At 37.3% G+C, this 72,089-nt stretch overlaps 1 pseudogene; it reads right to left on the reverse strand.

Moving 5' to 3' along the window:
- Positions 1-31,982: 31,982 nt before the first annotated feature.
- Positions 31,983-59,102, reverse strand: LOC124514320 (60S ribosomal protein L36a-like; annotated as a pseudogene).
- Between the last annotated feature and the right edge of the window lie 12,987 nt (positions 59,103-72,089).

The raw sequence follows: 72,089 nt of genomic DNA on the forward strand, positions 1-72,089 counted from the left end.
AGTATTCACCGAGCGATCCTGGCACCAGGCTACAACCTGGACAAATAGCCAGAGAAAGACCTCCATCTGTAGGGAGTTTGCATCTTCACGAGGAGGGAAGTAAATGATTGTTTAAGGAGAACTGTCGAAACAATATGGAGTGATTCTGATCTTTTCTGTCCAATTTATCATTTAATGCAAAGAGGGAAGATTTAACTTCAATTTGATTGTAGGTATTTGGACTTTGCCTTATATATCCATAAAATAGGCTTACCTGTAAGGAAAAGTTCACAGAACCTAAGAAATTAGAGACTCTCGGGGCGCCTGGGTAGCGCAGTCGGTTAAGCGTCTGACTTCAGCCAGGTCACGATCTCGCGGTCCGTGAGTTCGAGCCCCGCGTCGGGCTCTGGGCTGATGGCTCAGAGCCTGGAGCCTGTTTCCGATTCTGTGTCTCCCTCTCTCTCTGCCCCTCCCCCGTTCATGCTCTGTCTCTCTCTGTCCCAAAAATAAATAAACGTTGAAAAAAAAAAATAAAAATAAAAAAAAAAATTAGAGACTCTCACTGTGGCTGCTAAAGGAAAGGTTGTAACATTAATATTAAATTGGTATCCAGAAAATATATATATATATAAATATAAATTAATTTAAAGGCTTCACAGTTTTACATATTATGATGCCATAGTATCCTTTTATACTCTTCTTATGGGGATCTTGGTGTACAACTCTTGACCAAGAATGCTCATTCAGTAGAGCCCCTCAGGGCTAAATAGAAGATCATGGTGCTGACAGAACAAGATTCTCCAAATTTCTTTGTTTTGTGAGACCATGATGACAGAGTGTTTAGAGCCTACTTTATATATTCCCTCCAAATCCTAAGTTCCTTTGACTTGCCAACTGACATTGCTATCTGATTGCCACGATTCCCTGATATATGGAATCATGGTGGAATTTCCTTGGAATTATATATCTTAAGCCATGATAGCATTCAATGACTTCCAGATGTGTTAACAATGATGGTCCATTGCGTAAGGAATTACCACAGATTATCTCCCCTTTGATTTGTCACAGTTTTGTATGGAGTTTATTACCAGTAGAAATATTAACCTAGCCTTCTACAGCAGCCTATTTTTGAGCTCTTTCGACAATATTACAAAAAAAGTCTGTCATTTTTTTTTTTCTGACAAAGGAATGGTCAGTGATGTCGGCCAAGCTTCCAGAAAAATGAAGAGCCGTAGTCCCACTGATGTGCCTTCTGTCCTAGGCATGGAACAAATATCCAGTGTTCTAGAGACTGCCCATTCTTCACTTGAACACAATGGAAAAGGTAACAGGAGTGGTAGCATACTGTCAACAATGCACCAAGCAGGGCAGAGCAGAGTTGTGTCTGCCATCTCCACGTCGGCCGCCTTGTTGCTGCCATGCATGTGATCTCGGATTCTGCACCACAGACCTATACGAAACTAATTGTTCATGTGATTTCCTTTCTGTGCCACTGCAGATGTCCCTTTCTGTAACAATTTAATTAACACTTTAAAATAATGATGCATTAATTAATGCCAAATTACAATGAAAATCCTGGAGAATTACACTTTATATCAACATTAATGCAAAATGAGTTCCTCCTGGATAATTTTTCTTACAATGAATACAAAAAGAGATAATACTAATTAGGCCATCAATTTAAATTTACCATAATTTCAATCCATGTCATTTATCTGTTCCCCAGCACAAAACAATACCAGTCTACCATACGTTTGTATGGCAAATAGGGATGTCTGCATAGCAACCAGACCTGGGTCATTTTTAGGGTATTGTGAAGTAGGCTTGAATTGTGAATTTGTATGTCAGTTGTTGAAAACAGGGTGTGTGTGTGTGTGTGTGTGTGTGTGTGTGAGAGAGAGAGAGAGAGAGAGAGAGACAGAGAGAGACAGAGACAGAGAAACAGCGTTGAGTCCAACACTTTAGTAAAATGAAATGCTTTGACTTAAATAAAGTTACGTGCTCAGTCTTATAATATGCATGGCATAAGTCATCAGGCTTTGTCTATCCAGTTGCATATAATTCAGTTTATTTTCCACTCTCAGGGTCATGACCCAGGAGTTAGAAGAATTGTAGCATCTCCAGGGTCATTTGTTCATGAGCAGACCTAAATCACATCTTCCCATATTCAAAAGTGACATGATGTACACCTGTTACATTTCATTTTCATTACTTCTAATAAGGAGATGCTCCTTTCAGTATCAAGAAGAGAGAGGGCTCAGAAGGTTAATTTTACAATGCTTACTGAAGAAAGAAACGTGACGATGATTCCTCAGTTGCAACTACTTTCTTAAGTGACCCTTCACATGTGCCTTTCATGTTGAGACATGGTATCTAGAACATGCAAAATCTGTCAAACATTTTGTTTCTAAGTCAGAACACCCTTGACTAAATATTTTCATAAAATCCTAAGTATGTTATTCTTACAGAAGTCTTTCAATGGTAAGAGAACATGAGGGGGCACATTCCTTCAGGGCTTCATCTTAAATTATGCTCTCTTTTGGACAAAGAATTTCCACCCATTCCGTTTTTTAAAAATTTTTTTCAGTGTTTATTTATTTTTGAGAGACAGAGAGAGGCAGCGTGACTAGGGAAAGGGCAGAAAGAGAGGGAGACACAGAATCTGAAGCAGGCTCCAGACTCCGAGTTGTCAGCACAGAGCCCAACATTGGGCTCAAACCCATGAACCATGAGATCATGACGTGAGCCAAAGTCAGATGCTTAACTGACTGAGCCACCTAGGTGCCCTACCACCAATCCCATTTGACATGAGATCCCCACCTCTCTTATTTAGGAATCCTGATACGTACTTTGCTAAAGTGCCATTAAAAAAAACATATTTAGTAAAATGACCAGTGATGGGGTACCATTGGATATAGAAATTTACTAACAAAACAAATAGTCTTCCAACAATAAGAATCTCTAATTTCAGAAGGGATAACACCAGAATGTGGTCAAAGTTCTTATACCTCTGGGGCATTTTCCTGGTTTTTTTTTTCCTTACTCCTCAGAGCAATTTGAGTTCTCACCATGCTCCTCTTGAAGATCCTTTCCCCTTTGTATTGAATGACAAGAAAAATTGGCTCTTTGTAGTTTAGTTGTCCCATGTTCCAAATCAGCAATGGAAATTTCTGCTTGCCCAGGTGTTCTCAAAGAAAGTAGGCAATGGGCCTAAATGAAGTCTGGCAGAAAGAAATTAATTTTTAAAAATCAATAAGCTCTGACTTTGTTTTTATTCAGCTTTAGGGGAATACATATCAGTGACATTTACCTTGGACTATGTCTCTGTGCCCAAATAACCAGAGCATATCAGGGCAGACTGGGGGTATGGGTGATCCATTCCACTTCGTAAATCTGGGTGACTTCCAGGTAATAGGTGATGGAGACAGTTGAAAACATGACCTCACAGGGCTACTTGGCATCATATAGTCATTCTTCAACCATGTGTATCTACCAGAGGCATAAAATTATGTAATTCAAAATGTGTTCCCAGGCTATACCTGTAGAGTTTTTCGTAAGGATGGTAAAATCTGTAAGCGTTTCATCATGTCTGTTGTTAATTGTATGCTTGAAATTTCTTAAGATGATTCTAGAAATTAAATACCTTAGCCCAGTACCTCAAATCATGTTTGTGTGTTTGCTTGCCTCTTTCAGTATTGCCCTTCTGCTCTCTCCCTACACCATTCTGTTAATCAGGAAATGCTAGTAAACAACTATGCAAGCTCAGAAGCTTTCTGAGGTGGGGCATCTGGGCGACTCAGTCAACTAAGTGTCTGACTCTTGATTTTGGCTCCGGTCATGATCTCACGGTTGGTGAGTTCAAGCCCGATGGTGGGCTCTGTGCTGACAGCGCAGAGCCTGCTTGGGATTCTCTCTCTTCCCCTCCCCACTCATGCTTTCTCTCTCTCTCTCTCTCTCTCTCTCTCTCTCTCTCAAAATAAATAAACATTTCATAAAAAATGAGATCCTGAAGTGGAACTATTTTATAAAGGTATGGGTTGTGTCACATTGAAGGCAGACGAATGTTTTCATATCTATTCTTTTAATAGTCTCCAGCAAGGCTCTTATAAGAAGAAACTATATGGGTTGTTTCTCACAATTGGCATAACTTAATCCTTCTAGTTTCAGGTTTATTTTGAAACAACTGAATGGTGAGGGTAATGCCCCTCAAATACTGGATTATATTAGGTTAGAAATAGTGACTTCACAAAGAAAAAAAAAATGAACCTCTTCGTTGCATAACCTTTCTGATTTTCTCCCTGCACATTCGTCAAAACACAGAATCAGCAGGAACCATAAGATCCTAGTGATTAAATCTCAACTTAACCTAGTGGGTAGGAACCTGTTTACACTTTTCCTGTGCTACCTTGATCCTTGACTCTGGAATTAGATGGGGATTCAAATCTCAGCTCTACCTCAGACAGGCTACTTACCCTCTCTGAGCTTCAGTTTTCTCATCTGTAAAGTGAAGACAATAATACAAATAGTTTGGAAGACTGAAAGAAAGTACTTAACATGTTTTGCACATTTAGTTCAGGTTCTGCTGGTTATTTGAAAACTCAGTCATTGGTCCTGCAGACATTGATTGATTGATAACACGGTGCCAGTCACAAGCCTCTGGCAATAAAAAGATGATTAAGATAGAATGTCTATCCAAAAGAACTTCACAGTTTAGAGGTACATACAAACACAAAGGTAAATAATTCAAGTACATTGTGCTATATAATAGGGATATGAACAAAATATTACAAAAGGAGAGACCCTAGGGAATTTGGGGAGGGATCCACATAAGTGGTGATATTTGAGTTGGAGCCCAGCAAAAAAAAAGGGCAATATCATACTAAGAAAAAGAAACAGAGGCAGATATAGGAAAGAGATGGGTTCATCATGGATAAGCTATCCCATGTGGTTAAATACACTATAGACAGGTTCATAACAGCCTGTTTGTAAGGGGAAAAAAAAGATTCAAACAAGATTGGATGTAAATTACCAAAATTGCATTTTTTTCTATTTATAACTCTGGGCAGTTTGGCAAACATCTCAAAATCCTTAGATTTTTAGGTATGCTATGCCACAGCATTCCTATTTCCAGAGATTTATCTGAAGAGAATTGGTATGAATATGAATAAATATTTTGATATGAGCCTTTGGTTCTTACCAAGATGGCAAACCAGAAGGCCTGTCAAATCTCTCTGCCTCAAATCAGTCCTAGAGACAATAAGAATAAATGGGAAACAGACTTTGGGAATATACAATGCCACAAAACTGTGAGAAATCAATGAAACTACAGAAGATTGTTGACTTTTCACTGTGTTGTAGTGGCTGGACACAGTGAAGGGTAAGCGACTAGAACAGGGGACACAGCACATAACTGAATATGGCAGTTAACACACAAACAGAAGAAGGTGTTTTTTTAAAGTTTATTTATTTTGAGAGAGAGAGAGCAAGCACATGAGAGAGCACAAGTAGGAGAGGGGCAGGGAGAGAATCCCAAGCACTACACTGTTAGTGCAGAGCCCAATGTGGAGTTCAAACTCACAAACCATGAGATTGTGACCTGAGTCGAAGTTGGTTGTTCAACTGACTGAGCAACCCATGTGCCCCCAGAAAGAAGGTTTAATTTTTGTTTGTAATCTTCTCTCCCATTCTATTAGGACCATTAATGCCTGCCATTTTGCTAATGACTCAGACTATGGATATTTAAGTCTTAGGGGCAGAATCTAGGTAGTATAGCAAAAATCCCTGATGATGTGGCATGAAGAATTGGGATGAGCAGGTTCCTTCCCATCAGCTGTCTACAGGCACCTCCTAGTCCACCCCTTCTCTCTGAGCCCCATGGCTGGTGGACTGCCGTGTAAGGAGTTGGCCTTCTGCTGTTGTTGCTTAGGCAAGACTTTCCCAGCCCAGTTGCCTGATGGGGTTGATACAATACATAGTGGTCAACAGTGATTATTCTCTGCTGTGAGTTCATACTTCCCCTTTTCGTTAAACTTGCCTACTCTGACCAAACTAAGATTTTGGTCCTTGGGCTCTTTCACTGCACATTCCACCAGACAGAATAGCTGATATTCACAGGAAAACAAGTTCTCATGGACCAAGATATGGAGGCTACTGTATTGTTTAACTTCTTTGTAGGACACACACCAAACTGGACAACATGTATCTTCTGAAAATAAATTTTTAGAATAGATGGAGGAATAATTTGAAATAAGTATGATTAAAAAGACTTATGTAATTTGGAAATAGAACCAGGAATGAGTGAAAAGATCAGATTGAGAAACTCTTCCAGAAGGCAACAGGAAATAATGAAGAGTAGAACTTACAAAAGCTAAAAGTTACACAAGATATAAGTAGAAGTTCCAATACCTAGATAGAAGAAATCTTAGGAGAGAAAAAATATGATTAGAAATATTTAAAGAAATAATGGAGAAAAATGGCTCAAAAATTTTGAAAAGTGAAAGATTTTACAATGGGAAGTGCTTATAGAGAGACAACCAAGAGGAATAAAGAAATCCTTATACAGGGAATATCAAAAACAAAAAGGAAATTCTACATTCCAGAAAGGAAAAGTAGTTCACCTACAAGGAAAAAAGAATGAAATCAATATCAGATTTATGCACAGCAACATTGGATGGAAGAAAACAATAAAGTAATGTTTTAAAGTATTAAAAGATTTAATTACAAAGATGTTTACTGTGGCATTGCTTGTAATAGCAAAATATTGAAAGTGACCTGATTGTTCATACAATGACACACCATGAAGCCACTTAAAAATTATGTTGCAGAAAAATGTTTAAAAACATGAAAAGATATTTGCAATAAAAAAGTGGTTCTGTGAATAAAACAGATTGTATACATGTATACAATGATTCCAATTTTGGTTAAGTGGAAAGACTGAAAGAATATGTGCTAAAATTTTCGTTTTTTTTTAAATTCCAGCATAATTAACATATAGTTTTATATTAGTTTCAGGTATACAAATAGTGATTCAGCAGTTCCATATATTCCTTGGTGCTCATCGTGACAAGTGCACTCCTTAATCCCCATCACCTATTTCATCCATCCCAATCCACCTTCCCTCTGGAAACCATCAGTTCCCTATAGTTAAGAGTCTAGTTTTTTTGGTTTGTCTTTTTTCTTTCTTTGTTCATTTGTTAAATTCCACAAATGAGTGAAATCATATGGTATTTGTCTTCCTCTGATTTGTTTTACTTAGCATTATAGTCTGTAGATTCACCCATGTTGTTGCAAATGGCAAGATTTTATTCTTTTTAATGGCCGAGTGATATTGTGTGTGTAACTCACAACTTCTTTATCCATTCATCTATCGTTGGACACTTGGGCTGCTTCCATAATTTGGCTGTTGTATATAATGCTGCAATACACATAGAGGTGCATATGTCTTTTTGAATTAGTGTTCTCTTATTCTTTGTATAAATACCCACTAGTGGAATTGCTGGATCATATGGTAATTCTATTTTTAATTTTTTGGAGAAACTTCAGACTGTTTTCCACAGTGGCTGCACCAGTTTACATTCCCACCAACAGTGCATGAGGGTTCTTTTTTTTTCTCAACATCCTTGCCAACACTTGTTATTTCTTGTGTTTTTGATTTTAGCCATTCTGACAAGTGTGAGGAGATATCTCATTGTGGTTTTGATTTGCATTTCATTTCCCTGATGATTAGTGATGATGGGCATCTTTTCATGTGTCTCTTGGCCATCTGTACATCTTTGAAGAAATGGCTGTTCATGTCCTCTGCCCAGTTTTAACTGGATTATTTGAGGGGTTTTTTGGTGTTGATTTGTATAAGTTTTCTATGTATTTTGGATATTAACCCTTTATCAGATATGTCATTTGCAAATGTCTTCTCATCTTTAGTTTTGTTGATTATTTCCTTTGCTGTGCAGAAGTTTTTTGTTTTAATGTAGTCTCAATAGTTTATTTTTGCTTTTCTTTCCCTTGCCTCAGGAGACATATCCAGAAAAATGTTGTATGGCCAATGTCAGAGAAATTACCACCTATGCTCTTTTCTAGGATTTTTATGGTTCCAGGTGTCACATTTAGGGCCTTAATCCATTTTGAGTCAATTTATGCATATGGTGTAAGAAAGCAGTCAAGTTTCATTCTTTTGCATGTTACTGTCCAGTTTTCCCAATACCATTTGTTGAAGAGACTGTCTTTTTTCCATTTTATATTTTTGCCTCCTTTGTTGTAGATTAACTGACCATATGATCGTGGGTTTATTTCTGGGCTCTCCATTCTGTTTTATTAATTTATAGATCTGTTTTCCTGCAAGTACCATACTGTTTTGATTACTGCTTCTCTATAGTATATCTTGAAATCTGGGATTGTGATTCCTCCAGTTTTCTTATTCTTTTTCAAGATTGCCTTGGCTATTTGGGTTCTTTTGTGATTAAATACAAATTTTAAGATTACTTATTCTAGTTCTTTGAAAAATGCTGTTGGTATTTTGATAAGGATTACATTAAATGTGTAGATTACTTGGGGTAGTATGGACATTTTAACAATATTAATTCTTCCCATCCATGAGCATGGAATATTTTTTCCACTTTTTGTGTTGTCTTCAGTTTCTTTCATCAGTGTTTTATAGTTTTCAGAGTACAGGTTTTTTAGCTTCTTGGTTAGGTTTATTACTAGGTATTTTATGATTTTTGGTGCAATTGTAAATGGGATTATTTTCATAATTGTCTTTTCTGCTATTTTATTATTACTGTATAGAAATGCAATAGATTTCTGTATACTGATTTTGTATCATGCAACCTTACTGAATTCATTTATCAGTTCTAGTATTTTTTTGGTGGAGTATAGGGTTTTCTATAAAGTATATCACGTCATCTACAAATAGTGAGAGGTTTGCTTCTTCTTTACCAATTTGGATGTCTTTTATTTCCTTTTGTTGTCTGATTGTTGTGGGTAGGACTTCCAGTACTATGTTGAATAAAAATGGTGAGAGTGGACCTCCTTGTTTTGCTCCTGACCTTAGGAGGAAAACTGAGAGTTTGATGTTGAGTATGATGTTAACTGTGAGTTTTTCATACATGGCCTTTATTATGTTGAGGTATATTCCCTCTATCCCTATTTTGTTGACAGTTTTTATCATGAATGGATGTTGTACTTTGTCAAATGTTTTTTTCTGCATCTATTGTAATGAACATATGGTTTTTATCCTTTCTCTTGTTGATGTAATGTATCCTGATGATTGATTTGTGAATATTGAACCACTGTTGCATTCCAGGAATAAATCCCACTTGATCATGGTGAATGATTTTTTTAATGTATTATTGTATGAGGTTTGCTAATATTTTGTTGAGGATTTTTGCATCTATGTTCATCAGAGATACTGGCCTGTAGTTTTCTTTTTTGATAGTGTCTTTATCTGTTATTAGGGTACTACTGGACTTATAGAATGAATTTGGAAGCTTTCCTTGCTCTTCCATTTTTTGGAATGATTTGAGAAGAATATGTATTTACTGTTCTTTAAATGTTTGGTAGAATTCACCTGTGAAGCCATCTGGTCCTATACTTTTGTTTCTTGCGAGTTTTTTGATTACTGACTCTATTTCATTGCTAGTAATCTGTTCAAATTTTCTGTTTCTTTCTTTTTCAGTTTTGGTAGGTTATATGTTTTTAGGAATTTCTCCATTTTTTCTAGGTTGTTCAATTTGTTGGCATATAATTTTTCATAATATCTTATAATCCTTTGAATTTCTGTGTTGTTGGTTGTTATTTTTCCTCTTTAATTCCTCGTTCTGTTTATTTCAGTTCTCTCTCTCTCTCTCTCTCTCAGTCTGGCTAAAGTTTTATCAATTTTATTTATCTTTTCAAAGATCCAGCTCCTAGTTTTATTGATCTGTTCTATTGTTTTCTTTGTTTCTATTTTGTTTATTTCTGTTGTAATATTTATTATTTCCTTCTTTCTACTGATTTTGGGTTTTGTTGTTTTCTTCTTTTTCCAACCCCTTTCGGTGTACAGTCTGGTTATTTATTTGAGATTTTTCTTACATCTTGAGGTAGGTCTGTGTTGCTATAAACTTCTTTCTAGGACAACTTTTGCTGCATCCCCAAGGTTTTGCACCATTGTGTTTCTATTACCATTTGTCCCCATGTATTTTTTTATTTCCCTTTTAATTTCTTAGTTGACTCATTCGTTGTTTACTAACATGTTATTAAACTTCTATGTATTTGTGTTTTTTCCAAAAATTTTCCTTGTGGTTGATTTCTTGTTTTGTAGCATTGTGGTTGGGAAAGATGCATGGTATGACCTTAATTTTTTTAATTAGTTGAGACTTGTTTTGTGGCCTACCATGTGTTCTGTTCTGGAGAATGTTCCATGTGCACTTGAAAAGACTGTGTATTCTGCTGTTTTAGGATGGAATGTTCTGAATATATCTGTTAGATCCATCTGGTCCAAAGTGTCATTCAAAGCCACTGTTTCTTTGTTGATTTTCTGTTTGGATGATATATCCATTGATGTAAGTGGGATGTTAAAGTTCTCTACTCTTATTGTATTACTATTGGTTGTTTCCTATATGTTTGTTATTAGCTGCTTTATGTATTTGGGTGCAGCCATGTTGGGTGCATAAATATTTACAAACATATCTTCTTGTTGGATTGTTCACTTTATGATTATATAGCATCCTTCTTTGTCTCTTGTTACAGTCTTTGTTTTAAAGTCTATTTTATATGATTTAAATATTACTACCCTGGCTTTCCCTTCACTTCCATTTGCATGATAAATTTTTTTTCCCTTCACTTTCAATCTGCATGTGTCTTTAGGTCTGAAATAAGTCTCTTCTAGGCACTGTATTGATGGGTCTTGCATTTTTATCCATTCCATCACCCTGTGTCTTTTGATTGGAGTGTTTAATTCATTTACATTCAAAGTAATTACTGAAAGATATGTACATATTGTCATTTTGCTACTTGTTTTATGGTTGTTTTGTAGCTTTTCTCTGTTCCTTTCTTCTTTTGCTCTCTTCTCCCAAGGTTTGCTGGCTTTCTTTAGTGATATAATTTATTTTCTTTCTTTTTATTTTTTTGCACTTCTCTTGTTTCTGATTTGTGGTTACCATTAGGTTTATACATAACATCTTCTGACTATAGCAGTCTATATTAAGTTGATGGTCCCATTCTTTACTCTGCCCTGCCCTTCTTCATGTTTTAGGTATATGTTGTCATACTTTATATCCTTTTACTTTGTGTGTCCTTTGATTGATTTTTATAGATATACTTATTTTTACTGCTTTTATGTTTCTTACTTTCTTATTCTTTCTTATGGTCTTTCTTTTCCATTCAAAGAATCTCCTTTAATATTTTTCATAGGACGCATTTAATGGTGCTGAATTCCTTTAACTTTTGTTGGTCTGGGAAACTCTTTATCTTTTCTTCTATTCTGAATGATAGCCTCGCTGGATAGAGTATTCTTGGTTGCAGGTTTTTTCTTTTAGCACTTTGACTATATCATGCTACTCCCTCTGGTCTGTAAATTTTCTGCTAAAAAATCAGCTGATAGCCTTATGGATTCCTTATATGTAAATGTTTCCTCTTTCTGTTTTTAAAATTCTCTATCACTACCTTTTGCCATTTTAATTACTGTATGTCTTGATATTACTGTATGATTGACTTCCTTGGGTTGATTTTGTTGGGGGACCTCTGTCCAGATCTGGGTATCTGGTTCCTTCCCCAGGTTCAGGAAGTTTTCAGCTATTATTTCTTCAAACAAGTTTTCTGCCCCCTTTTCTGTTTCTTCTCCTTCTGGGATCTCTATAATGCTTGATGGTGTCACTGAGTTCCCTGTATCCATTTACATTTATTATTATTGTTATTATTTCCTCTGGTGTTCAGCTTGATTGCTTTCTGTTATGCGGTTCTCCAAGTCACAGATCTGTTCTTCTGCTTTCTCTAGTATTTGGTCCTTCTAGTGTATTTTTAATTTCAGTTATGGAGGTCTTCATCTCTGACTGGTTTTCTATCTCACTGGGGTCTTGCACTCTTTTCTCAAGTCCAGTGAGTGTATTTATGACTGTTACTTTAAATTCTCTATCAGGCATGTTACTTAACTCTGTCATTTATCTCTCTCACTCAAAATCTCAGGATTTTGTCCTGTTTTGTCATTTGGTACATTTTCCTCTGTCTCCTCATTTTGTCTAACTCTCTGTGTCTGCTTCTGTGTTAGGAATGTCAGCTATGTCTCCTGCTCTTCAAATCAATGGGCTTGTGAAGAAGAGGTCCTATAGTGTCCTGTAGTGTAGTGTCCTCAGTTCACCAGAACCTGGCACTTCAAGGGTGTCTCCTATGTGTGTGCATGTTCCCTACTTTTGTGGCTGAGCCATGTTTCCCTTTAGTCCAGTCATCTGCAATGGCTCTCTTTGCCTATTGTGGGCAGGATTTTGTCCCTCTGTTATTAATGAACCAGTCTGAGGCCACTTTGGGCTTGAGTTGAGTCAGACTAGGCATTTGCCAGAGTTGTGGTAGCATGATATGCAGGATGCTTTCCCTATGTTGTCCCCTGAGAAGCTCTGTTGGTGTCTGGGGCCTGCAGTCAGACCACATGTCTTCCCCTAGCCCACTTCTGGGGCCACAGTTGGAGTAGTGTATGTGATTATCTTCCCCTTTCCCCAGGGCAGGAGTCACATTGGAGTGGTGATGGTCCCTTTTTGGGCTGCTTGCACACTGCCAGGCTTGTGCCACCACTTTGGATGGGCTCTGGCCAAAGGCCAGAGGGCGTATTAGATGAGGCAAGTCTGCCAGAGAATGCAGGGGTGGGGTGCACAGTGTTAACGATATTTGTGGGATCTAGAGCCACTTTAGAAAACTCCTGCCACAGGAATAGAGGGAGCAAGTCCACAGGAGAATGTGGGGGTGGGCACACTGTGCCAGCAAGATTTGAACATGTCTGCTGCAGGAGGAGACCTATAATGGAGGCCTGGCTGGAGAGATTGTGTCGATCGGAGAATATGGGGGGAATGCACTATTAACAATGTAGGTGGTAAGTGTTGCACTGTGCTGGTTCCTGCAAGTGTCCATGTGTTTTGGCTGGGGGACGGGAGGGAAATGGCACCCGCCATCTACTTTTTCTTGAAGAGGTGTCCTAAAGATCCCTGCCCCATCATCATAGCTCTGAGATTAGTAAATAAATCTCCTTCTCACGTACCCCAGGCATTTTCTAAACTGCTGCTTCTATGCTGTATCTCTGCAGGGCTGTTTGTTGTTCGCTCTCATTAAGGGCAGGAACTCAGTTTCCCATCACCGTCTTGACTCTCCCAGAGCTGACCCCTCTGGTTTTCAAACCCAGCTGTTACGGGCATTTGTCTTTTCCATGTGGGTTCCCTATGCCTGGGGTGCTTGGTGTGAGGGTCTATTTTTGTTGTCTCTTCAGGCCTGTGATATCTCTCCCTTCCATGAACAGTCACATGGGTCCATTTAGGTCCTGTGTCTCTGCCCTTCCTACCCATGAGGCCTCTTCTCTCCATTTGGCTGTGGAGAATCTGTTCTGCCAATTTTCAGTCATATTCTGGGTTATTTACACTGGTGTGGGTGTTATCTAATTCTATCTGTGGGAGTGGGTGAGCTTAGGATCTTATTCTGCCATCTTCTCTGGAGGTCAAAAATTTTATTTTTTATTTCTGAGAGTGAGATAGGACAAGAGATAATATTATTTCCTTTTTGTTTTTTTTAAACAAAAGATAATATTATTTCCTTTTTGTTTTTTTCCTGATGTGCTTTTACTACTTGAAAAGGAAAAAAAAAATGGTGCTTAACTATTGGTTTAAATTTGATAGAACTCTGTGACGAGATACTAATTGAGAGCAATTTTAGTCAGACTTTAGACACTTGGAAAGTGCTTCACCAGTCCTGGTGAGATGTGACAAGGCTTGAGTTTAAGTAAGACAGTGGCAAAGGGGATGGATCCAGCAGGTTCTATTGGATTGACACTCAGGAAAAGTGAACAGGAATTGGTTAGCAATTAGATAGGGGACATGTCAAGGATGACTCTGAAGTTTCTAGCTCTCTGATATTTTACTTATCAGCTCCTAAATTTAGGCCTGAAATAACTATTATATATGCCCTTCTAAAGAAATGTTGTGATACAAAAGGCAGATATTTATACTACATTTCCAGCAGCTCCTCTATGAAAGCACTTTTGAAGCTGATTTGTATGTACACGTACATTGTGAACTACAGATATCTTATTTTCAAGAAAAACATGTTCTACAAACTCTTTCCCCACCTGTGTCATTAAGCAAAAGCAATTGCTTTATTCACCACTAACCTCTGTCTGAGTTCTTTTGAATGCAGGTTCAAAGGCACATTCCATGAATATATCTTTTTTCCCATGTGTGTTGAAACCTGCTGGCAAATATTTCATACCCCTATGGAAAACTGGGCCAAGTACATGAATAGACAATTTACAATAGAAACACAACAAATGACAATTATCCATAAGAAAAAAATGTTCTGTTACCTAAGTAATGAAAATTAAAACTAGTTTCAAAATAGCAAAAATAATCTCCTTAAAAAAATCTCTTAAAAAGATAATGTGCAGTGGTTTCATGATGTTGGTGAGAAAAACATTTCCTTACATGGCTAGTACGCTTTCTGGAAAAATTCACTACATGAGAAAATTAGGCATACAGTTAAAGATTAGTTAATTAATGTCTAAAATGGGCAACAATATGATAATGGCTAAATAAATTATATATCTACTAAAGGCACATTTTCCAAAAAAATGTTTAATGACAGGATAATATTCATGCTACATAAGTGACAAACTTTATATGTCACAGAATTTCTATTTTTATCTATTTTTGTTTATTTAAAAAAATTATGTTTATTTATTTTTGAGAGACAGAGAGAGAGTGTCAAGCAGGGGAGGGGTAGAGAGAGAAGGAGACACAGAATCCAAAGAAGCCTTCAGCTTCTGAGCTGTTAGCACAGGACCCAGTGTGGGGCTCGAACTCAGCAATGGTAGATCATGACCTGAGCAGAAGTCAGATGCTTAACTGAGCCACCCAGGTGCCCCAAGAATTCTTATTTTTAAAGAATTTATTTGTGCATTAAAAAAAAGGGGAGATGGAAAAAGTAATCTGAAATATTGAGTATTTCAATATTCATATAATCAGTATTAAGTATTTCAGTTATTGAGTGTCCCTAAATGGTGGTATTATTGACAATTTTTACTATCATTATTCTGCTTTTTTAAGTTTCTAAAATGAAGCACAAATATTTTTAAATCAAACAATTATTAAAAACAATCTATTTCTAATATAATTTCAGTTATGTTGAATATTCTTTTAAATTCATCTGGTATTTTTTTTTCTTTGTATACATAGTACATACATAAATAGATAACAGGCACAGAAACCAAAATCAGTTCAGTAATTTGGGAAAATTAGCACATGGCTATAGACATGTTTATTTAAGTACAGTGTTGTCTAGGAATTGCTCACCATTTAGTCAGAATTTACTGAAAAGCATAAATTCATAGCATATCAGAGATGGAAGGGACTGAGAAGTGCTATAGTACAAACCCTCATTTTGTAAGTGGGTTTTGTGAAAATTTACTTTCATCGTGAGACACTGGGAAGCCATTGAAGGCTTTCAAATGCAATAGTGAGATCATTAGATAATTTTGGTAATAATGTGGATAGTTGATTGGTGAGGTAATAGTTGAGGGACAGGATATCCAGATAGAAGGCTACTTTAATAATGCAGGGAGGAAGTAATAAACCCTGAATTGGGAAAGTAAACGTGGAGCTGGAGAGCAGATGGGTTTTGGAATGTATTTAGGAAGTAGAATTGACATGTTAGAGTCAGATTAATTATCATGAAAAAGAGAGAGAAGAGTTAAATATAACTGGGTTTTGTAGGTTAGGGAAGGCAGTGCCATTGCCTGCAATAAGCTATCAAATGCTTGTCCCCAGTGTCACCACATACTGGGCTTTTAATATCAACTCATTGACTAATTAGGCTACATTTATGTCTTTTTTAAAGGAATCTGAGTATGAATTAATAGGTATTTACTTTTAGCTTTGTGCAGTTTTGAGAAATATTAGAGGAGACCTATAAATCAGTCACAGGACACGTGCACTGAGCTTTAAAGATGCATTAATAAAATTTAGGCCAATATGTTCTGTGCCACTTTCGTCTAGGCCATCATTTTCATAGCAACAACACCAAAAGCAAGTCCTGGAGAAATAAGACTATTTTTAAGTTTTCTACTTTATATCAATTAGAAACTAATTTGAAATGTTTTAGTGTAAAGGTAGAAGATATTTCTGGTCCAGTCACCAGTTTTAATTAGTTGTTTTTAAACCAATATATTTTCTTCCTTTCTTTGGGCTCCATATGTTCTTCTCCACTGAGATGTGGATTTATACCCTCACAGAGGCACAGTAAACAGGCATATTCATAGAGTGTGCTTTCTTGCAGGCATGTCCTGTTGACAGCCCCATGCATGTTAGAATGATCTTAGGAAAAGAAGATTAAAAAGTAGGAGACGTAAGAGTCCATTATTCTGTTTTACTGAAGCAGAGATTCAGCTACACATTAGAACAATCTCGAAAGTATTAGACCACAGCCATCTACCTACTGCTTCTGCCACATCCTTACCAGGTGGTCAAGTCCTTGTTTGAAAATCCCACAAAAGTCCTATCTGCTCCGTAAACATACTGTAAAAGCTGATCTTTTAACAAGTTGAAATTTGTCTTCTTGTAGCTTAATATTTATTGATCTTAGTACAATGAAGCCAAGTTCCCATTATGCATACCAGCTCTTTAACTGTTCTTTAACTGGCCCTTCTTAGTGATTTCTTCTTCATTCCCTTCACTTGCTCTTAATGTGCTTTAATCTCTTCATTATCCTGATTGCTCTGTTCTGAACATGCACTAGTTTTATCCATATCCCTATTTTTTGAAGTAAATTTATTTTTTAATTATGAAAATAAAAGCCTTATTAACACAATTCCTAAATTTGATAAATGACTATGTAAAACACATTTTTAAGAAAGGCCTTCTTATTGATCTCGTGGCTCCATTGTGTTTGTGTTTAATTGAATTTCCAATCAGCCACTGGAGTTGTCTGTCTAAACTGCATTTCCAACTGCATGGGTTAAGGTCCCCAGATAAGCAACGTCAAATAGAATTATAAGTGCAAGAGAGCTACTAGAGGTATTTCCTGTCAAGTTGAAGTGGAGGGTGCTGGAGAAGGCAGTGAGAGCCTTCAGACTGAGAAGCAGGACTGACACTTGTGAAAGGAAGGGGGAACAGAAGGTGGGAAGTGAATAGGAGAAGTCTTAGGCTTTATGCTGCAAAAAAGCAAACAAAATAAACAGAATACATGCAGTGTAGTAAAAGTCTTGCTAATCTCAGGTTTCTACTTCCATAAAACAAAATGACAAAATATTTGGAATAATATCTACAGTGTTCTAGGGCAAAAAAAAAAAAACTATTTGAACTAAGAATTAGTCAAAGATATATGTATTACTCAGGATTCATTTGGGAAAAAAAATTCACTATAGATACATCCAATGAAGGGGATTTTATATAAAGAATTATTTATGAGTGTTGGAAGGGCTGGGATAGCTAACAGAAGGAAAGACGCTTTGAAGAACAAAGATATGAAAGGGTGGTACTGAGAGAGTGGGAGCTGGAGTCAAAAAGCCTGTCTTTCCTGCTGCCTGTTGGAAATGCTGTTGCACTTGGGCCAAAGGAGTGCTGCTGAAGGAGTGCTACCTGGACCAAGGCTAAAGCCAAGGAAAAGAGGCTACCTGTGCCCAGTCTGCTTGAGTCTAGAATCATCCCATCCCTGCTGTTACCCATCTATAGCTACTGATGGCAATTGCCAACAACTGCCAGTATTGGAGCCAGAGGAAGAAACTTGCTCTTTTCTGCTGTCTTATCTCCCACTAGTATCTTCCATTAGTAGCACTCATTAGGAAGACAGCTGGCAAGAAGACTGAGAAATGTAGCTTGCAGACATCTAGCCTTTCTTAATGTACAGAAAAAGCACAGAAGGATGGGAAGAGGGGCTGAGGGCAAATAGGCAAATTATTGGCACAGTAGAAGGCCATCATACTGGAAGTTATATTATAAAATACAAGTGACAATTGAGACTACATGAAAATTTCTACTTTTTTTTGTATCATAGTAAGATTTTTTCCCTATAATTTTAATTTTTTTAAATAATGCGATTGTTTTGAGCTTTAGCATATGAATTTGATATTTTTTTTAAAGAACTGATATCTTTTAAAAGAACTTTGCCTGTGGTGTACAAAAGATGCAAATCACAAACGCACACAAATTTATCTTTAATTCCCTTATTGCCTTCATCAATAATTGCTTTGCTTTGTCTAAGCAGAAACATAAATCACTATTTCCAAAGGAGGTCCTGGTCACTTGGGCTGGGTTGGAGGATGGAAATGAGTGAATCATGGGCTACAAAGCTTGTAGATCTTGGAAGATGTATCAAAGGAATAGCAGGTTCCTCTATCCTGAGTAACATCCTATTGGTCTCACCTCTGTTTGCATGGTTGTGACACAGTTCTTTGAACCTTCCATCCATCACATGCTGATGATGACTTGCTCAAAGACGTGGAGTCTCCGTGTCCTTCACTTTCTTCCTAGGTATCTCTCACTTTTTCAGAAGCTCATAGGAGTAACCCGCCTGTAAAACCAAGAGATATCAGAGTTAATGCCCTCAAGGGTATCTCCTGATCAATAGGAAACAGGGCTGATATATAGATAATTCTGGTATGTCCTCTGTAAAGGTATTGTGAGTTATTTTCTGTGCTCCTCTGAAAGTTCTGTTCGGAACTGAGCCCCATTTATCCTTCACGGAGGGCAGGACAAACATTACACTCTTATATTGTTTTTTCCCTCCTTTTTTTTGTTTCCCCTCCCTCATCTGTCCCTACTCTCTGAGATTACCTCATAAATAAACTATTTGCACGGAGGTCATTGTTTTAGATTTGGCTTTCGGGGGAAACCCAAAGATAAGTTACAGGGCAATTCATAATAGACACCCAGGTAAGCAGCATTTTGAAGCATGTGGGCAAAGGATAAAATGCCAATTAGACATTAAATATAAAACAAAAGGCATTGGTAGATTTGGAATAGGGCAGAGAAAATGGGACCCAACAGAACCTTTCTAGGTTTCCTGCACCTTTCATATCGGAAGCAAGAGAGCTGCTAATGGGCTTCAGAAAACTGCTATTTTCTTTTTTTTGCCTCCTTACTACTCTTCCACCTACAAAAGTCTTGAGTGACTATTCTGTAACTAAAAGCAATAACACATGCACACTCCATCTATCTATAAACATATGTAATATATGTACACACTATTTTTGTTATATATAGTTCATACATATATGCATGTATATTCTTTATTGTAGGCTACTTTTACAGTTAATATTTCACTTAGTGGATTTCAATATACTACCTTGAATTTTTAGCCTCACTTATTTTTTTCTCCATGGTGGTTGTCCTCTATGACTTTATTTGATTTTTAAATTACCAGTGAGGTTTTTAAAAAAATTTTTTTTTAATGTTCATTTATTTTTGAGACAGAGACAGAGCATGAATTGGGGAGGGTCAGAGAGAGAGGGAGGCACAAAATCTGAAGCAGGTTCCAGGCTCTGAGCTGTCAGCACAGAGCCCGATGTGGGGCTCGAACTCACAGACCGCAAGATCATGACCTGAGCCAAAGTTGGGTGCTTAACCGACTGAGCCACCCAGGTGCCCCGAAGTGAGTTTTGTTTTTTTTTTTAATGTCCATTTATTTTTGAGAGAGAGAGAGAGAGAGGGAGAGAGAGGGAGAGCGTGAACAGGGAAGGAGCAGAGAAAGAGAGACAGACACAGAATCTGAAGCAGGCTCTAGGGTCTGAGCTGGCAGCAACAGAGCCCAACGCGGGGCTCCAACTCACAACAGTGAGATCATGAACTGAGCTGAAGTCAGACACTTACCCAACTGCGCCACCCAGGCGCCCCACCAGTAAGTTTTTTTTTTAACTGCTTTGTTTTCTTTCCTGACCTCTAATTTTGAGAAAATGTCTAAGATCTCCAAAGCACTTTTTTAAGCAATTTGTTTCTGTTACTTTTGTGTACAAAAAGCAGGTTATTAGTGCAATCTTAGAGTCATAAAACATTTTTTTAGCCATAGTGCTTTTTTTTTAAAATAGCATTTGTTGCAGAGGAGAACCTGAGAGCAACTTGATTTTAATTGTGTGGTTGAATATATACTTGGCTCTTACACCACCACCGTTCTCTCTCAATCCTGGGTTGGGTTTATTTTTTAATTAGTTAAAAATTAGATAGTTCATTCCATAAATAAATATTGTATATGTACTATCTATCAGGCAGGATTTCAGGTGGTGGGGGATACAGCAGTGAATTAAAAAAAAAAATCCAGCTTTCCTAGAGCTTAACCTCTAATAGAGTGAAAAAAAGCAATATAAGATATGTAAATATATGTAATATAATCTAACATAAATGCTAATGATACACTTATTAAATTTAAATATATTATCAGGATATTCTGAAGTATAAGTCTCCTCTCACTGATCTACCTTTAATGCCACTTTTCATTTTAACTCTAAAGTCTTTTATAAAGTCTGGAAACCCTAATCCTTTAGTCTCTCTCTCTCTAATTTTAAATTTCTGTTCACTTTTTCTTCATTTTACAAAAAGTTTTTAAGAATGTCCTTTGAGTTATTTATTTTATTTTCTGCAGTGTCAATTGTGACTCCCAGATTCCATGGTGGTTTAATCTGTTAGTATTCATTCTCATATCATCTTAAAGTCATCTTTTTAAATAAATTTTGTTCATTCATTCATCCATTCAAAAGATACTTGAATTTATTTTGTGCTAGTTGCTAGAGAATGCTGAGATGAAAATACTCTGAATAATATACTCTTATAGTGACAACAGGAAGCAAAAAAGAAAAGAAAGAAAGAAAGCAATTTTCCTTTTCTGTAATGGTCTACATCTAATTGTGGGAAGAATTTGCACTTCTGTACTGGACAGTTCTTTTTTATGGGTTATCTATTGACACTTTGTGTTTACTTAACTTTGAACAAAAGATTTCTATTTCGTCTACAGGTTTGAGGATAGCCAGGATGGAGGGAATAGACTCAGTTCATAACAGACCAAGATCCTGGCAGGCAACCCACCTGCTCATTGACACTGGAGGGCCCCTGAATTCATAAAGGGATGAGTTGCTGGCTTCACTAAATTATATTTATGTATTCACTTGTCCATATCTTTTAGTTATGTATTTGTTCATCTAACCAATTTTTGCCGTGGAGTCCAATTTGAAGAACATGAGAAAGAGTTGTTAAAGATTTATCAAGTTGCTTGTGGAACTTTGAAGCGTATGGACCATGGGAACTGATGGAAACCTAGGCAGAACATGTTGCTTGTGTTTTTACCTTTAAAATAGATATTTTCTTAAGGAAGTTTGTGATGCTGGCACACCCTGAATTTGTGGCTCAGTCTACATGAAGAAATGGTCTAAGTGAGGAAGAAATGAAGTGAGAAAAATGGAGAAGTCTCTGAATAGAGATCAGTTCTTAGTCCTGACCCATTGGAAAAGAATTTCGAAAGCATTTCTTCCAGAATCAAAATAGTGATTTCTCATTTCATAGTGGAATTACATTGAATATAATTTATTTGTCAGGTAGTTTCATAATTATATTAATGTTCTATTGCTTATTGGCTCTCCAAATCTTTACATGAGAAATTTCCCAGTCTGTTAGTTTGGAACTCCAAAAGATTATTCATCACTTTATTATAAAAAATAACAAATACAAAGTAAAATTGAGACTTTGTAGTAAACAGTAAACTTTGCTATATGTTTGAAATTAACATTTTACTATACTTGGTTTATCACATATAAAGTCATTTGTCATCCCTTCATTCATTAACCCATCTTACTTTTTTATAATTGCAGAATTCCTTTTCTCCCTAAATACATTAGCATTCATAACATTAACTAGGATTTAATATTTTTGCAGTTGTTAATGTAAAACTCACATACAATGAAATGCACAAATTTAAGTGTACATTTGGTGGGTTTTAACAAATGTTGTATAACTCAAGCCTCTGTCAAGATATGGAGTATTACCATCACAAAGGCCTTTCATGGGTTTCTCTGTCAGTTTCTCCCCTGGGCCTGTAGTTTTGTGTTTTTTTGTTGTTCTTGTTGTTTTGGGGTGTGTGTGTGTGTGTGTGTGAAGTCTTTTGATGGCTGATTTAATTTATTAATTAAACATAGGCTAGGTCATATTTTCAGTTTCATTTAATCAGTTTGTTAAACTGTCCCGCTCTCCCCAGGATTTATCTATTTCATATATGTTGTCAACAATTTTTTTTGACATAGAACTGATCATACATTGTTTTATAATCCTTTTTAATGTCTGTATGATCAGTAGTGATGATAATTTTTCATTCCTCTTATTTGTAATTTTGTGTTCTTTATGTTTTTTCTTGATCAGTCTAGCTAGAAAATTTTTATTTTGCTGAGCTTCTCAAAAAACAACTTTTGGCTTTATTAACTTCTCTGTTGTATGTTTTAATATTTCATTAATATCTGCGGTTATTTTTTTTAATTTTTTAAAAATTTACATCCAAGTTAGTTAGCATATAGTACAACAATGATTTCAGAAGTAGATTCCTTAGTGCCCCTTACCCATTTAGCCCATCCCCCCTCCCACACCCCCTCTAGTAACCCTCTGTTTGTTCTCCATATTTATGGAGTCTCTTCTGTTTTGTCCCCCTCCCTGTTTTTATATTATTTTTGCTTCCCTTCCCTTATGTTTATCTGGTTTGTCTCTTAAAGTCCTCATATGAGTGAAGTCATATGATATTTGTCTTTCTCTGACTGACTAATTTCGCTTAGCATAATACCCTCCAGTTCCATCCACATAGTTGCAAATGGCAAGATTTCATTCTTTTTGATTGCTGAGTAATACTCCATTGTATGTATATACCACATCTTTTTTTTTTTAATTTTTTAACTTTTATTTATTTTTGAGACAGAGAGAGACAGAGCATGAACGGGGGAGGGTCAGAGAGAGGGAGACACAGAATCTGAAACAGGCTCCAGACTCTGAGCTGTCAGCACAGAGCCTGATGCGGGGTTCGAACTCACAGACCGCGAAATCATGACCTGAGCTGAAGTGGGCCACTTAACTGACTGAGCCACCCAGGTGCCCCGAATACCACATCTTCTTTATCCATTCATCCATTGATGGACATTTGGGCTCTTTCCATACTTTGGCTATTGTTGATAGTGCTGCTATAAACATAGGGGTGCATGTGTCCTTAGAAACAGCACACCTGTATCCCTTGGATAAATACCTAGTAGTGCAGTTGCTGGGTCGTAGGGTAGTTCTATTTTTAGATTATTGAGGAACCTCCATACTGCTTTCCAGATTGGCTGCACCAGTTTGCATTCCCACCAACAATGCAAAAGAGATCCTGTTTCTTTGCATCCTCGCCAACATCTGTTGTTGCCTGGGTTGTTAATGTTTGCCATTCTGACAGGTGTAAGGTGGTATCTCATTGTGGTTTTGATTTGTATTTCCCTGATGATGAGTGATGTTGAGAATTTTTTCATGTGTGAGTTGGCCATCTGGATGTCTTCTTTGGAGAAGTGTCCATTCATGTCTTTTGCCCATTTCTTCACTGGATTATATGTTTTTTGGGTGTTGAATTGGATAAGTTCTTTATAGATTTTGGTTACTAACCCTTTATCTGATATGTGGTTTGCAAATATCTTCTCCCATTCTGTTGGCTGCCTTTTAGTTTTGCTGATTGTTTCCTTCGCTGTGCACAAGGTCCCTGTAGTTCATTTTTGCTTTTGTTTCACTTGCCTCCAGAGACATGTTGAGTAAGAAGTTGCTGAGGCTAAGATCAAAGAGGTTTTTGCCTGCTTTCTCCTCGAGGATTTTGATGACTTCCTATCTTACATTTAGGTCTTTCATCAATTTTGAGTTTATTTTTGTGTATGGTGTAAAAAAGTGGTCCAGGTTCATTTTTCTGTGTGTCGTTGTCCAGTTTTCCCAGCACCACTTGCTGAAGAGGCTGTCTTTATTCCATTGGATATTCTTTCCTGCATTGTCAAAGATTAGTTGGCCATATGTTTCTGGGTCCATTTATGGGTTCTATATTCTGTTTCATTGATCTGAGTGTCTGTTCTTGTGCCAGTAGCATACTGTCTTGATGATTACAGCTTTGCAGTACAGCTTGAAGTCCGGAATTGTGATGCCTCCTGCTTTGGTATTCTTTTTCAAGATTGCTTTGGCTATTCGGGGCCTTTTCTGGTTCCATACAAATTTTAGGATTATTTGTTCTAGCTCTGTGAAGAATAACACGCTGGTGTTATTTTGATAGGGATTGTATTGAATATGTAGATTGCTTTGTGTACTATCAACATTTTAACAATATTTGTTCTTCCTATCCAGGAGCATGGAATCTTTTCCCATTTTTTTGTGTCTTCTTCAACTTCTTTCATCAGCTTTCTATAGTTTTCAGTGTATAGATTTTTCACCTCTTTGGTTAGATTTGTTCCTAGGTATTTTATGGTTTTTGGTGCAATTGTAAATGGGATCGATTCCTCTTTCTGTTGCTTCATTGTTGGTGTATAGGAATGCAATTGATTTCTGTGTGTTGATTTTATATCCTGCAACTTTGCTGATATAACAAAGCTCTAGCAGTTTTTTGGTGTAATCTTTAGGGTTTTTCCATATAGAGTATCATGTCATCTGTGAAGAATGAAAGTTTGACCTCCTCCTGGCCAATAATATATTGATTATTTCCTTCATTTTACTTACTTTGCTTTTATTTTCCTCTTCTTTGTGTAGCTTCTTTTTTTTAAATGTTTGTTTACTTTTGGGAGAGAGACAGAGTACGAGTGGGGGAGGGGCAGAGAGAGAGAAGGAGACACAGAATCTCAAGCACGCTCCAGGCTCAGAGCTGTCAGCAAAGAGCCTGACTCGGGGCTAGAACTCAGGAACTGCGAGGTCATGACCTAAGCCAAAGTTGGATGCTTAACCTACTGAGCCACCCAGGTGCCCCGTCTTTTTCTGGCTTCTTAAGGACTCATGCTGTTGACCTTAGACCTCTTCCTTTTCAAATATAAGCATGTAAAGTTATAAATTTTCCCTCAGGTGTTGCTTTAGCTGTATCCCATGCATTTTGACATGTTGAATTTTCATCATTGTTCAGTTTGGAATATTGTTTAATTTCCCTTGTTATTTCTTTTTTGATTCATGGATTGTTTAGAAGTCTGTTGTTTAAATTCCAAATACTTGATTTTTTCCCTAAATATCTTATTTTTATGGCTCTCTAATTTAATTTCATTGTGATCAGAGAACATCCTTTGTACGATTTCAGTTATGTTAAGTATATTTTATGGCCTGATTTGTGATGCATTATATGGTCTATCATATTGAATGTATAATTTGTGCTTGAAAAAAAGTGTTTATTCTCTTATTGTTAGATTTGATGTTCTATACCTATTCACTAGACTAAGATGTTGAACATATTGTTCAGATCATCTCTATCTTTACTGAATTTTTGTCTATCAATTACTAAAAGATCATTTTTTAAAATTTCCCACATTGTTTTTGGAATTGTATATTTCTCCCTTTAAATGTGTTTATTTCTGTTTCATGTATTTTAAAGTCCTTTTAGTAGGATTGCATACAGTAATGATTGTTATTTATTCCTGATAATTTGATTTTATCATTATGAAATTTCTTTATTTTTGGTAGTACTTTTTGTCTTCAAATTATTTTATCTAATGTTAGTTAAACTAGTCGTATAATGCTTACTGTTTACATGGTATATCTTTTCCATTCATTTACTTTCAACCTATCTATATCTTTTTTTTTTCAGTTTATTTATTTATTTTGAGAGAGAGAACGTGCAAGCAGAGGAGGAGCAAAGAGAAAGGGAGAGAGAGAATCTCAAGCAGGCTCCACATTGCCAGCGCAGAGTCTCACATGGGCCTCCAACTCAGGAACTGTGAGATCATGCCTTGAGTTGAGATCAAAAGTCATATGCTTAACCAACTGAGGGTACCCCCTCAACCTATTTGTATCTCTATATTTAAAGTGAATTTCTTGAAGATAACAAATAGCCGAGTCTTAATTTTTTATTTATTTTGATAATCTCTGTCTGTCTGTCTGTATTTATTGATTGATTGATTGATTGATTGAGAGTGAGAGAGGGAGAACATATTCAAGTTGGAGAAGGACAGAAGAAGGGGAAGAATCCCAAGCAGGCTCTACACTTAGCATGGAGCCTGACACAGGAGCTTGATTTCATGACTGACCTGAGTCAAAATCAAGTGTTAGATGCTTAACCAACTGAGTCACCCAGGCTCCCCAGTCTCTGACTTTTAATAGTAGAGTTTCATCATTTGTATTTAACACAATTATTGATAGGGTTAGATTTAGTTTTCCTGTTTTATAATGGGTTTTCCATTTATCTCGTCTGTGTTTCGTTCCTCTGTTTCTATATTTCTGTCTTCTTTTGGGGTTTTGAATATTTTCAGAATTCTATTTTAACTTACCTATTGTTTTTTTAATATACCTCTTTATGTTTTTTAGTAGTTGCTCTAGGGATTAAAACATACATCTTTAAGTTTTCATAGTGAGCTTAGAGTTAACATTGTGCCATTTCACATAAAATGCAGAATCTTGCACTTGTGTAAATCCATATAATGCCCTTCACTTTATTCTGTCATGGACATATGTTTTACTTCTATACTCATTATATACCCCATGAGACAGTATTATAATTTTTACTTTAAATAGTCATATGAAACTTAAATAAATTTAAAGGGAAAGAGAATATTCAAATGACTAATTAAACTTCTTATATTTGCCATTTTCAGTACTCTTCATTCTTCCTGAGAATATGAGTTTCCAGTTGGTGTAATTTTTCTTCAGCCTCAGAACTTCCTTTGACAATTCTTCTAATTTATGTCCAATTTATCCTCTAAATTCTCTTATATTCTATCTGAAAATATATTTTCCCTAAATTCTAGAAGGATAATATTGATGGACATAGAATGCTTGATTGACAGTTTTACTTGATATTGCTTTCTTCACCTTAATGATATTTATTTACACTGCCTTCTGGGTTTTGTAGTTTCTGAAAAGTAGGTAATGTAATGATTTATTTTTCCCTCTTTATGTAACATCTTCTTTTTCTTTGACTTCTTTTGAAATTTTTCTTTGGTTTTGTGCAGTTTTATCTTGACATTTCTAGGTGTGGTTCTCTTCCTATTTTTTTCCTGCTTGGGAATTGCTAAGTTTCTTAAGTCTTTAAATTTATGTCTTTCACTTAAACTTTGAAAAAACATTCAGCCATTATTTTTTTCAAAATATGTTCTGTTCTATTTTTTCTCTTTTCTTCTGAGACTCCAATTACACAAATAAATAGATCTTTTGATATTTCATAAACCAATAAAGCGCTGTTAATTTATTTTTAAGTGTTTTTTATTTCCCATAGATTGGATAATTACTATTGACCTCCCTTCAAGTTTACTGAATATTTTTTCTGTCTTCTCCATTCTCCTGTTAAACCCATACATTTTATATATCAAATATTTATAAGTTAGATATTTTCAACTCTATAATTGCCCTTTTTTGAATGATTATTTTGCTGGATATAGAATTCTTGATTTACATTCTTTTTCTTTCAGCATTTTTGAGTATATTATCACACAGGCTCCTGCCCTTATTTTCTATTAAGTAAATTGTACCTCTTAGTAAAGACTTTTTGTACATGATGATTTGTTTTTTTTTCTCTCTCTCCCTTACTGCTTTCAAGATTCTCTCTTTGTCTTATGAAAGTTTGACTACAATGTGGATGGGTCTAGGTGTAGCTTTCTTTAATTTATCCTATTAGGAGTGTTTTGAGATTCTTGGATGTGTAGGTTAATGCTGTTCATCAAATTTGGGAATTTTCAGCTATTCTTCAAATATTCTTTCTGCCCCTTTCTCTCTTTCTTCTTTTTGGGGATTCCCATTATACATATGTTGATATACTTGATGGTATACCACTGGTCTCTGAATCTCTGATCAGTTAAAACAATTTTTTTTCTTTCATCTGAATAATTTCAACTGAACTGCCTTCAGGTTTGCTTATTTTTCTTCTATCGGCTCTTATGTTTTCCCCTCTAGTGAATGTTTCATTTTAGTTATCATATTTGTCATCTCCATTATTTTTACTTAGTTTCATTTTATAAGTTTAATCTTTTATTCATATTTTCTATTTGGTGTGGTATTATCCTACTTCTCTTTAGTTTTTTAAATGTAATTTTATTTTATTATTTGAACATATTTATGATATCTGATTCAAAATTTTTGTCTTGTAAGAACAGTATCTGGGCTCCTCAGGAATGGTTCTTATTGTCTGTTTTCTTTCTTATGTATTAGATGTATTTTTCTGCTTCTTCATGAGTCTTACAATTTTTTTGTTGAAATTTGGACATTTTAGATAATATAGCATGGTAACTCTGGGTATAAATCTCTGCTTCCTCCCCCAGACCTTGTTGTTGTTATTGTTGCTGTTTACCTGTCAGTAAAACATTCTGTAATATCTGTATTCAGTGTTTTGTGCAGCCACTGAAGTCTCATCTCTGCTTAGCTATCTTAGTGGTCAGATAATGATTGCACAGAGATTTGCTTAAATTTCTTGAACCAGTAAGTCTCTCACTCTCTGCCAAAGGATGTAATGTGTGGGTTGGAATAGGCTTTCAGTGCTTCATTAATTTACAGTTGCGCCTTAATCTTCACTTCTTGCTTACACAGAGCCTCATGGTCAGCTATGGATAGAGATTAAAGCCTTTTCACGTCTTTTTGTGTCATATTCACAGCACTGCACATGCAGATAGTCTTCTAGATTCCCAAAAACTTGTTAGATCTTTTCAAAACCCCCTATTGAGATCTCATTCCACTTATTTTCCTGACCTTTTTTTTTGCCACTTAATTACCCCAACTGGCACTGATGCCCTAGATAAGCTATGATCTTAAGCAACTGCCTTTAACTTTTTTTTTTTTTTTTTTGGCAAATGCACTGTAGATACTGCTTTGCTTGTCCAGTGAGCTCTGAGTCAGTTGAAATAATGTCAAACTATCAGAATGGGATTTCCCCAAGGAATTCCAAGGTGGGTCAAATAATAAAAATTCTTTAGGGTCAGATTTGTAGGGGAGTTCCAAACCCATTCTACCCATTCCAGTGGCTGCTAGACTTCTGTTTCACTGTTACTACCATTCCAAAGTCGGTGCTTTTCAAGGCTACTATAGAGATGGGAGTAATGGGATGAGAGTAGGGCAACTTAAAATGCCACAATTTTAATATTCTCATTCAGCCAATTTAAGTATTTTCTTGAGTAAACTCTCTTGAACAACCAATCCTTTGGTTAATTTTAGTAGCCCTTAAAATGATGACTTGACAATTATTTACCAGTGTTCTCATTGCCTTTATGGAAGAGTGGATTTTTGGAGGTCTTTACTTTGCGAATGCTGCTTTCTAATAAACTGACTAATTTATTGAAATCATAAATATTTACATGAACTACAGTACTGATTCTTTAAGTATATCATAAATTACTTGAAAATAGAAATTTAAAACAAATGTAATGAAAAGTAAATATAAATAAAAATTGTAATATTCCCTATTTTACTTCAGTAGATAATTTTCCTGGCATATGAGTTGTTTTTTTGAAGACTTTTGTAAAATTTTACTTCTGGTGTGAATGAGGGTGCAAAATGATACATCAGAGCTTATAAGTTCTATTGATAATGAATACTGATAATAAGTGTAACTATCAGTATATTTTAAAAGGTTTTAGTTTAAATTTTATAAGGAGTATATGTTTAAACCTTCAAACATTGAAAGGTATCCAGCAATTATATCTTTTTTAAAGCAAGAGCTTTAAAGAGCATAATACTCCATGGATTATTGGCTCTCACAGAGTAGATCAGGAATCAGCAAACTATAGTGTGTTGGCCAAATCCAGCCTGTTGGGGGACAAGTCTAGCCAAACCCATTTGCTTAAGCTGCTTTACTGCTACAAAGACAAAGTTAAGTAGTTGTAACAGACTGTATGTCCCAGAAAGCCTAAAATGTTTAATATCCCTTAACATAAAAAGTTTTCTGATTTTTGAAGTAGTTTTCACTGGATGTTAGTAGTTCTTGGGATGCATCCAAATCATTAGCCATATTTGTGAATAAGTACAGATATCTGAATTCTACCTTAGGCATTATAACATCAATGAGTTACTTGTTCTCTGATTTTCAGTTGAGTTTGGTAGGTGGGAAACACTACTAGGAGACTGTTAGAAGGGAAGAAGAAAAGTGAAGTCAGGTGTTATTTCCCTTGTTTCTTCCCTCCAAGCTCCTCTCATTTAGATGGCTCTCTTCATGCATTCTTGGTGTATCAGTGGTTTCATAATCAGCCCCTCTCTTAACACCTTTAAGTTGTAGAGGGACTATTTGAGCACTTACTGTTTTGGGGGTATTTAATAATACTTTTTAGTTTCTTTAATCCCTATTAATACTTTTGTGAATAATTCCTTTTTTAACTTTCATAAATTATATTCATTTTAATTTGCCTTCCCTTTCAAGCTGGAAATGTAACTAATACTGTAAATCTTTCTACTCTTCTTTTTTTAGATCAAAACTTCAGCCCATCATTTCTCCATATTGAACTCCTGTCTTCAAACATCTCTTCCTCTTAGTTTTGTGCTATTTTAAATTAAAAATATCTACCTTCTATTTGTTTAATCAGGTTGTTAATAAAATTATAAACCATTTGGGGCTAAGAATGCTATCTGTGGATGGTTACTAGAACACTCCTTCCTGACTGATTTGATCCATTTATAACATTATTTGGTGTTATTCAACTGGTTTCTAATCTATTTTAAAAGCCCCTGGTCCTCATGCTTGCATTTTGGCCATTCTTTGATGTCCATGCTCTCTGATTCCTCTTAAGTCTCATATTCATAGGGAGTACATGATTTCAGTGATGATACATATCTGTTCTTGCTCCAGTCTCTGATCTTCAGTTTCTGACAGGTGGCAGACAGAAATTCAGATGTACTTGACAAATGGCAGTCTAATAAAGTATTTCAGTTTTCTAAAACTTGGCTTCCCTTTGAAGGATCCTATAGGAAGCCTTTGCTCTATGACACTGTTGATGTTCTTGTGACACTTGCTTCTTTACACTTGATCACACCTGTTAACATTGAGGTTCACCAGCATTTTAACAACACATTTCTTGGATTTCCCCATTTGGCCAGTCTACATCACACTAAGCACCCTAAACTAGAGAATTAAGATCGGTCCAAGGTACCTGATGAAACAGATCCATTTGATATGACGGCATACTACATAATATTTAAATTATGTAATACATGTATATCTCCTGTTTGGGAAGTTCTTTATATCTTTATTGGTGGTGAGCATAGCAAAGATAGGTTTTTCAAAATTTCTCCATATATAATATGCTCATAATTTCTTTTATGGAATTGCCCATCAGAAATCTGCCATTAAACCTCCTCCAGAGAGCGTAACACAAGTGATCAGAAAGAAATTGCTGTTATTATAGTGTGTATACAAAGATATTGTTCTTTTTTGTATAACTATTTTTGGTTTCTGAATACAATATTTTCATGAATCAAACTCAGCTTTAGTACTAATATCTCTTTATGAGAAGGACTCTGACATAGGAAGTAGAGAAAAGAATATGTAAATTTTATGGAAGAATGGCCAGGAAATACATGCAGGCTAATTTCACTGCATGTATTTTCTTTTTTCTTTTCTTTTCTTTTCTTTTCTTTTCTTTTCTTTTCTTTTCTTTTCTTTTCTGAAGTTAACATAACTGCAAGATTATATTGTCTTCATAATGTAACTAAATATGAGGCTTAGAACTGGATCACTTGGCTCTTTCTCTTCTTATCTCCTCCCAGTTCAAAATGTTTGCATCCCTTAATAGCCAGCATTCTCTTAGATCTGCAGTTGGGCTCAACACATTCAAGCTTCAGCACAATCTTCTTTATAGTTTTAGCCTTCCTCCGGAAATTCGGCTTAGTTTGCCTACCATAGCCACTCTGCTTCCTGTCATAACACCGCTTTCCCTGGGCATAAAGAGAATCTTTGCCTTTCTTTTACTGGGTAACTTTGTGGGGTTGGAGCTTGCCATACTTCTTGCAGAAAGTTTGGCGGGTTTTAGGAACATTCGCCGTGGTTGTGAAAGCACTATCGACGCGGAAAGACTGCTTGTATTTTCTTAAAAAATTGAGGCATGTTGGTAAGCTAATAACAAAAGAGAGCACTAGGGAACCACAAATCGAAGAGAATCATTAGTTCTAGCTAGTGATTCCTTTACCCTTACTTCTGGTGCCAAAATGTGATTATATAAAAAATGATAACATAGTGGATTGTGAAATATCTTTAAAAAGTTTTTCCTCTTAGACCATAAATAGTAATAATAAACATTTAATAATCACTTACTATAGGTGACCAAAAACTTGGAAACACAGACAGATGGGTATAATAAGTAGCTATTGATATTACAATATATGATTTGTTCAGTGGGCTTTCTGATATACTCAGCATATTGTCTCTCATCGTGCTGGGTATCACCCTCAGATAAGCTCTGAAGAACTTACAACTTGTATGGTTAAAGGGCAGGTACTTTGGAAATCTTTTGAACGGTTCTGCAAGGCACCTCCTATCCCTTGGGTGTTTGGCAAGTTGGCCAGTTTGTACTGGCTATGACCTTGGCTATGACTGCTTCCTTCACCTTCTTGGAAATGGATCAGAGTCGACAAAAGAGTTTGTACAACAGACTGACTATATCTTTGAATGTTTAAACCACCTTTCTAAGTGTGCTATGAGAAATGGCAGCTCTTTCAAAGTAATATGCATTAAAAGGCTCTGCTATTTATTGTCAGGATCAGCCCTTCATCAGCTTAGCAGTATCAGCTCAACACATTCAGCTTTCATCAATCTGTAAAAAATATAAAATTATGGTATTTATATTTCCAGATTTTATAGATGCCCTGTATATATTGAGGAATCTTCTTTTTTCATGTAATTCTCATAACAAATCTATGAGTTGCCTTCTATTATTTCCATTTCACAGAGGGAAAAGTGGAAGAAGAGGGAGATTAAGTAACTTTTCAAAATCACAGAATTGGTAAATAGAAAATTATAGGTCTTAGGTTTAGGGAATGAGAACAAATTAGAGGGAGAAAATTTGGTGAAGAAATACTATGTTAGCTAGTAGAACACAAATATTTTGCTGTATGTTTGTGTAATCTCTCTGGCTTGCACATCAGATATCAGATTTTAAGGTACACCAAAATGGCTTCCAGAGAGCTTTTCTGATAAGCATACCTCAACATGGAAGTGCTAGGTGGCCTTTGACAAATTTTTAGCATCTCTGTGCCTTCAAAAATGGGGATGATTATTTTAGCTATCTACCTACCAGGTGAGTTGCTATTTGGGAATTCGAATACAAATTGTTTTTTGACTTCCTTGGAAGAAAGTCGTACTATAAAAACAAATTTGGGCTATTATAATGACAAGTGTGTGAGTGTACATTAATTTCCCCCTTATGTTGTTATTGCCAGCAGATGGAGGTCGAAATTGAATTGCTGCTGACTGTTGTCCCTTGTTATGGCCTGTGGAGATATGACAATTGAGGAAGAACTTAGAGGAATGCCAAGTAGCAGAGCATGAAGCAGTGGGTCACACCCACTGCCTTGGACATTTTATGGCTGATAGCACTTGGCGAGAAAAAAATCTGCAGACTCTATAGTAGTCTTGCAAATAGATCTCAACATTAACCATGCCCTCACCCTCACCCCTATTTGATTTGCCCTATAATCTACGCATTTGCCAAAATCCACTCTACTAATTGTCTGCTAACTCACTGGACCCCTCACAAAATACCTAAAAACTGAATAAATCACGCTTGAAGGAATTTCTTCGTTGCATTGCAAATGTGGGCACAGAAAGTCGAGGCAATGCATATGAAACTTCCTGTTCTACTTTGATTCCTTTTGGGCTCGTCCTGGTTCTTCATTTTTTAAATCTTTTTGTTTGTCCAGAGATTATAACCTAGGGAGTCCTTGGATGATCTTCCAGTGGTGCCTGACCCAGGGGAATTAGAAGCACAATATCTGTGCATTCTATCATGATCATTTTTGTTTTTTTCCTTTAGGAGAGTCTGTAGCTTTCACAAGATCCTCGAAGGGGCTTAGGACTTCAAAAAGCTTATGAATTCCTGCTTTGGATCTTTGGTTTATGGGGCAGTGAAACTTTGTATGTTTGCTTTAACGATTGAGACACAGCATTTTATGTGAATGAGAACAAGGGAGTGGTGGAGAAAAACAGCTTGGAGGGCATTATTACCTTTCCCAATCTTCATTTCTTGTCATGAATTATTAATCATGAGGTAACACTTCATCTGATGCTTTGAAAACTCTCCCCCTGGTAAGAACAGCCTAATTGAATTGGAGGAAGTGGAGCAGGAAGAACTAAACGTGGACGTTGATGGTTTCACCAAAAGCAATTATACACCCTGCAGCCTTCTCCACCTGTTTGAAAACCCAAGGCCCACTAATTCTCATGCCACAAGGGAACGGATGGAAAGTAGAGGAAAAATTAAAATTGTGGAGTTTCAAACATATCTTCCTTGAGAGTACTTCATTTTGGCAAAGGGGTGTATGGGGGGATAAGGCAGGATAAGTGGTGTGGACAGGGGTCTGATATACGGGAGATAAGAGCATGAACCAGTTCAGTCTCTGTGGAGTGCGTTCTGGCGAGGTAACAAAAACTTTAATACAGGCATACGTCTACCCAGTAATTCCAACTGCACCAATGCATATATCTCAAACTTTAAAATAAACATGCATAATGGAATATGAAGGAGTCATTAGAAATCACGATTAAATACATTTTGATATGAAACTATGTTTTTGATATTTTGTGTAAAAAAGGCAATAAACCAATATGAATGTATACGGAGTATAGTATAATACGCATTGAAGAGAAATGTAATACTTTGGAATTGAGGAATATGTACCTTAAGGCACATTTTTATGTAATATAAACATGGAGGAAGTCTGGTAGGATATGCACTAAATGATAAAAATGGCTCCCGATGAGTGCTCTGATTGCAGTTAATTTATTTTTGCTTATCTTTATTTTCATTTTATTTTCTGTAGTAAGCATGTACTTTTTTTGGTCATTAAATGTACTAATACAAATTCAGACATTATCTTCTTTTGAAAATACAGACTCCAGGTTGAAAATAGACGGTTATATCAGCAAAGGATCATTCTTGGCAACTCCCAGAAGTTGGGTCCCACCTATCAGAAATTGAAGCAGGGGTGTGGGTGCCTGCATGGCTCAGTTAGTTAAGCATCCAACTCTTGGTTTTGGCTCAGGTTATGATCTCATGATACATGGGTTTGAGTCCTGCTTTGGGCTCTGTGCTGACAGTATGGAGCCTGCTTGGGATTCTCTGTCTCTCCCTCTCTCTCTGCCCCTTCCCATTTCATGCTTGTGCGCGCTCTCTCTCTCTCTCTCTCTCTCTCTCTCTCTCTCTAAATAAGTAAACTTAAAAAAGAAGAAAGAAAAGAGGCTGAAACAAACAGAGATGATGGAGAATGCCCTTTCTCCTTCCAAATGACTAGGAGAGGCCGGTCTGGGCTTTTTCCCTGGATCTGAACCACTCCTTCCTATCCACAACCAGGTCAAACCAAGGGAGTTTCCACATGTTAAGTAGCAAACAGAAAGGCTTTTGAAGACATTTGAAAAGAAAAGAAAAGAAATAATCTCAGACCCTACCAGAATTTCCTACTTCATGCTGCCTTCACGCTGACTTCCCTTTACCCCGTGATTACTCTGATCGTAGCATCTTCCAAACTATGCCAGAATTACCCACCTTGATTTCCTTACACAATGCACACTCTGTCTGTCTTGGTTTCCACTGTATCCCCAGTGCTGAGCACAACACTCCATCAGTAAGTGCTGAGTGAGCAAATGATTAAATGAATGCATGTGTGAAGAGTAGCAAAGAACCACCAACTTGACTACATTGGATTCCCCAAAAGCAAGTGCAATGAAATCCAGGTCTGAGAAACAGATATTTTTCCAAAATAGCCAGAGTGGAACAGGCATCTCCAAGGGATAAGAAATGATGACTCAAAACAGCACTTGTGGGGATTTGGAAGGGCTAACAAGGAGAGAGGGGGTGCCACAAAAACCAGGCTGAAATGAACAGGCAAAGATGGGTTGTTGCAGTTATATTGTACAATTGTAAATGACATTACTGTAGGCATGGGGGAACAAAGGTTGTTGAGTTTGCAGAGAAGTGGATTCTTGAATGGGTGAAAATTAAATCTGCAGGATGATTTTACGTGGAGACAGCACACAGGACAATTTTAGCCACATAAACAAGAATGGCCGCGTGCAATGATTTCTATTCAACCCCCCTGGCTTCCTGGCCTAAGCTGATTATTATTAAGCATTTATGCAGCATTTCATATGTACAAGTGCTTTACAATCATTTATTATTTATTCCTCACAACGTGAGAAAGCCACAAATCAAGGGCAGGGATAAAGTTAATACAATTTTATTAAACAAGAGGGGTGTGCCTAGCAGCAGGCTCAGCTACAACCAGGGAGTGTGGCCTCACAGGAAAGAAGCAACAAGACAATTCCTTTTTCTCTTTTTCTGTTGCAATTTACACTTTTAATCAGTATTAAGTCAGGTGACCCTGCACACCTGGGAGAACTCCTGGGAGCCTGGAAACCTGGTGTGCCAACTCAAGGGAAAGCCTGCCTCTGAATCCGTCCTTTCTATCGCCGGTTTCCTCCCTTCCTCCCCCTCCCTGCTGGCTCCATTTTATTTCTTGTATTTCATGGATTTTTTTTTTCTTTTTTTCCATCATGCCCCATCTCTCCTTTTGTTTGTTCCTATTTCTTTGTCTCTCATCCCAGTCTTCTTCCCCCTTCCTCTCATCTTTCTCTGACTCTCCTTTCTCTTCTCTGCTTCTGTCTCTACTTCTCTGTCCTCCTCTCTCTTCCCACAGACACACAGAGACGCACGGACACTACAGACAGAGAAAGAAGCAAAATCTAATTGTAGGAGGTGCAGAAGGTCATTTCCTCTCTAAGACAGTACTCCTTCACTGCCTTCTTCTGAGACCTGACACATGGAAAATTTTAACTCGATTTGTACAGGGAGAATAATGCCAGTGTTAATCCAAGTTGCTTGGAAGGTCATTTAAAAACCATTCCAGGTTGTTTTACTCCCACTGCTAGTGTTCTTCAGGCACTTCTCATAAATGCTAATGAATAATTCACCTTGGTAGTATAGACAAACACAGGCTGGTGGTGTTATTTGGAAATCATTCAAATTGACTAATTAGTCATTTCCTTTAGATTTTATTTAACGAAGGAAAAAGCATTTTGAGATATTTGGTAAATCATTATGTTACTAAAATCTTAATAATGTATTAATTTGGGGAAGGGTTGATCACATTTAGTGAAAAAGCCTGAATGGTTGCAATTTTTAAAAAATTATATATAAATTTATTACATTCTAGGCAGAATCTTATTAGTGAACAAAAATATCTTAGCTAGAGGTCTCACTGGTCTCATTTCGAGGAATAGATAAGAATCATTTGTTGTTAATGCACATATTGAAACGAAGGATAGTAGATGAACACTCTCCCCAAAATCCCTTTAAGTACTAGTTTTCATCCATGACGACCTACTATGTGTAGGATACACTGTTCTACATGCTAGTGATAGAGCAGGGAACCGGCAGAAAAAGCAGTTACTTTTATGGAATTTAGATCCTATTGGGGATATTTTATAAAGATTAAAAAAAGATAATTATTAGATGATTAGATAGATAAATAGATGATAAGAAAGAAAGAGAGAAAGAAAGAAAGAAAGAAAAAGAAAGAAAGAAAGAAAGAAAAGAAAGAAAAGGAAAAGAAAGGAATAAAAGAAAGAGAAAGAAATGGATGGATGTCATAAAATGACAAGTGCTAGGTAGAGAATAGAAAGTGATTGGGTATGTTTTGGGGTATATTGGATACTATTTTTGGAGCAGTCAGGAAAAGCCTTTAGGGATGGGGACAATAGAGCAGAGACTAAATATTGAAAAGGAATCACTGTGTTAAGATCCAAGCATTTCAAGGAGGTAGATAAGCAAGGTGTAATGACCTGAGGTGAGAACAAGCTTGGTGCATTGAAATCTCATGTGTTTGTAGCCTAGTGAAAAAAGAAAGAGTGGTGAGAGAAAAGCTCTAAGTCTGGTCAGGGACCAAACTGCATTGTTTCTTTATTTTGCTCATTAAACTTTTCCTAGCTAATAAAGGGAAGTTTCATCCCAGTGACTAAATCATTGCAATTCTCCATTATGGTAGGAGCAGGATGAGTTTCTTCAGTGTGACAAATGTATCTCCCCTCTACTAATTTCCTTTTAAACCTATAACAATCTCTTCTTCAGGCCAGTAGATATAAGTCTTCAATGTGCCAATGAAGAGGAACCACAGAGAACACAGAAGGAACTTTCTTGGTTTTTCAATTCAGTGAAAGGCAGAGCATAATTAAAACGTGTAATAACGCACATCTTTGGATTTTATCCTCAAGATTATATTAAGATCCTCTTAGTTGGATAGAAGGAAGATTTCTGCACTCTACTTACCCCCTTTTCAACCAAGACCAAACTGAGGAGAGAGAAGATAGATGCCTGACTTGACTAGCCAACATCTTTGGAGCCACAAGCCCTCTGCCAAAGCTCTTTTCCATGCTTTACTCCTTCCCTAAGAAGTGAGGGCCTTCCCAGTTCAAATTGGGTCCCGTCTCTGCTCATCCAGTGGTCACCAGCCAGTGGCCTGAGTTATAACACATAGACTTAGTGGGAGATGTGGCTGAAAAGACATTTTGGAGTCAGATAGGGATGGATCTTAAAAATAATGTCGGATGATGTTGGCAGCCTAAATAAAGAGGTAAACTAAGGCAAGTTCAAAATTGTCAAAATTATGAGCTTATTCAGGAATAGCAGGGGAATTGCAATTCAGGCCATGAAAACTGTATCAAGCTACAGATGAGTCTGTTAAGGTCTGGGGCAGGCTATATTTATGGGAATATAAAAAGGAATGTAAAGAGGGGAGAGTTTAGTTAGGTCTGTTAAAAGAAAAAAAAATTGTGGCCAGCTTTGAAAATTTCGCAAGCAGACAAAACCAGCCCAGTCATACAAACAAAGATCAATTTAGCTTACTTTGTGAGATCAGCCCAATCTGGATCATTTCTTGTTCATGTCTCTAAAAACCATAAGCAAAAATTTCCTGGGTTGATATGAAGCAACTCCTTGACCGTCTCCATATTATTTAAGAAAATTCCAATACTATCAGTTTTCTATAAACAGGCATTTATAGGAAATCAGTTTCCCAGTCCTTAAATTTTGTTTTCCTGAGGGGACATATGTGAGATTTTACATTTTATATCCTCTGGTCCCATTTTACATTGAAATCCTTTCATGTTTTCTCCCTTCTCTGAAGATCCTTTGCACAAAGCATTGCTGATCAATTATGGTATTCAGATGTTGTTCATTATTATTTTGTCAAAGGTATAATTCTTTACATGTGGATTTTTTTGTATGTTCTATGAAGCTGAGGAGGACCATCAGGTGTCTTTTTCCATGAAGCTGAGGAAGGCCATCCTCAAGAGTCTTGTCCCAGGAGGGGAAGGAAATGATACGGAATTTCACTGACCTCATTTGGGCGACACGAGGGTTGAAAATGAAGAATCTCATCTATGTCCCTCTAAGATGGACCATTTAGTTTCCATGATCAGTTGAGTTTCAGGAAAAGCCCTTGGCAGGACAATAATTTTATTTGTACATACACTCAGGAAGAAGGCATTTGTTTACTAACGCAAAACACTAGAAATTTAGTTAAAAAGGTTAAACTGAGGACCAGAAGTTCAATGACACCTACTGATTGAAATACACCTCTCAACCAGTTTCCCCACTTGCCTATGTTAAATAGATCAACAGTGTCCTAAGTTCTGGGAGTTTGGCCACCTTCTGCTAGCATCTTGATGTTGTCCTTCATTATTTTTAGTTCTTATGTTACTTTCCCTGACTTATTGACATAAAAACAGCATTCTTCCCCAAGTAAGGTACAGCTTCCCCTTGTGGAGCAGTGAGGAGGTTTAGGGCTCTGTGGTTTTGTAGGGTTACTTCTGCAAGGCTGTCTATTTGGGTTTGTTGATATTCAGAAGCTTGGACAGAAGTATTGAAAGTGGTAGACATGACTATAGAAATATTGTGAATTGCTTTTTCAAGGTTTGCTATTCCAATCCAAGGGAAAAAAGCTCTGTCAAAAGTATGCCCCAAACCCTTTCTGTCTACTGCAGGGTTATATGTAGGCAGCCACCCAAATTATAACATTCCCAGTTCCAAAGCATCCTTTTAAGTTGATAGGACAGACTCCAAATAAGCTATAAAAGCAGCAGAATGAAACATTTTTCTAATTTTTGTGTCAAGGGTGAGGACAATGATCCCACAACATTCCTTCCTATTAAGAGGAAGCATAAAATATATATATTTTTTCTCCTCAAAAAGAAATACCTAATGTCTTCCAAGGGTAACACATAGTTGGGTCTCTTTGCTCAGATTCTTTTCCCTGGAATGAAAGAGGAGATCTCATAATTGGAAATACAGGCTTTTATACAGAGCACATTATAATCAGTTTCACTAACATTGTGGAGATGGTTATGTGATGCCTTAAATTTCTAAGTAGAAACACTTATAGATCTAAAGTAACAAGTAAGCTGGTCTAGTATAAGTAGGATTTTGGTGGAAGTTTGGAAAATCTCTGGAGAAAAAGCAAGTTAAGTTTCTCCATCATTTACCATATTTTTGGTCATTTCCTAATGGAGTACCATTGAGTGGGAGCACATAAGCTTTTCATTTCCTGGTCTTGTTATGGCTTTCATTGTTCCATTGTAGAGATACATTAATGGATGAGTTGATATAGTCTTCTGTATTTCAATGGGATGTGAATTCATGTTCATCTGGGTCATACAAAATAGTATCGTTACAAATATTAAGTGGGAGATATCCTAGAGTTTTGACATTCCCGTCATCGATTTTGAAACAAAGAAAAATTTGGGGTAATATTCCAGAACTGACTGAGGGATAGCCATTTATCCAAAAATGGAAAGCCATAATATTTGGTGCCTTTTTCCAGAAGGAAGGAAGGAAATGTATGGCTCCAAAGTTACCAAAGGAAAATCCTACATGTTTATCAGATAAATTTTGCCATCCTTCTCAAGATAGGGACCAGGCCACCAATTCAAGTTTATCATGAGTAATATTTGCTCTGGCACAAATCTGACAGTATGTTTAGCAGAATCAAAGTTTTTGTAAGGTGAGGATAAAAGGATGTGTTGAAACTAAAGTGAAGAACAATGGTAAAACTAGAAAAAGAACAGTTGAAGGCCTGAATGACCTAATTTAACTAAACACAGAGTAATTAAAAAAACCAACCAACCAAACAGGAAAGTTATATAGGCTTGGCTCAGGTATTTTGAGTAAGCTGTCTACTTCAGATGCCATGAAATTTGGCCTAGAAATTTTCAGTTTCAGGTCACCAGTTGGTATATAGGTTCACTCAGGTTTGGGGGCTTTCTTTAGATGTGATGCATGAATCTAGGAGTTTATTCCTTTAAATTTGTCTTCCCAAGGGTTAGTTAACAGCACCTAGTAAAGGCCTTTCCAGTGATGTTGAAAAGAGTCACTGGAGATGTCTTTTCCATGAGAAGAAATCTCTGGGCTATAAGGTGTGATCTTTGATGCCTCTGTTTCCAGGGAGTGCTCTGTATAAAGATTGTTCTACCAGATGGTGACTATTTTCTATGGATTTGAACAGGCTTTTGCAAAATTGAAGTATATCCCTCTTTATTAGTTGTGGGTCAAAAAAAATGGGGCTAAGTGTATCAGTCATTGTGTAATTATTTCAAAAGGTGAAAGTTTATGAATTCCGAAGGGAGTAGATCTAAGATTTAGAAGAACTGACAGTAATGTTTTTGGCCAGGGTACTTGAAGGGTTTCACCTAATTTAGCTGAGTCTTAATAATTCCATTTGTATGTTAGACAATCCCTGAAGATAATAAGCACAATAAAAGTGCCACAAAACTGGTCAGAAACCACAGACTTGTCTAAGTATCTGACCAGTAAAGTGAGTTCCCTGTTCACTATGAAGTTTAAGGTGGGGGGAGGGGGGAATATTTTTTAGTAGGATTTTAGCTACAGAGGAGGTAGTTCCTTATCTATACAGGAAAACTTCAGTCCAATGTGAAAACATGCATACCATTACTTAGAACATATTTATATCCATGAGATGGAGGCAATTGTATGAAATTCATCTGCCAAACCTCAAATGGTCCACTGGGTAAACTAAAATGCCTCAGGGGCAGTATGGATAGTCTTCCCTGGGTTAAATTTAGTATGGTGAAATGACCAAGGTAAGTGCTTTTTGTGGCCTTGCAGATGTTTTCCACCAATGTTGATTCATGAACATTATTATTTTATCACTTGACCAGTGATTTCATCTATGAATGGTAGTTAATAATGGAAATTTTAGATTTTCTGACAGTACCAGTTTATTATTGGGTCAGAACCAAAGTTTCATTTCTTCATGATACCAACAGCTTTTAGCTCTCAAATTGTCTTTTTCTCTTTCAGAAACCAATTGTTTGTATTTGCCTGGGTAATTTCCTTAGGTCATCACTAGGGGAAGTAGTCTTCTGGACCATGACAGAAGTGTGGTCTATGGATCCCATAGGAACAGCATTTTTTGTGGAGGCATCAGTGAGTGGTTTCCTTTGGCTTCAACAGACAGACTTAGAATGCTTAGGGACTTTAATGAGCTTTAAGAGCCGCTGATGGGAGTATAGCATCTAATAAACTTTGGACATAAGAACCATCTTAAATTCTGTTTCTGCTGCAAGTAGGAAAACCTTGTTGCTTCCATAAAATCCAAAATCATGGGTTATTTCAAAGGCGTATTGACTATTAGTATGGATGTTAGTGGCTTTAGCTTTAGCAAGAATACATGCTTGAATAAGAGCATGTAATTTGGCTTATTGGGCTGAAGTAGGCAAAAGTCATCATGAGGGGTTAATATGTGATTCATCAAAGTCAAACCGTCATGGAGATTTCATCCATGGAAGAAGTGAGAAAGGGAGCAGGTTTGAGTTTGTTACAATAAATAAGAGTGATCTGAGGAGCAGTTAGCAAGAGAATTTCATAAGAAGTAAGATGGCTTCCTGAAAGGTGTTAGTTATGTTGTGAGTTCAAGAGAGTGACAATACCTTGAGTTACAAAGATGGTCAAAGAGGATCTCATAACTATTTCTTCAGTGATCTTTACCAGAAAGGCAGTAGCAGGGATAACTTTAAGGCATGGAATATGACCTCAGTCCATGGGATATAATTGTTGGCTGTCATAATCTGGAGATTGGTGGTAGACCCCATGTTTTGGGGTAAATACTTTAAAGAAATTTCCCTCTTTTTCATATACAAAAAGGAAAAGAGTTAGCTGATAGTTTGGATGTGCAAGAGTATGTGAATTTATTAAGCTTCCCTTCAAGGTTTTAAATGTCAAGTTATCTTGGTTTTCCCAGATAATAAGATTAGGTTTAGTGTTTTTTTAATAAGAGATATAAGGGTTGTGCCATTAAGGAGAAAACTGGAATTCAGTTGTGACAATAATTCGGCTAGCCCAAGAAAAGCCTGTAATTGACATTTTGTTTTAGGTTTAGGAAATTTTAAGATGCCATGAAGCTTGTTGGGATCTAGGTATAACTCTTGTTTTGAGATTAAATGCACTAAATATCCAGTTTCAGTTTGAACAAATTGCATCTTTTCTTTTGAGATCTTGTATCCCTTATGGGCTAAGAGTTTAACAGGTAAATACTATTTTCTTATGAGGAGGCTTGGGACAGTGAACAGAGAGAAAAGTCATCTCCATATTGTAGTGAGAAGGAGCCTCCAGAAATTTTTATATCATCTAGGTTTTAAAATTTGTGAGAACTTTCAGTAAAACCCTGGGCCATTGCTGTCCATGTATATTGTTGTCCTTCCCAGGTAAAAGCAAAAATGTGTATCAATATTAACAACTTCAGTCTTATCAACTGAATGCACTGCATAAATCAATCACAATGAAAAATTTACTTTTGGTAAGGATAGATGCTTGTACGGGAATTAGGAACAACAGGATAGTGAGGAATAATAATGTTTTTTATTGCTTGAAGATCTTGGATAGTCTTCATCTGCAACCATTAGGGGTTTTTTTACAGGTAAAATAAGGGTGATACAAGGATTGGTGCAGAGGATAACAACTCTATGTTGTATAGTCTTCTATGATAGGTCTTATGCCCTGTAAAGCTTCTTTGTCTATATGGTATTAATTCTGGGGAGGGGTTTTAAGGGATCTATTTGGATCTTAATGCCAGGGGGAGTGAGTGCAGAATGAATTCTGCCTATGGTCTTGGAGGTTTTTCCCATAGAGTAGGGAACATTAAATCTAATAATGAGAATGAATCTGAAATTTGATCTTCCCTGGTTTGTAAACTACATGTGAAAGAAAAAGAGTTTGGATTTTCCTGGTGGGTAGATTCAAGGGATTTAAATTTAGGGGATTCAAACTCAAGGGTTATTCCGTATTTTATTTATTTTATTACTTATTTTAGAGAAATAGAGAGCAGGAGGGAAAGAGGCAGAAGGGGAGAGAGAAAGAATACCAAGCAGGTTCCATGCTCAGCGCAGGGCCATATGCGGGGCTTGATCCCACAAACCTGGGATCATGACCTGAGCCGAATTCAAGAGTCAGGCACTCAACTGACTGAAACCACCCAGGCACCCTGAGGGTTATTCTCTTTTGGAAGAAAGAAACAACAGCGTACTTATTTTTTAAGGGAATCTTATCCTAGTAAGTGAATAGGTACTGCTTCACTGGGAAATGGGTGTTTGTTTTGCAAAGGTCTCAAACAAAAGTGTATAGATTTAGAAATAGGAACCACTGTGGTTTATTTGACATGACTAATATTTGAATAAATGTATTGCTCTGAGGAGTAGCTCCTGTGTCAATTAATATTTCAAGGGATTGGCCCCCAATTTGGAGAATAGTTTCCCTCAGTCTATTTAACTGTAGAATGGGAAACAGACGTTGTGTTTCCTTAGAGCCCCATCATTAGGATGAGTCTGATCCTTAGCTCTTAGAAAACTCTAATTATGGTGCTAATTAGATAAAATATTTTTTTATTTCTAGCAGTCATTCTCCAAAGGCCAGGTTTTTTACAGTTATGACAGAGTCCAGTGGGGAGAGTTTGCTTAAGAGATTCCATCTGTTGAAATTGAATCTTTAAAATTTTAGTTGCCTTTCTTTTGGATTCATCGTCTATGGTGCAGACTCACTGATTAGCTAGATTGACAGATCAGGTGTGGACAATGTTCCCCATTCTATGTAGATTCTCTTGACTAACACCTCAGAGATCTATCTCTGTTTAAACCATTTATAAAGATTGACTTAAAGCCTACCCTGCTGGATTCAACATTTATAGGGAGCCCAGAATTTTCCCTAAAAACACTGTGGAGTCTGCTATGGTAATCATGAACAGATTTGGCAGGCTTTTGGGTGCATGCCTGAATTTTGTTCCAGTCTCCTGATTTAGGGAAAGCCCTTGGGATGGCAAGATGCAGCCTTCTGGCTATGGCACAAGCTTGGTCATATAAAAGAAGTGGTGGTTGAATTATTTGGAATTCTAAAGATTTTTCAAGTCTCTCCCAGTTAACAGATTTCATCCAATGCTGGGCTTGACCTTCTCCAACAAGCATGTAGACTAATTGATAAATAGATAAGTTTGAATTAAAATATTGAATTCTTGAGGAAACGTGTGAGGATCCTCATTGTTACTTTGGGAAAAATCTTGTGTTATAGTCCAAGTTCAGCTTTGGTCCATGAGATGTAGGAAATTGATGATTTATCAGGATCTTCAGAAGACCTAATTTTAAAAGGGGGAGTTTTAATAGGTTCAGTTGGTAATGTTTCAGCAATAGAGAAGATGGAGAGTTCAGATAAAGGAAAGGATTAGAAGAGGACACAGGTGGATCTAGAGGAGGTGGAGCAATGGAGTTAGGGGAGATCTTGGCTGGAGTTGAGTTTTCTGCAAATGAAGCATTTATGGGAAATCAGTCTCAATCCTTAAGTTTTGTTTTCCCGAGGGCACATGTATGAGATTTTCCATTTTATATCCTCCAGTTCCATTTTAGATTGAATTCTTTTACAGTATGGTGTGCCTTTGATTTTAGAGAAGTTACCAAAATATGCGAGTCTAAGGCACTGATAGGGATTGAAGCATAGCTCTTCTCCATTATTTCCCTTTTTATTTTCTTTAACTTTTTTCTCCTTTCTCTGCTTTCTCTTTTTTCTTTTCTGTTGCATTCTAAGTTTAGGCTTTATTACATTCTAAGTGTAGGCTTTAGTGACCCACGTGGCATAATGAGAACTATAATGCCTGGGTCAAACTTTTGGATTTTTACAAATCCCCAGTTTGCAAAGATCACCTTATCCTTGTCCCACTGGTAATGGGACACTTAGCTTTTCCATCTTCCAACCCCCCTGAAGAATCTTGGGCTTATCTTTTCTGTAGAAATTGCTGCTGCTTCTAAACTCCCAATCACTTCTCTGCATGTAATCACCTGTATACATTGTTTAGTTTTCATACTATATCACACTGCTGGACACTGATGTAATCTCTTTACTTTCCAAAATACCACCTACTGAAGGCTATGTATATAGTAGATTTTATTGAGGATTTGGAATCAATGGATGAGAGATGGGATAATGGAGTGATTAAAAGGTGGATAGGTCACAATGTGTACAGCAAGCTATGAAAGAAAATTAGATGACTTCTTCTTAAAAGCCTTCCTTTTGTTTGAAGGAGGTCACACTTTAGTTTTACTTAGGCTTACAGCTTATTGGGTGAGATCCACCCACATCATCTGCTTTACTTGAAGTCTACTTATTTAAATGTTAATCTTGTCCAAAACACCTTTATAGAACATTCAGAATAACATCTGACCAAATATCTGGGGCACTGTGGCCCATCAAATGGACACATAAAATTAATTATCTCCCTATACAAAACCTAAAGACATGGGAATGTTATATCTATTAAAGAAAGTTCTCTCCTCTGTGAGTTTCTGCAGCCAGTTCTTAAACTTATTTTCCTTCTCCTCAGTACAGAAAATTCCTTGTTTGTCACCACTTCTTGGTTGTCTCTCTCATTTGACAAATCAGGAGCATGGATGGTAAAGGGGCATGTGTATGTATATGTGTATGTGTGTGCACATGCATGAATGCACATGTGTGTATTTCTGTGCATATAGTAAAAATGTAATTCTATTTGGAAGGGTCACTTTGACATAAACTAGGAAAGCACTGATATGTCATTCTGAACAAGCAGCTTTCTAAAATTTTGAGTACACTTAACCCAATGACCACTTTTTTTTTTTAATGTTTAATTTTGAGAGTGAGAGAGACAGAGCACAAGCAGGGGAAGGGCAGAGAGAGAGAGGTAGACACAGAATGTGAAGTGAGCTTCAGGCTCTGAGCTGTCAGCACAGAGCCCAACACAAGGCTGGAACCCACGAACTGTGACATCATGACCTGAGCTAAAGCTGGACTGGACGCTTAACCGACTGAGCCACCCAGGTACCCCACCCATCAACCACTTCTCTATTTTGATGTGAAGATCTTGTAGTCAAAGAATAAAGGAACTTTGCTCCTTTCTTTATCCTTACACCTTACTTCCCAAAGAGAATTTATATGTGGTAGGTCCAAAGGAACTGTTGGACTCTTCTATCTTATGCTAAGAAAAGGATTTTCATGGCAAATGAATATGATTGAGCACTGGTAGATTTAAGAGTTTAACAGTGTATTCTAAAGGCTAGCATAGGTCTAGGAATTTGTTTTTAAAATAATGTGCTATGTCGGGGCTCCTGGGTGGCTCAGTCGGTTGAGTGTCCGACTTTGGCCCAGGTGATGATCCCGTTCTTCTTGGGTTCAAGCCTCGCATCAGACTCTGTGCTGACAGCTCTGAGCCTGGAGCCCACTTAGGCTTCTGTGTCTCCCTCTCTGCCCCTGCCCCACTCTGTCTCTCTGTCTCCCCAAAATAAATACACATTAAAAAATAATAAAATAATGTGCTATGCTGAAGAATTCATGAAAACAAAAAAAGTGGCTAAGTCTAAGTCTGAAGTTTCACAGAATAGCTCCCACTGTGAAGTGCTGCCATCTTAGCGAGTCACTCTTAGTGAGTGTGAAGGATAATGTGTGCTCCACTTGTACTTGACCTCATTGTTTTCGTTATATGCAAATTCTCTGACCAAAGTTGGGTTAATAATATAAAAGTGTTTGTTGGAGATTCTTCTATTCTTATTTTCAAGGCCTAAACTTTTGTTTGTATGTGCATCTGAGTGTCTGTTATACAAGTGGGCATAACTTTTAAAATATACACATACATATATACACAAAAGTCTAAATGTACAAAACATAAATTGAGAAAGCAATTTCTTTTTGTAGCACAATCATGTAAATACAATATAGCTGAAAGGAGAGCTTTTCTTGCTGAAGAGGGAGCAGGTGTTGATGGAAAAGTTGAGGCGGAAAGTAGAAACTTCCTTGGTTTACATTTGCCCATTGTGGTAACCTCCTATAAATTCAGCTTACAAATTACTTAAGTAGAAAGGGCTAGTAGATACAGTATCCAGGAAAACAGTCCTCAATGTGGTTTTTAATAGCTGAATATGGAGTTCATTTAAAATAAATTTCAGTATCTGCTCATTCTGATTTCTACTCATTCTAATAAACCATCATCCTTATGAAGCCCTTCCCAGTGTTTTCCTTGAAGGGAAGGAATCATTGCTACTCATAATGTTCCACTAGCATGTAATTCCTATATCTGTTAGTGCTACCCATGCAGCATTTTATTTAATTGTGGGCTTCTTAAGCCAGAGTCCTGTATCTTTATATCCAAGAACTTAATACAGTGCCTGGATCAGAGTTATGTGTGACCAGTGAACGTATCTATCCCATAGTTTTAGAATAAATGTGTTTTGAACAAAAGCATTGGGTTGATCCATACAGCATAAAGTAGTCAACCCTGATTTTAGGTTTTCAACAGCATACTATTTCTTCCTTTCACATTCAGTTTGAGTAGCCAGATGTGTTATCAAATTAAATAAATGTTCTTCATTTACAGAATAAATTAAAATTAAGTTTTTTCTTAATGCTTAGAATTGTATGTGCTTCATTGAAATAAGTAAGATGTTTTGAGAGATTAGGATCTTAGACCTGTCAAATAATTAGTGTTAGAATCATTGAAATTTTTTTATTATTTTAATATGTTTCAAATTAGAAATTAAAGAGAAAAAGTGGATATGCAGAAGTAATGAGATTAAAACAATCCTGTAATCAAAATTGCAGCTTCTTTATTCTGGTATCTTTGTAAAGTAATGGAGAAAATGTGAAGATAATTATAAGAACAAGAGGTTTAATAGATTCTAAAATCATAGGGTTGGAAATTGCTTCCCAAGATCCCTCTGCCATGAGTACTTTGAATGAAATATGGCTTTGATTTGCTTTTGGATCACAGAGGTACAAAACAATTATATTTCTGAGTGATTGGGGATCGGGGCATGGAAGATAGGATTGACCCACACTCCTCTCTCCTGGCTGCCATCAGATAACCAGTTTTCAAATCCTCACATAATTTATTATAATTTTTTCTAATAGTATGTAGGTGTTAGCAAGAGAAGATCCATGTATAAGGGTAGGGATTCATCGCTAGGGTATTGCTAAAGGAAATGATATTCTGAGATGTATTGTTTTACTTTGCGAGATGCTTCCATTTGGGGATGAGAGTGTGCTTTATAGACTACAACATGCCATGCTATTCCCATTTCCCATTATTCAAAAAGAAAAACTATGGAAAAGTTATGCTTCATTCTTGGTTAATAATTAAACAGAAAAGAACTTCTTTCAGATTCTTTTGAAGTAATCACAAGCAGTTTTTGAAATCTCAGCAAAGGGAATGCCCCATGTGTTTCTTCCCCTTCTTTTTTGATTCTATGTCATGGAAAGGATGAAAGAAGCACCTTAAGAAGAAGATGACTGAAACTTTTGACATTTTTAAGCAAATAATGAAAGCTGAGTAGTCACAGGATTAGTTCCTTAAGAAGGTATAGTTACAATTTAAAAAGCTAGAGGAGCATTTGTGGGGAAGTGACCTGAAACACAAGAAGCATTCTAAAATTTTAGAAAAGGTAAAGACTAAAAATGTGAATTATTAAGAAATATCTTATCAAACTTTGTATGTAACATTAGGACTGGAATGAATAAAAAAAATAGTTAATATTTCCTGAGAAAGATGCCAGCCTATCTTGGGGTATCATCTCCTTTAAAAATCTTCCTTTAAAGTTATGTTCCTTACTCTTCTTTACTTTATTTACATACTTAAATGGAAATGTAACATTTCTTAAAAAAAATAATTAGTATTTATTTTCATATCAGCTATAATGAACCATTGCAAGCTCATGTACACACACACACACACACACACACACACACACAGAGTCTTTGACTTATAATTTTTGGCCATGATGAGCACCACTGCTAGCATACTAGCTGAATATGATCACAAGAAAATACGTAAGAGGGTAAAAGCGTTTCTTGAATGGCAGCACTGAAAACCCAATTTCTAGTGTAGTCATTTGGGTAGAAGGAACAAGCACAGCATACTGAATGCTTCTTCCTGGCATCTGCCCTGGCTCCTTTGTGCATCCTTACTGATTGGTCCATGCCCATGTCATTCTGATTTTTGACATTTTTTGATGTCATTTATGATAATATGTACAATTACAAAGTGATAGGCAACACTTCAGAAGTGTTCACAAATTTTACATGTATGAGAGCTAGTAGAAGACCTGCTAGCATATTCTCAAGAACATTCACTGCAGTATTGTTTGTAATGGGAAAAAAATGGGACAACGTAAATGCCCACTGGTAGGAGAATTAATAAAGTCCTCACTTTGGTATGCTGTACAACAATAAAAATAAATGAGGCAGATCTATTGACATTCTCATGTAAAATCTGTAAGGTTTAGTAGTCTTTATTGAAAAAACAAGTTTCCAAAAATATCCACAGAATAATATTATTTTTTTGTGTATAAAAAACAAAAGACCACAGAAATTAGAATGCTCATTTGTATATGTAAATTCAGAGAAGAAGGACCTGGAGAAAGCACATCAAATCAATGACAGTGATTGTCTCTATTGATGGTACATGCTACAGGGATACAGGGCTGGATGTCACAAGTGATTTTAATCTCCTGTCTACTGTCTTCATTTTTACAACGGGAATGCATGCCAGTGTTGTTTGATTAACTTAAAATGTTTTATAAACGTTCTAGGGGTATTGAAAAGAGTCGAGGGGTGGGGGTGGGGGGGATATTTGCCAATTTGCTATGTGGCTTTTCTCCTTCATGTCCAGGTAATAAACTTCAGATATGGCCCAATCTATCAAAACACAACAAAGCAACTGACCTAATGCCAAACCCTCCACTCATTGCTGAAGCAGAGTGTGCTGGGCAAGGAACAATATGCTTCTTTCCCAAACATAAACCCGTTTGAAAGTGTTTCACTCTGTGTATATAACAGCCCATTTGGGTGTATGTCTTCTTTTTTTCCCCACCCCAGCAGTTACCTGGGGTTCTTACTGACTAATGAATGCAAAACATGCATTTTTCAGAAGACATGTAGGGTTTAATAAAACAAGGTATAAAGTGATATATTATAGAGCTAATTTGGGAGATTGGAACAAAGGATCTATTGAATATAAATGTCCTTATTCTAGTGAATCAGCATTCTGGATATTAGAAAGATGGATTGAATCATGGACATGGCAGAGAAGATATGTTAGTAAAAACCCTTGGCCTTTAAAGTTCTTCTGTGAAAACCCTGGCCTGCCTGCCCCTGTCAATAGGAGATAGACTTCTTGGTTATATGCTTGTGTGCTCTCATGGAACTGCTTTTTGTTGTTGTTTTGTTTTCTTTTGTTTTTGTTTTGTTTTGCAGGTTACATAATAATTGTTCTTTTCTTGGGGCGCCTGGGTGGCGCAGTCGGTTAAGCGTCCGACTTCAGCCAGGTCACGATCTCGCGGTCCGTGAGTTCGAGCCCCGCGTCGGGCTCTGGGCTGACGGCTCAGAGCCTGGAGCCTGTTTCCGATTCTGTGTCTCCCTCTCTCTCTGCCCCTCCCCCATTCATGCTCTGTCTCTCTCTGTCCCAAAAAAATAAATAAACGTTGAAAAAAAAATTTAAAAAAAAAATAATAATTGTTCTTTTCTAATAGACAATAAGCTTTATGAAGTCAAGGACCATGTGTTTTCATTCACCTTTATATAGGCATAACGCCTGCTAAGCAACTGGCAAATGATTCAGTGAATGAAATCAATGAGTACAATAGCTGAATTTATACTGTGGGAGAAAGCAAAGACTTTTAAATTAAATTTTGCTTAACTCTTCTATTCTCTCAGAAAATAGGACTCCACTTCGTAAACTGCAGACCAATTTAATGTGATTATTACTGTTTTAGTGAAAATAATGAAAGTATCACTATCTGCCACTCATTAGTCTAGAAATGAAGGATATGAGGATGGTGAATAAGCTGTACCACAAAGAACTGAAATTTTACAAGAAATTTCACCTTGGACCTTCCATATATGTGACCAACTTAAAGACCTCCTTAAAGCGAAGGGGGCTGTGTGATTGTGATACTATTGTTGTGTCCCGGTTTTGATATATTATTTGGATAGCACTGGCAAAGCCATAGTAACAAGTCATACTCTGAACAAACCCTTAAGTAGAGCTTACTCTGTGCCAGAGACTCTTTTGAGGTCTTAACATGCATTAACCTAATCCTTTGTTTCCCTAATTAAAGAGGTGATATCTGCTTATTATGGAAAACTTGAAATTGTAAAAGACTGAATTTCGGATTATCTTTAATGAATCTTTCACTTTATCCTTATAAAGTTATTTGGTCTCTGGAGGATTATATCAATTTTTTTTTTTTTTTTTTTTTTTTTTTTTTTTTTTTTTTTTTTTAGTATCAATCTGAGAAGCCTTGTTTTCTTAACAGGATGCATAATGTATTTATTTTATATATTTTCATAACTAATAGATTTGGCCTTGCTTTTGCCATGCCTTATGAATTTTGTTTTTTTATTTGCTTTTATTTTCCCTGCTCTGCTGTTGCCTTAGTTTTCTATGTTTCACTTGTTTTTTTTTTTAATTTTTTTATTTTTTTAACATATATTCATTTTTAAGAGACACAAAGAGATAGAGCATGAATGGGGGAGGGTCAGAGAGAGACAGAGACAGAATCTGAAGCAGCGTCCAGGCTCTGAGCTGTCAGCACAGAGTCTGATGAGGGGCTCAAACCGACACAAGATCATGATCTGAGCCAAAGTCGGACGCTTAACTGACTGAGCCACCCAGGCGCATCTCACTTAAGTTTTCTGTATTTCACTATACCATGATCTTTTTAAACATCTGTCTTTATTTTCTTATACTTATTTAGAAGATAAAATTCTTATTTTTAATTCTAATGGTTGCCTTTTAGTTTATGACATATGTAATACGATCTATATTTCTTTAATTTTCAGAGATAAGCACAAAGGGATAACATTCATTGTCCTTTTTGCCTATTAGAGAATTTAAGAGGTTAGCCAATGTCCTGCCATATCCTAGGCTTCATTAATTGTCTGTGGCTGTAGATTCAACACATTACTTTACAATCACTGTTTTTACCCTGTAAACTTTTTCCATTAGTTGTTTTTGGATTTGCCACTGAAACTCCTAACTGGTGCTACAAATGCAATTCATAGCCAGATCTGTAAGCACATTTTATTATTTAGTAATAATATTGTTTAGTAACAACAAGAAATATATATATAATACTTTTATATACTGGATACAGTGCTATATGAAATTTTTCATTGCATATTTGCTATAATTCTCTGAGGAAGTATCTATTTTTACCTCCATTTTCATAGAGAAGGACCTCAAATTCAAATAGATTAAGCAATTTATCCAAGGTCAGTAAGTTAAGCTGGTGGTTCCCAAGCTGAGATTTGAATGTAGTACTCTTGGTCCAAGGAAGCCTCAACTCCTAAAAACCACACTACCACTAGAATGTCTCATTCATCTATCTTCTCTAATGATGTGTTCATTTTTTCCACTCAAAGTTATGAAGTACATAATATGTGATAGGCATTTTTTGACAAAATGGTGAATCCTTGCCGTCGTTGCCTAAGGCCTGATATTGAAGAGATTCAATAAAGGAAGCCATGATGCTAAAGTATAATAAATATTACGGTAGGAGAATTACAGTGTTCTAGGAAATCTGACAAAGTCTGCACTTTCTCTGGACATCAGGGCAGGTAGCACAGACTGGGAGATTTGGGGGAGGGAGATAGGAAAGGCGAGGAGGAGTAAGAAACTGAAAGAAGGTGAATATGGCTAGAGAATCAGATTCTGTCATTTTGATAGGAAAAATGAAAATGGCAGATTTAAAAAGAAGAAGGAGGGTTGAGAAATAAGGCCAAAGAGGTACCCCTAGGTTATTTAATAGAGCTTGTCTCTGCTGTGGAATTTTGCTTTTAGCTCATAGAATTTCCCTTTTTAGTTTATAGAGCTTTTGCTGGTTTGAGTCTTTGTGGATCTGTCCATGGTTATTAGCATGTGACGTTTAAAGCAGGCATATAGAGCACTGGACGTTTGCTGTCCTGTTATTTTGAAATTTAAAATAAAAATTTAGCTCCTGAAAGTACATGCTTTTGTTGAAAAGGAAATTCTAAGAAGACAGCTCTGAATTTATGTTTGTTGAGCTATTGGAAATGATGAGAAGCTTAGTGGAGCTCGACCCCCCATCAAGTTATTAACATGTTCCTGTTAGTTTTTGAGGGATGGTCTCTAAAGAAACCATTGGAATATTAATGAAAGTTTTTGATGAGATAAAAATTCAACAACTGGAACAACAACCATGCATTAGCCAAAAGAAATGGCAGGATACAATTTCCATGGCTACTGAAATATTATTTTGGTTTTCACTAAGCTGAGAAGTAAAATAGTCATGGTATAAGGAGGTAAATTGAGTTTAGCCCAGATACTTTGGTTGAAAAGAAGCATAAATCTCACTTTTTTACTTTCTACCATCAAAAATGGTAAAGTATTTGAATCACACTTATGAGATTAAAACTCTAGTAAGAGTATTTGCCTTATAAATGTGATACAGGAAGAAATGATTGGTAAAGTTCAAATAGAGCACAATATACATGAATATTCTATAAATATTATCTAATAAGAATAGAAATGGTAGACCCTAACATCTTAGAGATTCAGCTTGAACTAATGTAATAGATAGAGATCAACTTCTCCATTTCATATATTTTCAAAATAAATACACTTCAGCATAAAAGCAAGTCCATAGACATAAGTAATTGAAAGCCTGACTGCAGAGAAGTGATATAAACAAGGAAATATACATTACTTATGTAATGAAAAGCATAGATACACCTTCTCACCTGCCCAACCTCCACCAATAAAACAAAATAGCACACACACACACACACACAACAACAACAACAACAACAAAACTCTCATACCTTAAGGAGAGAAATCCTGTGAATGAGAGTACTACCATGTAAAGTACTACCAGCTAAAGAGGGCATTTAAAACTTTTGGAATTAGATAAGACATTATTCTGAGAGATGAGGTAAGGGTTTGTGAAAGATTTGCAAATACTTTTCCTTAGAATTTTGGTAAGGTCCTAGTATTTATTTTTCTGTATATGAAATAAAAGTTCTTTTCCTGAGAGTAAACCAGGCACATGGTAGTCACTAAATCAGGAGCAGAGGAATAGTTAAGAGCATGGACTCTGGATTTAGATACACTGAGGTCTGAGCTCTGTCATGTGTAAGCAAGCACTTTTCCCATCTGTCTGTTTTCTCAGGTATTAAGATAGAAACAAAAATATCTAACTCTCACATTTATTGTCAGGGTTACTACAAAGTGTATGGAAAGATCTTTGTTCAGTGGCACATGTGGACCCTACAAAAATGATGAGATAATGGAGACACCAACCATGAGTATAGCATGGTTGTAGCAAAGAGGATGTAGGGAGGAAGCCCCAATAAAATGAAGTTGTATAATCATCCTTAAATGGTTGCTTGGTATTCTTCTTGAGGTGGAGATAATTAGAAGCTAGAAGGTGTCATCAGCAAGATGTGCTGACATAAGAGCATAAGAGCAGGGGTAAGTCTGGGATGAGCCCCCAACATTAAGTAACTTTCAGTCACACCCCTGTTAGGCAGTCAGACCCCAGAGCAAGTAACTGAATTATGACCAAAGCTGGGAAGTTTTCTCTTCTTGTCTGCTCTTGGGGCCACCACTACTGTTTACCTGCTTCTCAATCCTCCTTCCTCCCAGAAATAATATATCTACTTGGTCTCTAGAACCCTTTTCTTTCTTGGTTCTCCTCCTGTCTCCATGACTGCGATTTCTCAATCTCTTTTGCACAATTGTGTTTTATGCTCCCAACCTCTAAGTGATGGCATGCCTCAGAGCTCCTTTCTTGGAATTCTTCCTCTCTTTATTTTGCAGCTACTCCCTAGGTGAGCTTATATAGGCAGGTGTTCCACATAATACTGTACCCTGAAAATTCTCATATTTACATCTCAGTTCTGATTTGTCCCCTGAACTCTCATTTCCTGCATTTCATCTATTCCTCATTTCCACTTGTAATCAGCATTCTCAAACCTAATGCAAGAAAACATAGTTCCACCCTCCTGCCTTCTCCAGCTCACCAAATTACAACTCTGAATTTCAATTACTCCAGTATCAAAACTTGGATTCATGCTAGATTTGTACCTTCCCCCCTTACCCTAATCCAATCCACCAAAAATTGTCTATCAGTTCTGTGTTCTAATATATCTACAACATGACCTTTTTCACCACTTGTATCCACTGTGCTCCCCTCCCTCAGGTCCAGGCTATCATCTTTTCTCTCCCTTACTGCATAGCCTCCTAAATTGTTTCCCTGCTACATCCCTTGTGCCTCCACCATCTATTCTCAAAATAGCAACTGCAACTACCTTTAAAAAATAAGTTATATAATATCACTTCTCTGTTCAAGACACTCATAAGATTTTCAACATCATCTAGAGTAAAATTGACCCACATTGACCTGTTCCTCCATCTGCTATCTGACTCACTTTCTGTCTCTTTCTCTTTGATTACTGTTTGCAGGCCACAATGCCTTCTTTCTTGTTCTTCAAGCACTCCAAGCATCTGCCTCCCTTGGGCCCTTTGAACTTAACTCGTAGATCTGCCTAAAATGGCTTTCCCCCAAATAGCCAGAGGACTTGCCTGTTTACTTCATTCAGGTCACTTCACTTCTACTCAAATTTCATATCATCCTGGAGGAGGATTCCCCTGTACAGTCCACTCTAAGTAGCACCCCCTCCGTGCCTCTATCCCTTTATCTTGAGTTATTCTGTTTCTCGGAATGTAACATATTTTATATTATTTATTACTTTGCCTTTTTTTGGTTTACTGTTATATTACTAATACATAGAAAGATGATTGGCTCACGGTTAGAGAGAAATAAATATTTGTTAAAGGAGTGAACGCCTGGTGTTAGAATAGAAGAGGGCAGTTCTGTTCTACCAGTGGGAATGGGTCTCTGTTCTTGCCTGGCATCATTGGAACCAAAGCTGAGTTGGACAGTAAGTATTTAAGATAGTACCTATGTCTAATAAGGCTCTAATAAACATCTGATTTAAACTAGGCTGCCTTATGATTTGAAAACGTCAATGCCTCATGAGACATGAGTCTCTATTTTAATATACTCTAGGGATCTAGTCAATACCCTTTCAGTCAATACTCTTTCAGTCAAGAGCAGTTTAGTTTTTAGGATCATTTTTGTAAAGAAAAAGTATCCCCATATACTACCCCCAAAAGGCTGATAAAGTTTTCTTAAAAATGTATTCATGTCATTTCTGGGAAAGAAGACAATTTGACCACACATTAAAAATAAGATTTTTGGAGCCAGGGAACTCTCTTCTTCCCTTCTCCCTGCAGTCTCTCCTCTCCCTTCCAGTTAGATCTTTTGGTATAAGCCTGGCTAAACAAAGTAAACTGCACATATATTAATAGGAAAACAGCTGTTGAGCTGTTGCAAGAGCAATATCACCAACTAATATTAGGGCAATATATTTTAGTCTCTGAAGACAAAGAGCTTTCAGTTCACCTTTGCATTATAACATTTGCACATTCATAAAAGGGGGAGGGGAAGGTATTTCAAACCAAGAATTGGAGCCCTTCAGAGGAGAGTTTGAGTTAGGATTCAGATCATTCACTCTGGAAGGGAAAATAACAGAACCAAGATATCATTAACCTGTATTTGTAAAGCATTTTGCTTATTTGCTTGTTTTAACCAACGTTACTGGCCAGATAGTGACCCAGGGGACTTAAAAACAACTCTTGACTGTTACCACCCTCCCTGGCTAGGCTTCTCTGTTCTCCCTACATTGGAAGCTGTCTGTCTTTCCTTTCCCTGGGCCTGTCTCTGTTAATCCACCTATTCCAACTCCTCCTCAATCCGAGAAGCTTTCACTTACATCTCCAATATACGTTTAAATTTGGAATTCTGTGAAATACAAACTGTCAGTGCCCTTTACACCACTTCAGCTCACACACTGCTTTTTACGCGTGTGTGGTTAGTATGTGCTTGGGAGTGTATACGTTTCATCTCCCCCAACTAACTTGTCAGGTTGTTGAGAGCAGAGAGTAGGTTCTTGAAGCACCTTACGGTGCTGTGTTCATAGTCGGCCTTCATAAAGTCTCACTGGGGAAGTGGGTGTACGTGAGAGTGGGTGCTGCATGGTGTTAATGGTGAGGAGTCTAAACTTTTTGCAATCTGGATCTGCTGCCCACTCGCTATGTGACTCTTGCCAAGTTTACCCTTAGTGGGAAATAAAAATGTCTTCCTCAAGGGTGGTTGAATTGATTGAGAGATAATACATATTAATTTGACTAGTTCAGAGCCCAGCAAATAGTAGATTCTTATTACATGTTGACTTGAAAGTGAGTGATGGAATATAAAGTTAGTGATGGATTCTGTGTAGTTAATGTAGAGAAAGATGGGCTTGCTAACTCCATCCTTGTGGTATAGACTAAACAAAGAAGCTGGCTGTGGAATCGGACAGACTGAGTTCAACTCCACCATTCACTAGCTGTCTGACTTAGAGGTATTTTTAAAGACTTTCAGACCTGTATTTTCCCTATAGAAACACTAATACTTATCTCAGAAACATTAATGCTGACAACAGAGGTGTTATGTGGACCAAATGGGAGTGTTGTGAGAGATTTTCCAATGAGTTAATGAATGTGACCTTGTCAGTTTATTTTTGGAGCTGATCACTCCTTGAGGTACATGAATGGATTCCATTTCAGCTCGTTACCTTGACTCTTCAGTCTTGTGGCAGAGACTACTAGCCGACTGCCTAATTCTGCTCTCCTTGGAACACACAGTTAGGCTACATTTCCTAAGCTCTCCTATATTCAGAGATGCCAAATGACTGCAGCTTCTCCATTGGAATGTGAGTGGAAACGCGGCATGCTCATCCTCCACCATGCAGTTTGCTTTTCACTGGATGAAGATGATGGAAGTGTGCATGAAGATGATGGAGAAAAAGATGACAGGGAGTGCGGTTTCTGGGATGACCAGATAAAAGCTGTTTTACCAACCCAAACACGTGCCCAAGACTCTTGTATTAAAAAATAAATAAACTTCCTTTTCTTTTTGTGATTGCAGACTAGCTTATTCTGTTTTAATAGACTTCTATCCTAGGGGTGCCTAGGGGCTCTCCATGCCTAGGGGTAGCTCTGTTGATTAAGTCTCTAACTTTGGCTCAGGTCATGATCTGACAGTTTGTGAGTTCAAGCCCCACGTCGGGCTCTGTGCTGACAGCTCAGAGCCTGGAGCCTGCTTTGGATTCTGTCTCTCCCTCTCTCTCTCTGCCTCTCCCCTACTCATGTGTGCTCACTCTCTCTCTCTCTCTCTCAAAAATAAACATTAAATAAAAGCACAATGGTACTTGCTGAGTGTCATGCAAAAAAAAAAAAATTAAATATACTCTTATCCTATTATCCAAATTCTCATGCCTGAAAGTTGTAGTCTGATATTAAACACTCAGTGGGTGTTAGCTTTTAATACTATTCCCACTAGCAGAAAATAAAAAATGTTTCATTTCTAGACCTGTTGATTCTCGAGGTCAAAAATGTCATATCTTTTTTTCCTTTTTTTTTTCAGTAATAAGGGTAAGAACTTTCATTTATCATTGATGATTTATTTTTTGTCTTTTCAGTATTGTCATAGAATTTTTTTTATTTTCTATTGGGTTATTTATCTTATACTTCAGGGACTTGAAAAACTTTAGATATAATCATTATTATCCCCTCATTGTGTTTTGTTGTTTTTAATAACAAATGCCTAATGACATTTAATCATTAAGTTGGCCAATCTCTTCTTTAAGGATTCTTCTTTTGATTTCATGTCTTGAAACTCATTTCTAACCCTAAGATTAGATATGCATCCTCCCTATTAAAAAAAAAACTGTGGGTCTGAATGCACACTATACTACCTATATTTGCTCTCTAGACTATCATGTCACCTTTCATGCCAAAGTATTTAGCACTGATCTCTAGCTCCTTTCTAAAATTAGACAACTTTATCTTACTTAGTCACTTTCCTTTTATTTCTAATTAAGCATGTGGGATCTAAGTGATCTGAGGAATATTTTCCCCTCTAATATACTAACTTTTATTCTGTCAGTATATCTCTCATATCTCTTCAAGTTCTTTGTTTAATTTATTAATGTTCTCACCAATGCTTTGAAGATTTCATTAACATGCTGTTTACCCCTTCAGATGCTATTAGTGATGATGGTCCAATAAAACAGAGTTAAACTGATCCCCTATTATCTGATTAGCCAGTCTGCACATTCTAACCTGACACCTTCCTATATTATATTCATCCCATGTTTGCTGTATTCAGATATTTAAGATCTACATATTCAGCCAATTTAAATTAATTTAGCTATCAAGATTTCATGAGATGCTGTACCCAGCACTTTACTATGTGCACTATCAAGATACAAGATCAAATAATCATCTACCACATTCCCTTTAGCTAATATAATCTTTGTGATTTCAGCCAAAAAGTTTCTAGTTAGTCTAATCTGTTTTATTCTTTGTGAATCTGGGCTATTTATTGCCAGTGGCTGTGTTCTCTTGGAGTTGGATTATCTCTTAGGAGCAGTCCGGATAAATTTTCTTCATTATAGGGCTCAGAATGAAATATTGAGAAGACCAGGAGCTCAGCAGTTACCAACTGAACAGAGAGTAATGTAATTCTAATATCAATCGATCAATCAACGAGCTTTTATTGAAACAATCATGTGCACAGTCCTGAGTGCTGAACGGGATATAGACATATAAAACAAAGATTGTTTTAGTCAGGGATCTTTTGGTTGTAAGTCACAGAAGCACAACTCAATCTAGTTAAATCACCAAAGGAAACTTATTGGAAGATTCCAGGTTAGCTCACAGAATGAAAGGAAACAATGCTATAGCCATCTTAAAGAAAATTAAAACCTGTGTCTTGATGCTTTGAAATCATCTCTCTTTTTCTGTGCCTCTTGTCTCTGGATGTCAGTTTCATTCTCTTTCTCCACATACCAGGGAATATGTACTAGAGTTCTCTAGAGAAACAGAACCAATAGGATGGATATGTAAATATATGTGTATGTAGGTATAACTGTGTTTAGATATACATATAGTGTGAATAGATTTGTTATAAGGAATTGGCTTACATTATTATGGAGGCTTCCAAGACCCAAGATTTGCTGGGTGAGTTGGTAAAGTGGAGATCTAGGAGAGCTGATGACTCCAAAAGATGATAGGTTCAAGACCCAGGAAAAACAAAGGTTTCTGTGTCTGAAGGCAGGAAGAAAAGTAAGTGTAACAGTTTGAAGGCATTCAGGCAGGAAGAATTCTCTCTTATCTGGAGGAGGGTCAACCTTTTATTTTATGCAGGCCTTCAACTGATTGGTCAAGGCCCACCCACACTAGGGAGGGCAATCTGCTTTCTCAGTCTATCAATTTAAATATTAACCTCATCCAAAAACACCCTAACAGAAACACCTAGAATAATGTTTGACTAAATATCTGAGTGCCTTGTGGCCTAGTCAAGTTGGCACATAAGTTTAACCATCACAGAATATACCTGTCATCAGCTAGGAAGTCTGACTCTAATCAGACTTCTTTTTCCTTTCAGCTCCCACTGGGAAAATCCTAGAGAAGAATTCCCATTAGTTACTCTATAGATAAATCACTATGACTACCAGGATGTAGTATTATAAATGATCCAACCTTGGTCACCTGGCTATTTCTGTGATTAGAAAGATATGATGGAATATTGTGATAGAGAAGCAATTTTGATCCCCAACAGAAACATATTATTAAAATTGTCAAGAAGCAGTTCCTCAAAAGAAATAGGGATGAGATGGTCAAGTGCAAATCACACAATAAAAAACCACCATGCAGATTCAAAGAGTTTGCGAGCTATTTTTAAAACCAAGCCAACACAGTGATTCATAAGCAGCATATAATGATGTACCCCACATTGACATATCCAAAAAGTACATAATGATTCATGGAATTGAGAAGTCCAGAAAAGCTGTTATAACCAGGGAATGTTTCATAAAAGAGGCAGGATTCCCACTGGGCCTTGTAAGATTGACAGATAGGTAGAGAGATTAGTGAAGGCCTTTGAGGTGAGTGAGGAAAGAATGGCCATGACAAGCTACTGAGGAGATATCCAAAGCAGAAAGAAGGGAGGGTAGCATCATGTGGTCAGTTACGGAGGGACTCAAGGAAGCACTTGTACAAACTTATCTCCAAAACATTCCCCCATTAACCTTCTTTGCTACATCTTGTACCTAGACACAAAAAATTTTCCTCATCTCTTCTCTTAGCTGAAACTTGAATGTTCCTTAAAGATCCATTTCTCCTTTAGCTAGAGTGACCATACTATATCATACAGGCTGGGGTGCCTCTGGTTTAAACTGGGAATGCACTCAGGCTTCTTCTTCTCATTTTTCATGGGCTTCTAAATCAGCATTCCTTCACTCCCCAGTAAAACTCACTAGTCTTTTGAGATTCATGATGTTAGACCGTTGTTGTCTTTTTGCGAACTCGCTTCTCCCTAGCTTTGGGTCACTGGAGACTTTGAAACAGTCCCTGCAGTCCCCTTTTCCATCCCAAGTTCAGTGACATCATGAGCCTAGGGGTGATATCTGTGCCAAAGTTCTAAACTTGTGCTTTCTTGTCTTGTTCACCTCTAGAGACTTTGTCTACTATTTATTGCACCCTCCCATTACAATGACCACTCTCTAAACGTTCAACCGCTCAGAATGCACTATGCTGTTTCTAGTCTTAAAAGTAATGAGGTGGTATCTTAAGCTTTCTCATCAGATTTTTCTCTAGCCACAACTTGATTTATCTCTTTTTCCAGTTGTATAGAATGGGTGTCTCTTCTGTTCTAAGCCAGTCCTTCCCCCTTTATCCTTGACTCTTAATTCCTCATTTTCCCTCTGAGGGAATCTGTCTTTCTTCACTTTTGTCTTAAGTACTTTCTACCTTTTTGGGGGAGAGGGATTTCTTCTTTGTAGCTTATAAACTTATTTATATTTTTCTCCCATTGCATACCTCTCTTTTTATCATACTTCTAAGAAATAGATTCTTTTCCATTATTTCTAAGCCCCTCCTAAATCTACTGCAATCTTCCTTATCATCAAATTCAGTGGAAGTGTTTCAGAGCATATCACTCTGTGCCACCATACTCTCTTTGGTTTTCCATGATCCTCTCTGATCCTTTTAGAGAAAATTTGTTAATTCCTTTCTTAATTTTGATTTTCTCCTAGGCTATGACTCTTCCAAAATTTCCTTAGTGACCTCACCTGCTTCCACAGTTTCAGCCACCACTTACAGGCTGATGATTCTGAAATCTGTGAATCTGTATCTTTAGTCTAGAACTCTGTCTGAGTTTTAAACTTAGAGATCCATTTTTTCATACACACACACACACACCCTTATTGCTTCAACATCAATAAATACAAAACTGAATGGATTACCTTAATATGCTTCTATAATAATACCCTCAGCTTCAGGGATCTCCCCGACCCAGTCAGCCAAGTTAGAAACCTGAGACTCATTCTTGAATCCCCCATCCCCACCTTTCTCACTACCATGCTCAATTAATTGTTCAACAAGTATTATTGACTGAATATCTAGAATACTTTCAGAAGCCAGAGATTTGTTCCCTAATCTGATGTCCCCTACTCTCTCATTTAGGTTTTATTACCTTTCTCTGGGATTACCAAGATAGTATTTTAAATGCCATCCTAGACTTCATTTTATCTACTAATTCATCTCCCAAATGTAGCTTTCATGTAGCAGATGGAGGGGTTTATCTAAAATTCATGTGTGACCACCTCCTCTTTCCCGTTTAGTATCCTTCAATGATTTTTTCCAGTGATGTTTTCATGTAATGTAACTTTATGCACCTTAATGTTAGACATAGGATCTTCCCTCTCCAATCATGTTAACTGAGTATACAATTTCTTATTTATCTCCCAACTTCATTTTCTATAACATTGGCAGATGGAATTGAATATAGATCCCCATGATGCTATTCCTTGAGCCTCACCTTTGCTTGAATGCCCCCTTTAATGAACTGTCTTGAATGCCCCTTTTTCTTTTTTCACATATTCTATTCATTCTTTCAGACATAGTTCAGGTATCACTTTGAGCCAGAAATCTTTCCCATCATCTCCTGATTGGGTTAGGTGCCTTTATCGGTTAGATCAGTTCAGGAAACGGAAGTCACTCTAGATATTTCAAGCAGGAAGAAATTAACTACCAGAAATTTGATGATTTTAGTATCACTACCAATTTCTGTGCTGGTCAGGAAAATCTAAGTTATGTTGAAGACACAAGATAACCTCAAAACCTATGTCTTAGTATAACAAAGTGTTGCTATACTAAGCTAGTTTATGATGCTATGATGGCTAGCTTGGGTCAGTACCTGGAATGTATTCTGCTTTACATAGTCACTTAGAGACTCAAGCTGACAGGGACTCACATGCCTTATACCTGTGCCAATTGGAACTTCTGGTCTTCTTAGTTGCCTCAGCAGGTAAAAAGAGTCTGGAGAAATTCACATGGCTTACCACTGTCTCTGGAAATAACACTTATCTCTTCTGCTCATTTTATTGGCTGGGTCTGGTCACATGGTCCCTTTCAACTATGCAGTTTTTTATGTGCCTGGGAAAAGGGGGACTAGATATTGGTGAGCACTGCTTTAAAGATGGAGAAACTGAAGCTCAGAGAGGTTTATTTCCCCACATTTGCACAGTTAAGACTTGGCAGAACTGGAGTTAAGATTTCACTATTGTTAAGAAATCTCTGTTGCCCTTCTTTTGGTCTCTCCCTATTAGGTCTCTCCCTCATGGAGGAGAATTATGCTTCTAGTCTTTCTAACATTAGGCTTGCTTGGACCAAGTGAGGGTAAGTAACACATACCACTCCCAAGCAGAAGGTTTAGCAGGCATGATGCATTTTCCTCATTGTGCTCCTCTGTCTGTTACAAGAGTGGCAATTTCCCAAACAGGAGCTGTACCTCCAACCTGTTGTAGTGTGAAAAGTATATGGAGCAGAGCTTCAGGCAACCTGCAGGCAACACTTAACATGAGTAAAATATAAATTTGTGTTGTTGTAAGCCCGTGAGATTTCGAGGTCGTTCATTACGTTAGCGTAAATGAGTAAAATCTAACGCAAATACTGAAGAACTTACAAAATCCAACCAAAGACTGAGCATCCAGGATTCAGAAAGGAGTGGAATCTAAGTATCTATAAAGAATTTTATGGGGCGCCTGGGTGGCTCATTCGGTTAAGCATCCTACTTCAGCTCAGGTCATGATCTCACAGTTCATGGGTTTGAGCCCCATGTCAGGCTGTGTGCTGACAGCTCGGAGCCTGGAGCCTGTTTCAGATTCTGTGTCTCTCCCTCTCTCTCTCTGCCCCTCCCCTGCTCATGCTTTGTCTCTCTCTCAAAAACATAAACATCAAAAAATATTTAAAAAAATAAAAAGAATTTCAGTAAATGCCCGAGGATAAACTCTACCTGGCCTTGAATTAGAATCATTTATATCAAACCCTTCTGATTATGTGTGTCTCTGTGATCAAGATCCACATCCCTAAGGGAGAGAGAGTGACAGTCTTACTGGTCCAGAATGGTCACGTGCCCATCTGCCCCTCTGCCAAGGAGAGCAGGGGCTGGTGGAGGGCAACCCGAAACAGCTGACCATCCCACTGGGACCATGTTGAATGAGGTGGTGGTAATTCCTCAAAGCAAATTGGATGCCGACATACAAAAAGAGGGGAAGAAATGGCCTCCCTAATAGCAGTTCATTGAAATAACAGTAATTATTCATCATTGGCATATCCCCTGTATCTGTTTCTTTCTCTCTCCTTCATAACCACATGAAATCATCTTTCCAACCCCTGCTTCCCAAACCAAGCATCCTTAATAACCTTGTAGAAGTCTTTTATTTGGCTGTGCCCAGCTTCCCGTCCCCTCTGCTCAAATCAATAGGAAAAAATAAAGATAATCTACATTAATTTGGTTGTAGTTGTTTTAACATCCCCTGAAACCTTGAAGTTCAGCAGTACTGGGCCAGCTTGAAGAAAACCTTTCTGACAGGAAAGCGAGTTTCAAAAAAAATGTTCCCCAGTTTGCTAGGCTTATAAGCCTAGGGCAAGTTTAATTAAACTCAATGGAGCATTTTAAAGTGAAGAAAAAATTAGGACAGCAAGAAAAACGTGTTGATTGTTTCCTAATTATGCTGTGGACTTTCTCTCTAATGCATCCCCCCTCCTTTCCCTCCCTAAATAAAACAACTGGCACGTTAAGTTTGCACACAGAAGATTACATCTCAACCATGCGTTCTGCACCAGCCAGGCACGCTGCTTCCCATTCCGCTGTTGGGCTTGCTTTTTGGAGACATTCATGCTTTTGTTATTTCATGGAGATACTTAATCAAATACAGAGAGACAGAGAGACAGAGACAGAGAGGGAGAGAGAGAGGAATTCAGGGAACACATTAGACTCCAGCAGTTTCCACCCTTTATGTTGGAAGCCCAACATTGATTAGCCTCTCCCTACCAGCATGGACTCCTTACTTTATAATATTTAGTCTACTGAACAGTCTGTATTTTTAAAGACATGATGAATTTACTTTCTCATTTTTATTCATGAGACATGCATTAACACAAAGTGATCTTTTCAGAACAGGATAACCATACTACTGATAGAATTATATCCAAAAGCAAAAAAATAAAAACAACAACAACAAAAAACAAAACAAGCAAACAAAAACAAGACCAGAGCTTGTAATCCGTTCATTTCACTAATAGTGTCCTGCTCTGTGCCAGGCAGCATACATGTAGCCTTGGTATGAGCATGTAGACCGTCTCCATTAGAATTTGAGATGTAATACAGAAACTCATAGATCTTGGGGACTCTAGAGCCCCTGGCTGGGAACCTGAGTGCTGGAACCGTGTGACTGTTCAGGTGTTCAAGACTCCTAGACTACTGCTGATGAGAAGACTGTAGGTGTGGACATGAAGAAAAAAGATGGCTTCAGGTAAAAGCCTCAAGCCAGACACTGGTAGCACATAAAAGAAAATCAATTTTTGTCTCAAATGGTGCCTCAAAATTATTTTAAAAGAAATAAGAGTAGTTAGTGCTTTAATAGCACTTACTGTGAATCCGCTATTGCTGTGAGCAATTTACATGTATTAACAGATTTTAATAAGCATTAAATGGCATTCTAATAAGGCACAGAGAAGTGACGCGGTGGGCCTGAGGTCACACAGCTAATTAGTGCCAGGACCAAAATTTGAAGTGATGCAATCTGGTTGTTAACCTAGTGGTTAAGTTTGCACATATAAGATGGTTATCATACGTGGTCTAATAGAGAAAAAACATTGGAATCCCACTAAACTCAGCAGTTCTAAACTGTTTAGACACCAAGAACCTCTTTTCTTTTCCTTTTCCTTTTCCTTCTTCTCCTCCTCCTCCTCCTTTCCCTCCTCCTCCTTCTTTCCTTTCCTTTCCTTTCCTTTCCTTTCCTTTCCTTTCCTTTCCTTTCCTTTTTTCCCTTCCCTTTCCTTCTTCCTTTGCTTTTCTTTCCCCACATGGACTCCTGTGCTTTGAAAGATATTGTCTACTGCCTCATGAAAAGAGGGAGAGCTCAAAATGAAATGAATTTAAAAATAAATATGTCATGTAGAATTTTGGAAGGGTGTATGTCAGAAAATTACATTAATGGTAATACAGAGCTAGAGCACCAGCCTGGCATGTGACTCTTGATCTCAGGACTGAGTTCAAGCCCCACATTGGGCATAGAGCCTACTTAAAAAAAATAGTACAGAGCTAAAATTGTCCCCAAATTTATGAATCCAGTTAAGTTGAACTCTGAAGTCACCTTGGAGTCTGATAGATTAGATGAAATTCCCTGTTAAAACCAATAGTAAAGTTTCTCAACCTTTTTCCCCACTCAACAATGGTTCTCTAAAGCAATACCTTTCAGGGGCACCTGGGTGGCTCAGTTGGTTGAGCATCCGACTTCAGCTCAGGTCATGGTCTCGTGGTTCATGAGTTTGAGCCCTGCATCAGGCTCTCTGCTGTCAGCACAGAGCCCGCTTTGGATCCTCTGTCCCACCTCTCTGTCTCTGTCTCTCCCCCACTTGTGCTCTCTGCTCTCTCAAAAAATAAGTAAAACATTAAAAAATATAAAGCAACAATTTTCAGAAGTTTTGGGGTAGACAACTTGGAATACCCGTTGGTAGTGTATTAGAATCTCTAGGGGAATATGCTGAATTTGAAGAAAAACTCCAAGTGATTCTGAAATGTCTACAACTGTACGTGGGGGTGATAGTTGTTTCCTACATCCTGCTGCACGGCACTCAGAGCCCAGTGGAGAGTGACCGAACTCCACTCACCAGTTATCAGCTATCCTTCCTCTCCATCTAGCCCGTGCAGAGTCCTGCATGTGAATACCGACCAAGTGACCCGACCCAAATTATAGCCCTAAAAATGCATGCAGCAGCACCTTCCAGAGCCTGCATGGAGCGGTGGTGAAGAATTCGGCTGAGAACAAATGGCAGTTGGGCGCTGGCATGACTGACTGCACGAGTGCTCAGTTCCCAGGGCCTCCCTGGGCTGCAGCTTCCTCACCTGTCAAACATGCACACGTTTGACCCAAACTTGTCTACAATCCAGTCTCCACCCTAGATGTGGTTGACTCGGAAATAACAGAACACCAGGGCCCAAGATAAAATATAATAACATTTGCCAGGTCTGGTGCTTCAGATGCGTAGTCCCTGACAATAAAGCAAATTCTCTAACCTGCTATTTGAGGCCTTGGGAATGTCATCACCTTCTTCTTCTGGTCTTTCTGTCTTGCTCTTCAAATGATTCTAGCTGTTCTTTTACTATTAGAACTCCCTTAGACCTTAACACATTAAAAAACATATACTGTTTTCCCCTTTGCTAGAAGTCTATTTTTGATTTTCTAGAACTCTGTAATCACCATCTTTCAAAATCTCATCCAAATTTCATGGCATAGTCAAATGTTACCTTCTTTAGATCTTTAGACTAGATTGGATTAGACTTCTGGACAGAAGGGACTCACTCTTCCAGTTTTTTCCTTCTCTTTCTCTCATACGAATGTAGGTTGTAATGCTTGATAGTAAAGTAAAGTTCAGGTTTCTAAACCCCAGCACTCTGTATTTGGGGCCAGATGTTCCTTCACTATGGGTGCCTGTCCTCTGTATTGTAGGATGTTTGGTGCAGCCTACACCTCCTGACCTCTACTCTCCAGAAGCCAGTAGCACCCTTCCACCAAAATTTTCTCTGGAAATTGCCAAAACTTACCTCCCCTGGGGGTAAAATTGCACTCAGGTAAGAGCCACTGGTCTAGATACTTGTGTATATATCCTTGCTTCTCTTCCCCCACAGGATTTAGCTCAGTACCTGCTAACATAAATATTTATAGAAGAATAAATTAATAAATCATTGTTGAATAATTATTTGTATAATGAATGGATTTCTGTCACATCATTGCAATCCAGCTATCTGCTCTGTTAGGTCTCGAGTCAAAAGAAGAGGCAAACATTTGTGGTGGTGGTCAGCTGGAAAGGCTGCTTGGCAGGACTGAGATTTACCTAAAGTTTCTCTTAAACTTGTACTCTGATTACCTCTCTTCTAAGGAATAAGAAGCTTGAAATTGTCCTATAGTTTTCCATCTGATTGATACTAACACTTTCCTCTTTTCTAATTGTCCATCCATGTAGTGGAAGAAAATTGGCCCTTTTTTCAAGAGACAGTGCTTTTGTGTTTATTATGCTAGCCGGGTCTGAGAACCCTCTCAGGGAAGAACAGCAGTGGTGCAGGGGGAAAGCAGAGGGGTAAAGGCTGTCACTTGAGAATCAGAGATTTAGAAGAAAGTCCAGTCCTGGAGTGACTGTATTTGCTAATGCAAATTCACTAGTCTCCATGTAGGTTGCTAGGATATGGTAAAGTGCTTCAAAGTAGGACTCGTTCTTGGATGAGTGGATATTTGGGCTTAAAAAAAATAAATTAGGGAGCTGACATGGGAAAGGTTTGGGGTAGAGAGTGATTGAACAATGCGTGGGTGTTGAGGCCCAGTGAGTCTCTTCCATGGTCAGAGCTCATGGGGTGCAGGTCCTTGGGAAGGTAAAGTTCTCTCTCAAAAAGGCAATAGCATTTCAGGCACTTGCCAGCAACTGGAACCAAGAGCAGAGGGAGGGAGCAAAAGCTGACAGGGTGTATGTCCATATCTCTGATGGGCTATCAACTTTAAAAACGCCAGCTGGTTGAGTCTGCTTTTGTTTTGGATTATTTTCACCCTTCTATTAGCAAAACTAATTGAAAGCTGACTTAGAAGTCTACCCAGCAAGACTGATGCCTGTTCTAAACCCATTGCCTCCTTTCTTTTCAGCTTAAAGCTCAGTCACTATTAGTTGCTTCCACTGCTTCTCTCAACTAAGAATTTTATGAGTTGGTCCTGGGAATCATTTAATATTCTTCTATATTCATAATATAACAACAACACAATAACAGTAACAGTAATTACCCCATCAAAGCTACAGGTAAAGATTTCAGAGCACTTACTATGTGCAGGTATCACGCAAAGCCTTTGCACATGTTGTTAATAACCCTCCCCATGATAGCCCTGTGAGCCATTACTCTTCTTTTGAAGATAAGGGAGCTGGGGCTTAAATAGTTTAATACAGCAACACAGCTGATAATTGGGTAGGTCTCGCATTTGAATCCAAATCTGTCTGGTTCTAGAAACTGTGTTCACAACCAGGAGATTATACTTTCCTTCATGGTTCCTAACATAGAACTTTTGATAGGAAATTATTCCAGTAAGAGTAGAATAGCAATAACGGACAGGTACCCAGCCAGTATGTCAGAATCATGCTACTGAGGCCTCCCTGATGCTGTCCTATTCTCTCTGTCAGTCCGGAACGTACACTGCAGACAGGAGTAGACGTTCCATAGGTGCCTATGGACTTCATCATGGGTCCTGAAGTTCATGTGTTAATGCTTTGAGATTTGACAAGTGAATGAGTCAGTAGAGCAGAACAAACCTGGTC

Source organism: Lynx rufus, unplaced genomic scaffold (assembly GCF_022079265.1).
Source record: "Lynx rufus isolate CCGP_SWC_20201006 ecotype Redwood Valley unplaced genomic scaffold, mLynRuf1.p SCAF_2, whole genome shotgun sequence".
NCBI lineage: Eukaryota > Metazoa > Chordata > Mammalia > Carnivora > Felidae > Lynx > Lynx rufus.